This window comes from Gadus morhua, chromosome 14 (assembly GCF_902167405.1).
Source record: "Gadus morhua chromosome 14, gadMor3.0, whole genome shotgun sequence".
Taxonomy (NCBI): Eukaryota; Metazoa; Chordata; class Actinopteri; order Gadiformes; family Gadidae; genus Gadus; species Gadus morhua.
This window is the reverse complement of record NC_044061.1, coordinates 10,226,689-10,298,777: the sequence shown is the minus strand read 5'-3', so window position 1 is coordinate 10,298,777 and position 72,089 is coordinate 10,226,689. Positions and strand designations below refer to the sequence as shown.

Genomic DNA, 72,089 nt, shown 5'->3' with positions numbered 1-72,089 from the left:
ACCGATAGAGAGTCAAGAAGAGCTCATTCACAAGCACGTAACCTTACAGCCAGCCTGGGATACGAGGAGGCATTTTTGTGAGGTGTCAGCAACAAAAATGAATATCGGTCGTGAAATCCTGAGGCGAAGCAACAGTTCCGATACATTGAAATGGATTACTTTCAACAACAAAGTCAAATTTCAAATGAAACTCCTCGGTTCTCCCACAGAGTCACAGATGTGCCACCGGTTGAATCCACGCGTCGCCGCTGAATGCTGCTGCGCCGAGTGCTGTGCAGGTGTTGGAGCGACGCGCTCCTTAACTACCACACACGGACCGGCGCACTAGTGCGCCAATAGCAGCCCCTGTAGTAGCTCAGTCATTTTTGTTTTTTTATCAGACGTGTAACACGAGCCACGCGTTCACGACGTAACCTATCTATAATAAATAGGCCTACAATTCTAATAATAACGCCACTTTATGTGAAATCAGAGTTCATCTTATAGGCCTACTTCAAGATTGAGAGTTTATTGAGTGGCATGCTTTTGTAATAAGAGCGATAAGCATGTCGGACTATGCATGTCGACAAAGGTATCCATCACTGTCAGGAGGGTTGAATATTGGTTGTATGGTGCGGATAATTGCTGATGCTTATCGCTGGTGAGAGCGCTCCTTCAGCGCTCCCGGTGGGTAATCCTGGTCATCCTCATTTAGAGAGGCAGGGGAGAGAGAGAGAGAGAGAGAGAGAGAGAGAGAGAGAGAGAGAGAGAGAGAGAGAGAGAGAGAGAGAGAGAGAGAGAGAGAGAGAGAGAGAGAGAGAGAGAGAGAGAGAGAGAGAGAGAGAGAGAGAGAGAGAGAGAGAGAGAGAGAGAGAGAGAGAGAGAGAGAGAGAGAGAGAGAGAGAGAGAGAGAGAGAGAGAGAGAGAGAGAGAGAGAGAGAGAGAGAGAGAGAGAGAGAGAGAGAGAGAGAGAGAGAGAGAGAGAGAGAGAGAGAGAGAGAGAGAGAGAGAGAGAGATCGTGGGTATATTGGAACTCAAAGATAGTGTTCCTTTATTTCATCATAATGAAAGCCTATTGAATAAAATTAGCTTTGATATGTTTTTCATTGCTATTTGATTAGCATGATTATTAAAAATAAAGTACAATGTTTATTGTTGTATGATCCATCTTATATTTCTCAAGGGACTAAATATCAATATTAGGAAGAACAAGAGGTATTCGGTGACTCAGTGATTGACGTCTGCATTACTTGTTACATTCATTATATGTGGGTGTGCGTGTGCGTGTGCTTGTGCGCGCCCGTGTGTGTGTACGTGCATGTGTGCGCGCGCGCGCGTGTGTGTGTGTGTGTGTGTGTGTGTGTGTGTGTGAACTTTTCCCATGTCAATCAGAAAACCAATTGGGATTTCACTGAGAGGCTAAATAGCAACACAAATCAGTCGAGCATAAACTACACACAATATGCACACTCATACCTCCCCGGGCCTGTTGATTATGCATGTGTCGTCCCTGGACTCATTCTGGGACGAATGTGACGGCAGACACATTTACAGAAGACCAATTTATGTTTTCCTGTTTGTGCTTCGCTATGAAAATATTTGCATAACATCACATTCATTTTGTATCCATGGAAACAATTAAGCAGCAGGGATTCTTCCTTCCTCTCATTTATTTTCCTCCATTTCGCTTAGCTGTTCTGATGATTTTGCAAGCTAACATTCCCCTCATCTTCCTCCCTCTATTCTCTACAACTTGTTCTGCTACTGGCATGTAGCCCATAACATAAAACGTTTTTTTTTTTTTATCCCTGGCTGAACCCCATGTGTACCACAGTGAAGGGACCAGAGAAGTCAAATCAATATGAAAAAAACATTTTTGGTAACTTATTGTTGCAGTGCGCTAACTCACAAATGGTGCACACTTGTTCATTGGCACACTTGTACGCTGGTTTGAGCGTTGATAAGCGGTCCCCGTTAGATCTAGGTCGAGGTCTGATGAGGTCGGACCAAGCGTTTAGTTCAAAACGCTGCCGTTCTGAACAGAGGCACTGCCCTGCCAGTCACCTCTGTCAGTTGTTCCAGACCAACCTCCTTCAGAGTCACGTGTAGATTACAATGCAATGTTCCAAGGGTTTGCTTGTACACCTCGGCATCTGTTTGCCTTTATTCATTTCATGTGTGAATTATGTTTTCAGCCCCCCGTACCTCTATCCAATTTTAATAAATTCACTATTAAGCCTCCGTGCTTGTTTTATCAGCCTTTTTATCATTGTTAAGCACCTCATTACCTGTCCCAAAGGGTGGTTTGTAGATAAAGTGGCTGTTATTACTCCGTTGCTCTGCGATGGATAGTAGGTGCAGCTGCCGGGGCTGGACGGTGGTGGGACGGCCGGGCGTGCCGGGTTAATCAGAGCCCACTCTGCGGTGCCGACGCAGTGGCTGGCCACCAAAGGAAGGTCTGAAACCACACACACTGACTCATACGCTCTCCATGGTGCTGAATGACGCAAGTCACAGCTAGCTCTGGTCTTGCGCTGTGTTTTTCTTTAACACATTTACAAGGTGTGCGTGTTTATTGGAATAGATTAATGTAACAATGAATCTATTCATGATTTATTATTTTGTCTGGGGTTGGATTTTGTGTTGGCAAGTTCCTGGGTGTCCTTTTGAATAACAGATTTTGCCTTAGAGTCAATTTTGGGAATTGTGCTGACTTATGAGGCTTCAGAGGTATTTGTTTTATCGTTCTCCTCTAAGCTATAATACTACTCTCATACTTCTATATATAAGATGAGGACAGAACCACTGGCTGCTGCATAATATACAAGGTTGTCAGTGATAGAACACTCCCCTGTGGGCCTTTTAGCTGTTTTTATTATGACAGTCACCCTACCTTTACATTATGAATGTCCTTTCACACTTGGCAATATTCAATGCACAACAATTGATTGTGCATGTGCATTAGTGCCAATTATGTGTGCAAATTATTTATATATATATATATAAAAGAAATAAATAGCATTATTGGTCACATGAATTACGATTTAAGACTCAGGCTATTATAATAAGTATTCCATTATGCCTTTATTACTTGCTACACTGAGAGTGATTTAGGACTTGCTAGGCAGATGGAATATATTAAAATGATAAAGACTTTAGACATGCCATGATGCCAGCTGTGCAATGAAAGGGGGGATTTCTGCTGTCATCAAACTAAAAGTCCTCCCTAGTTACTTTGTAGAAACACAGTAAAGGACAGAATCACAGAACTTTCTACATTTAAGATCCTACTGTTGCAGCCTCTCGGCTCATTTTCCCTTGCAGCACACATTTAGGACACCAGTGACAGTGAAGAAGCTAGAGGATGGCTTATTTCCACATTTTATATATTTGTCTTCGTGTCTATCTATCATCTCCTTCCACACACCAAAACAGTTCTCCTCCTACCCTGAGCTACGTTCTCGTGTTCTATTGGACATGTGTGGCCCGATTCCAAAGAATGGAATGAATAACGATTCCATTTGCAAGAGAAAGGAAACAGCAATTATCTGAAAAGAAGAAGAAGAAGAATGGCGTTCACAGGGTGAAAAGGAGGAGGGCTGCACACAAAAATCACCAAGTGTACTAATTAAAAAATCGGCCCCTAGAAGCTAAATACTAAACAAATGTGAGGATTCACAGATGGTCTCTCCGCAAACCTGAGAACTGAGCAATGTGTGAATGGGGCTAATATTACCCACAGAGGCACACCCTCCTATTCCCAGTGCTGCACACGGATAGATTTTCACTCAATGTGTGTGTGTGTGTGTGTGTGTTCTTGTGTGTGTGTGTGTGTGTGTGTGTGTGTGTGTGTGTGTGTGTGTGTGTGTGTGTGTGTGTGTGTGTGTGTGTGTGTGAGTGTGTGTGTGTGTGTGTGTGTGTGTGTGTTTGTGTTAGAGTGTGTGTTTATGTGTGTGTGAGAAAGAGGGAAAGAAAGTGAGATCCAAAGAAATGGGTATGGGAAAGATCCAGAGACATTTGTGTGTCTGTTTGCGTGTGTGAGAGAGAAATCAATAAAAATGTGTGTGTGTGAGAGAGCCATAGAGATGTGTGTGTGTTTGCATGTGTGTGTGTGTGTGTGTGTGTTTGATTGCATGTAAGGGTGTGTATGTGTCTACAAGAGAGAAATCGAGAGAGGGAGAGCGTGAGAAAGAGATATGCCTGTGTGTGTTTGTGTGTGTGTGGTTGTGTGTGTGTGTGTGTGCATGATTGTGTGCATGCTTCAGTCCATGTGTGTGTCAGAGGGATGAGAACAGCATGGGAGAGGGAGATGTGCTTCTAGTAATTAACTAAAGGAGAAACGAGCATGCCCGCTTCCATGCGGTATGTGTGCTTCATGCTTCCACATCTGCCTGTTAAACATGGTGTAACCCTGAGAAGAGAACAGGCGGAATGCACAACCATGATCTACAGAAGATTTATATACAGATGAATGCACAGCGGGCCGATACACTGTATTGGTACACCCTTGAAATGCAGCACAAAAAAAAAATGAAATGAAAAAATGTCTCTTGGGAAAAGAAACCCTTTTCTTACTCCTTCACTGCTGAACCATATCCGCATGTGTCCTGTGGCTTGTGCCATCATTACAGTAAGCCTGTAAGGAACCTGAATATATAACAGCGGCTATGTGAAATCTCCTTCAAATGAGCTTGCGCATGAAATCCTGACAGCATTACTGAGATGTATCAGCCATATAAATATCAGCATCATGATAACATCATGGGCCATCACAAATGTGTGATCAACCAATTGCTGCCAACATTAACATTAACATTCATATATTCAACCATTTACCACATTCGAAGCAGATGCAAATATACATATTGCATTAGCCTGTAACACCGTTCAAATGGATGGTCTTGCTGAAAGAGCAGCAGACACAGCTGGAGAATGGAGGTGGGGAGGTAACTTGTAGATTGACAGGATCCCCCCTGTGTGTGGGGAATGAGAGCTGTTTCCCTCCAAGTCTGTGTTGTCCCCCAGTGGAGAGCCTCCCAGAGTGGGGTCAACACCTGCTCACACCTTGCTGAGCCCAGTGGGGAGCTGCCAGTGTGGTGAAACAGCGATGAGTAGAGGGAAGAAGGAAGGACGCAACTGGAAGGAGACAATGTGTGTGTGTGTGTGTGTGTGTGTGTGTGTGTGTGTGTGTGTGTGTGTGTGTGTGTGTGTGTGTGTGTGTGTGTGTGTGTGTGTGTGTGTGTGTGTGTGTGCCTGTAGATTTGTGTAAGTGTCAGTGAGTATACATATGGTTGTATTTGTAGATACGTGTGTGTCAGAGTTTGTGCATGTGGTTTGTGTACGTGTTTGTACGAATATGAACAGTGTAAGTGTCAGTGTAGGTGTTTGTGGGCACGTCTCCGTGCATGTGTATGTGTCTATGTGCTATGTGCATGTCTAGGAATAGGGCTTTGATCGTTTTTAAGGGTCTAAACTCACCAGCTCATTCTTTCTTCATACAAAACAGCGGTTCAGCACATGCAGAGGTTACAAGTGTGGTAAAGCACACAGTGTACACAGGTAGCCGGCTCTCTAATGAGCTGCATGTGTGTGTGTATTTTTGTCTTCCTGTAGAGCTGTCTCACAGGCTTTATTACAGCTTGACCCTGTGTTCCGGTGAAGACCTTCAGAGTATTCTCACCCAGCAGGGAGCACCGGGCATGAACATCTGCCGCAGGTCATCTTTGTGCTTCTTCTCATCTCCTTTACTATTTGAAGTGCCCTCCCCTCTCCCCGGCCAACAATGTGTGTCCCACTTTAGAGGGATGTGGAGGAATTGTGTCATGCATGCGGTTTTAAATTTCAACTGAGGTCATTATCACAAGAGGGCACAGCAAGTGTCGTCATCTCGACCTGACTCATAGGTTACATTTCAACTTGATCCGGTGATCTGTTGAAGGGTAGCGCTGCAGAGTTTTCTTGCTCAGCAGGGAACATCTGGTTCCGTCATCCTGGTTTCATAACTTTTAACGCATGTCGTTCCTTGTCATTGCGTATTGTTCAGCAGTGGCTCCACCCCAAACTAATTACACTGCAAATAAAAGAAAAGCAACGGGGAGAATTTAGCCAGATTTGACTTGGCTCTGCTTAATGGCAACAGAGGACTAAACAACTATGAGTGATTTCTAGAGCTCTCTCACTCTCGCTCAATCTCTCTTTCTCTACAACTACAAAACTACAAGTAATACTTTACAATGTGTATTACCTGGGCTGGTCCAACCCCTGATAATGATGAAAACCAGAATGTGCTACTCAATCAATTCAATCATCACATACACAAACACACAGAAACACGGACACACACACGGTAATAGGCATGATGATAGTAACAATAATAGACTGTGTCAAGTTGTGGTGGAGACTATGATATGCGATGGTATTTACCTGTGCAGGGTTGTTTTAACAGCATGGGGATATTGAGAGGCTAAGTGTGGTTACCAGGGTGAGTGGTACATTAACTAGCCTTTCGTCTCCCTTGACCAATTCCCAAACCAGTTGTGGGTTTATTGCTCCAGACTGAGATAGCTTTGTAAGTGGGCCCATGAGAATATATCGGGTGTGTCTTTGTGTGTGCTCACCAATGTTTGTTTCTGAATGCTCTCTGTGTGTGTGTATGTGTGTGCGCGTGTATGTGTGTGCGTGTGTGAGCATGCATGCATGCGCGTGTGTGTGTGTGTGTGTGTGTGTGTGTGTGTGTGTGTGTGTGTGTGTGTGTGTGTGTGTGTGTGTGTGTGTGTGTGTGTGTGTGTGTGTGTGTGTGTGTGTGTGTGTGTGCGTGCGTGCATGCGTGTGTGTGTGTGTGTGTGTGTGTGTGTGTGTGTGTGTGTATGCATGCATTGGTGCTTGCGCAAGTGTGTGTGTGGTGTAATAAAAACTACTGACACACAATTAAATAAATAAACCATTTGATGTGGCTCATGTTTGCAACGCTTCTTTCATGTTAGTTATACAGCATTAAGATTGTGTATGGGAATGTACACGAGAAACGCGTCCCTAGGGTGCAAAATGTTAAACACATCCCACTTCAAGCCCAGGATTAATGATGCAATTAGAGAAGATATTATACATTTGAAGAATATATTCATACATGTACATGTAAACAGCAAAGGTTTATCCTAGCATGGGTTTTTATTGTGTATGTCCTGCTAATGTCTTGCAGGAGACACCAATGATAAATGAATGTTATTACTATTTCCTTTCTATGCGATTTAATAGGAGATTATTATAATGTTCATTGCAGGGATGGTTACAGTGAGGATTTGCTGACACAAAAAAACGAAACACAATGTGTCTTCAATGGCACATTTAACAGAGAATCCAATTCCCATGGATTTTTTTTGGGCTTATCTTTTTTAATTCAACCGTCCATCTAAGGAATTGAGTCCACAGTCTTAATAGTCATCCTTAAAACCCCGGAAGTCATTTAAAGGATATATATTTTAGGAGGACAGCCAACGAAGCTAGGAGGGAGCACCACATTACTAAGTCAAAAAAATAAAAACACAGCAAGATTCACACTACAGCCTCACGTGATGCCTTCCCCTCCCCCCACCCGCGCCACACGCACACGCACACACACACACACACACACACTCACACACTCACATACTCACACACACTCACTCCATGATGATTCCACGGCCTGTTGCCTTGGTAACAGTGGGGCCAGCACCTCCGATCACCAGTTATGGCTGTCTGTTCTCATTCTGAGGCAAAGGGCTGGAACCCGTCGACAGGGCTTTCTGTTCTCCACACAACTTCAAAAAGAGCCGTTTCGTAACAACACACAGGCCCTCCAGCAGGACAGCACAACATCGCAAACACAGCAAGGGCTTTGGTTGGGGAGGTAGATGCGAGGACGAAGAGCGGTTAGAGTTGGTTCACCCGCGGGGCATTTTGCTATCACAGAACACGCCTGGGCTTTTTTCATTTTCGAACATAATTGCCAGAATGGATTAATCTCTTGTTAGATTCGCTGGTATCTGTGTCATGCCTCTGCAGGTGACACTTCATATAGAACGTCTTCCTCTACACGTTTCATGTTGAAGAAGTCCATTTTCGCAAGCAATTTGTTCCTATTACTGTTGAAAATGCAGTTAAACTCCCTAAGCGTTTGTGCGTTCCGGGGCATTGTTCCCAGGTTCCTCTAGAATAACACATGTTACGTTTCAAGGCAACCAACATACATTTACATACACACAGAGAACCCAAAATGAAGAATGACATACTATTAGGTAGTTACAGGAATCCCGAGCTGTTGGTGTTGTTAAAATACACAATTTCAACGTGATCAAGAGAATTAAACCCATTGTATGAATCAGTTTAGCTTTAAGGACACTATATGAAATAATAAGCACGGCTGATTTGATTTAGTACACCCTTGTGAAGCCATAATAACAGAATATGCCGGCACCGGACAGTTCCGATACGAAATCAAGCACACCCTTAATTCTGACCTTGGGCAAGATAATTATTTTGACTTTCTACAAAATGATTTCACGATCCGCCAAACAGAAATCTTGCATGACAAGCTAAGCTCAACATTATATTGTGAGTCTGTGAGAATGATGAACCCACTCTTTTGGCATCTGTCTTGAAATTCTTCTTCCGTCTTTCAAATGAAACTCCGAGATTTAACCTGACCCTGTTTTAGTATGGCTCTGGTCGGGTAAATCAGTTATAATCTCAGTTGATCCGGTTTGTTTGCTTGATTCCATGGTTGCAGATTGCTGTGTTTGTCTTTCAATTTGTTGTATATCTGGCAACCCGGGCTAGCACTCAGGGTGAAACTAAAACAAACGTTCAAAGTTGAAATAAGAATGAATCTGGCAGTATTGTTGTCGGAGAGGCCTGTATTCCTTAATCTCTGATGAAAAGAATCATGGTCCTTTTACACAGACTTGCAACCCTATCAAAAAAAGAATGTATATAAGGGCTTCCTAACCCTTAGTACTGAGAACAACTACAATTTAGAAAGAATTGATGCCATCTTGTTGTCCCCAATGCTGCAAAGGGTGCGTCATGGCTCGTGGATCATGTAGTCAAATTTTGTTGTCAAAGTCTAAATTAAATGCATGAAATAGAAAAATGTAAAACATGAAAGAATGTCTGTTCTAGTGTTATTTGCCTGAGATTGCCTGCTCCGGCGTTGCCATCACATCTCAAAGTATCCCCAGCTGTCCAAAACGGTTCACCTTTTCTTTTGGTTGCTCATTTTATTGCCGAGTTATGATGCTTCAAACATGGCATTCTCTCAGGATGCCTAGATCACTATCTTAGTTCAGGGCACCCTGACATTTTTCAATCTTATATGTACTTCTCCAAGACAAGAACTTTCCAACAATGCAATTGGGTTTTTCAAAGTCAAATATATCCAACTATCCATGCAATGCTGTGTAAAGTGTAGTTTTGAAGGCCACTGTCAATGTAAATTGCATGAAATCTGCAAAACAATTATAATTTTACAAATGCATTGTCTCAAGATAAGTGTTGGATTAGTACTGAGTACCTTATCCACATTTAATGAAATGAAACAGTTTTTATCCAATGAATTTTGATGTGACTAGGTCACATACAAGGTTTAGACACGCAAAAAAGATTTATCTACAATACAATTGCATTTGCCTACTTTGTTTTAGAACAAAGCCAGAAGGTTTAAAATACATTTTATAGAATCACAAAGCTTTTTGAACCCGAGAGCTACTTCAAGGTCACTGAGTCGCTCAGAGGGCTACTTTACTTACAGCCCTCGTCTGTCAGTATAGGGTTGTGACAGGTCATGAAGTGTCGCTCTACATTGTGCCGCTTGGCCGTCACAACAGTCGCCTCCCCAAATAAGACATACAAACTTACAAAAAATAACTTCCTCCGAATCATTGTAAAATTATAAGTTTTCTTTCTCTTTTCCGCCATGTTTTTCTTTATTCTGTTGGTAAACAATGCAGCTGGCTCCAGATTTAAATTGTGCTCGCTAGCTTGTCTCAGCAAAGAGGGCGCACCATAATGAACTTTTACAGACAAGGTGCCCGGGTGCCCGCAGGCACCGTGGTGTTGGCTACCAATGTTTTATAGTCTTGCAGTATGTGTTTAAAAGATGCAAGCAAATGTGGCTCAAGTTCATTTTTTCAATTAATTTTTCTTTAAAATATTCCAGGGACAAGTCCTTACAGTCTGTTTTGGATGCAATGTAACTTACGCAACAATGGTGTCCCATACTTGATCTCTATAGGGAAAAATCCCGAGAGAGAATTTTTTATTTAGACTTTGTGTAACTTTCTTTACCTTTTTTGGGACATCATGTTGGACAATCATGTACTGTAACTGGTTTGCACTTTCTTAGATTTTGTTTGATGATGGATTAACTGAAGCAAACATTGATATCCCAATACCACTGTATATACTAAAACAAATACATGGTAGACATAGTAGACACAAGTGACTATTTCAACATTTACATATTTACTGCATTTATTTACTGTAATTAGAACATTTTTCAGTGCACTGTATTTTTCACTACAATCAATCGTGGCTGGTACCACTACCACTTGATCGTTATACATTTCTGTTACTTATTTGTACTTATTTTTTATTATTTTATATATTTTTGTAATATCTATTTACTTTATATGTATTGCTGCTGCTATGTGTGTGTGTGGGTGTGGAGGTACCAAGCATAATAATTTACTCTTGTGTACTTGTACAATAAGAATGTTATAAAAGTAATTCTGATTCTACTATGTGGGTCTCTTGGTGGCAGATATGCACTCAAGCAAGAGATACATAATTCCTTATGTTGTTTAATCACATTGTTCCAAATATTATGCTAACTGACGGAGGGGTAAGAGACCGGGAAGAGACAAAAGACAGCTTGTATGTTCTAAGATCACAATAGTAGGCGACCGTATGACTCATAAAGTGCTTGTTTTTGCGTTCTTTATTAATCCCAGACAAGGAATATGTGGGTGTCACAGCAGAAGTACAGGACAGTAACAGTAATATGAATTTAAAGAGATAAAAAGTTTAAAATATAAATATATTTAGACAAAAATATCACACATTCGTAAAAAGAACTGACAGTCTCTTATTTTTTAATCATTCATTCAACCAGTGATGAAGCCACACAGCAGTGTATTAAGAACAAGAGGCGGTTAAGTATCAAGCAGCCACAAATGAGCTACATTGTGATCTGTTAACCCTGTCTGAATGGAATTCAATCAGCTTTCATCACACAATGCACGGTAGCTTACATTGTTAATGATGAGTGTGGCCGCTGAGCCACCTACACGGAACTCCATCATAGGCCTGATGACCCTGCGCTGTGTTACGGTAATAGCGTCATTACATGATGAGGGTCCCATGCTTTTTAACGTCTGGTCGAGCAAGATAATGGAGAAAAAGGACGATAACGTGTACCTCTCAGTTGATGGTTAAACATTACAGGTCGAATGTCAAACTGAACACAATGTACTGGCTGTGGTTGACTTGTTTTTGGTTCTACATTTGTTGAATTCTCCGTGGGACGGACAATCTGACAGATGCTAAACATAGCAAATTAGTTCTCATGTGTTTCTGGTTATCCCAAAATCTTTCACAAAATACTGTTCTCTTCAGATCATTTTCACAGAACCATTACACTGCACCACAAGTTGTGTTGCATTATCTGGAAGACGGGTACATTGGGAGAGGCCAGATGGATGCGTGGTGTTGGCATCTGATTCAGCACGACGCCATATCTACAGTACCATTGTGTACGCGTGTGTCTCTGTATGTGTGTATGTGTGTGCGTGTGTGTGTGCGTGCGTGTGTGTGCGTGCGTGTGTGCGTGTTTATGTGTGTGTGTGTGTGTGTGTGTGTGTGTGTGTGTGTGTGTGTGTGTGTGCGTATATGCTTGTGTGTGTGTGTGTGTTTGTGTGTGTGGTTATGTACAAGTGTTTGTGTGTGTACAGACATTGAATATGGTTGAATGTGTAAACATGGACAGACTACAATCTACAACCCTGTTCTAAAGACAAACGTATTTTTTGCCGTAAATGGAAAATCCCACACAAATGGGAAATGATCTCCTTCTGTGATGTAAATGTATCTGTTCACCAAGTCTTTGGTGAAAATCAATGGATTATGATTTGACTGAACGCAAGCAGTCACGGAGACGATGGCATTTTGCTCCAGTGAGGAGTTTCCTCGGTCTGGTAACAAAGCAATGGCAACGGTTGACTCCATCTCCAGGACTAAACTAGCCAACTAAGCTAAACCGTTCAACCACCTTTTGAAATGGGCAAGGTATGGGCTAGCAGCCGTTGTTATTGGGAAAGCCACGTTGTCATGGTAACAATGGGGATCTAAAACTGAATCCCAACACCTCAAGCTCTCTCTTTCAGTTAAGCGCTCTCTCGCCCTCTCTCTCTCTGGCTCTCCTATTCTCTCTCCCCCTCTCTTTGTCTCTCCCTCCCCCAACCCTCTCACTCTCTCTCACGCTCTCTCTCTCACACCCTCTCTCGCGTGCTCCCTCTCTAGTGCTCTCTCTCTGTCTCCATTGACAGCTAGTAGAACAAATAGGAATGAATAAAAATCATAATGTTCCTAGCCTAAAAAGTGAACCCTGTCTGCTTGTCAGAAGCAGACTGGGGTAACTATAGCCATATAACAGAAAGTAATATGGCTATTTTTACAAACATGCAATAAAGAGAAGATGGAACGTTGTTCAACACTCATAGTGTGAGAGACAATTCAATTGCACGGAAAAACAGCATAATCTACAATAAACACACGTTCCTTTAATCATGTCCACTTCCCCTTACTCTCAATTCAATGAAACAAAACTAATAAGGAAGCAGCAACCGAATCAGCACAGCAAGCATCTGGTTCAACGCTGGAATGCCAGTCAATTTCACATTACTGCCTAGTGAATTCCTGGGAAATGGGTTTCCCCAACAACGATGGAATAACCTCAGATCCCATTGTGCCTTCATTGGAATAGGGGGCTATTCCTAATCTCTTATAGCACCTATAGGTATCATCAATAGAGGAACCAAACAAATAAATGGATGATTAGAGGAAAAAGATCAGGTCAACTAGAAGAGGTAATTTAATATGAAAGCATACCTGACTATCATACACTTTGAAGAGGCCTCGTGGGGAGAAGGCTTTGTAGCTGATGATGTTGCTCTTAGCATCGTGTTGAATGGGGCTTTCGCTGTTGGTGTTACCAGATGATTGGGTCTAAAAGCCTTTTGCTCATACACGGTGAGGTTCCTCTGTGAGTAAAACGGAGGGGATGTCAAACGTCTCACGGTGAATACTGACGATTAGCTTTGGGAACCCCATTGAGTCACATGGAGCACGTTCCGAAAGTAAGTAGCACCTTTCAAAAAAAGGTTGCAAGAAAGAAGAAAACAAGAAAGAAACCATGGTATATTTCAAGAGAAAGATAATGAAATCATTTACAGAAAAATAAATATATTGTGATTAAGAATAAAATGACATTCTGTCTGAGTATTCTATATAGTGCACCTAGAGCAGCTCTCAAGTTATAATAAAGTAATTTGTGTTGAAGAGTCTTTGCAGGCACAGCCATCGTATTGATCTGTCTGCTTGTGGGTTATTTGTGGGGTCTCTCATGCATTACAAGCATCAATATCAGGGCTTTAACCTGCTTTATTATGATATCGGCTAAGCGTTGCATAGCCATGCAGTTGCATTTAGTTTGTTGTGCACAAATGCACAATTGTTGTACTGTCATTGCTAAACAATTAGTTAGGAACAGATGTAAAATAGCAGATGGTCCAAGGTAAAGCGATTTTTTATTAAGATTAGTCAAATTTATGAGCATTCATTCATTGACTTCATGATGATTAAATGCAGATCACAGGTGTCCTGTCTGCTTAAACATTTACTATTGAGATATATTATCAAACGTCATTGTTTAGTCATTTCTCCTACATGCTTGTCATTGCTTGTTTCTTTGTATTTTTTTCTATAAAGTTTTTAAATGTTGTTTCCATGTTCTATCTATCCTCTATGTTCTATTCACATACATGATGCGTCTATGTAAGGCCTACAAATGACTTCTGGCTTCCTCTGTGCCCATGTAGGCCTACTCCTTGTTCTCTTTAATTGTAACATATTGAAATGGTGATCCACCTCCTGAGTCCTTTACTGAGTCTCTGTGTTTGTGTCCTTTTAACATATGCCTTCAGCATTAAGCTTTCAAAAAGCACACAACATCAAAGGAAACATCAACAAACCACAGGAGGCAGAATGGGTTCATCATTTCTGGTAGAACTCTAGCTATTAATTATCTAGAGATCTACCGGCTGTTGAATCTGTCACAGCCTGGTTCGTTTTTCATTGTTTTACATATTGCTCTGTCTCTCTCTTGAGTTTGGACTTTACCCCATACGCCAATAGTCTGAATGCCTTCCATGTGGCATGAATTAGGAGGACAAGTTTCACCCTCTGGTTAATAAGCCATGTTGTATTTCTGTGATCTCTTCTTCATCTCCGCATGGCTTATCTTTATGTGTTGCCCAGTCTGCAGGGATCCATGAAGAGCTGCTGAGCTCAGAGGAGGAGCCTACATTGTTATATGTATATCATTTCATACGTCCATGCGAGTAAAAGTGTGACATAAAAGGAAGACATTTTATTTTATTTTTTAATACTCATTGCATACCTGTCGGGATAAGCCATTTCATCCCCCTAAATCCCTTTTCTTGAGACTATGATCTCAGCATCACGTCTCGCCCTGCTCCTTATGATAAGTAGTCTTTGGTTCCTTCACTCTGTCATTATGTTCTGTTACTCTGCATCACTCGCTCTCGCTCTCATTCCATATACATCACTCCATGCCCCTGGGTTTCCCGCCAGTAATCGTTCTGTTGTGTTGATTGTTTTCACCTGTCCCTCATTACCTCTTCCCTGCTAGTGTATTTAGTCAGTGTGCTTCCCTCCTCCTGTGCCAGTATGTCTTAGTTCCTCCATGTCCAGCGCCCCACCATTATATCCTAGTGATCTATCGAATATCCTCTCGACCTAAACTCGACCCCCCCACTCTTCTTCCGCCTTACCTTTGCGTACCTTTACCCTGACTATTACTGCCTACCCGTGTTCCGAACCATTGCCTCCAGTAAAGACAACTCTTTCTGATTCTACCGGCCTGTCATCCTGAGTCGTGCTTTTGAGTCCAACACCTGTCTGCAACAGCGTTACACTCACAGTCTGAAGTTCAATGATAAGAAAGACTCGGTAGCAGGTGGACTGTGGCCTGAAGCTTGACAATACTTGAATTCCCTCTCTGGCTTTGAGAACCAAGGCCATTGGGGAGAACATCAAGGCTGGCCTGGCCTACCTGGCTGGATCATCTGTTGTATTGATCTGTAGGGAAATACAGTGCGACTCTGACAATGCATTGACTCTAGATCACCTGAGTGGAGAACTAACACTTCCCTAATGACTTCTGCCTTTGGGCCCATCTCCAAGGCTCAATTGATCGACATAGTCGGATATTTGCATATCCCACGTGCCGGCTGGAACAAATGGACGTCAGTGAATGGTGTTCCTGATTGTGTCATCACTCTGAGCTGTCCAACCCCACAGGAAACCCCCCAACATGCAGTATGCTGAACCGAGTGTACCAAAATGGGTTCCTTATACCCATCACCCCCTCGATCAGTGCTTCCCGAGGGTACAACCTTTGCATTAGTGCCAAACCTGTGCCTGCTGGGCAATGGATCGCCAAGTACAGGCCCTCTTGAATTGTAATGCTGGTCATCATCTTCGTCTTCAACCAGCTGCCAATCACTCCTCTCATAGCACCAAGAAAAACAACAGTAACAATGTACAAGCTCCATCTACAGGGGCTCTTCATCATTATTGTCGAGCTAGGCAGACACCACATGTGGTTCCATTATGTCCGTCTCTCTCTCTCACCCTCCCTCGCTCTCTCTCACCCTCTCTCTCTCACTCACTCCCCCCTCCAGGATATATGGCCAGCAGAATGCAATTCCTTCCCAGCTCATCCACGTCTGCCAATTCACAGGGCTTTCCATGCCGATATTCACTCAATTCCTGCAAGCTGACTGCCAACCGTTCAACAAGTTTCTGCAAATGTACACTCGGTGTTCCATTGGTCCAACCATCTTCAAGAAAATGAATTCAGCCCGGTTCCAATGCCTTTCCGAGATGTGTGCAGGGCCTTCATATCAGCCTTTACTGCCCCCACTCTTGAGTCAGACCATCCAGGGGTTGTTTTCTCAATTCATCACGTTCCAGCCTGTGGAGAACATTCAATCCCCACAGTCCCAGCAGCTATACCCGGTGGGGAAAAGGGACAGCAGAACCTGGTGAACTAATCCTGTGGAGAGCACAAACTCATTCAGGACTTCTGACACAGTAATCCCAACAGCTACCCCTCTCTTGTGCTTTGCAGCATAAGCCCGGTTTAATTTCCCCATTAGTTGCGCCTGATATGAGTCACCCAATTAATTGTGTTTGTTTGTTAAAGCTTCATTTGTAGTTAGCCATTGTTCAGTCATTGCTTTAGATTAAAAAACAAACAAACCCATCACCGTAGATAACAAAGTGACCTTTCAATCGATATTGTCGAGATAAAAATGCAATTACAGATGTATGACGAATTTTCGGCTTCGTGATTAATTTGTTTCTCCTTTTTTTAAGACAGTACTCTTCCATGTATATCTTGCTAATTCATTAGACCACAGTAATGCAATGACATTCTGACAGCTAACCCGGGAGAAACATCATAGTTGGCTCACTCCTCCTGCTACGGGTTATTTCACGTACCATTATGAGAGTTTGATTGCTACATTGATAAAAAGCAGTTGCCAGTGTCTGTGAAGTGTGTAGGCTTCCCTCGGGTGGTTGGCATGGAAACAATGGCGTGGTAATGGGGGGTGTGCTTCACCCCTATGCCCCAAACTACCTGCCTGGTAAAACAGCAGGATACATTCCGATGTATCCTGCTGTGATTTAGACAATCCAATCCCCATTGTTTTATCCCTATCCAAATAAGCTTTGAGTTACCGCTGTACATTCATCTAAATTAACGCACAAATGTAAATTAAATCCCAAATAATGATTGTGCAAAGTTGTTTAAAAATGATCTGTTGCACATTTTCTATAGGGCAATAAATGTAATTCGGTAGTGCTTGAAAAAGAAAACCTAGTTGAGTAGCCTACATAATATGAACATGCCTTTAGTGCCCCCCTGTGGTTATTCTGCAGAGATTATTGTGAATACCTCAGTAATAACATATTGCAAGTTATATAGTATTTCTGCAATACTTGACTTGACTAAGTTCATATTTTTTTTTACAGGTGCCCAAGAAAATGGGCCTGGTCAGAACTGAATCTGACGCAAAGCAACAGAGAGGCCTACATACTGTATACATGCATCTAAAGAACCTTTGTGATATATTACGTTTCTCTTTTATATCCACTAACTCCATCTAGTGGCAGAAAATATGCAACACATGCACGTCTCACAAAACAGGACACATCCAATTGACAAGATGTCACATTTACTTTTATTGTAAAGGTGATAATATTCAAAAATATTAATATGTTAAGAGGGAAAGAGTAAAGATAAGGAAAGGGGAAACATCTAGAAAACATCTACACATGACTTTGGTAAGAATCCGTCATTCTTATCAAAAAATTCACACTAAAAATAAGAAACTCCTTTTAGAATGCTGTGAAACCATAATATTTCCAAGGTGGGGCGTCTACATGTACAGTCAAATAACTAGGTAAAAAGTCATGAGGGCCCTTTAGTCTCCTGGAAAGGAAGTAACTTTGAAGGCTTATAAAATACTGGAATGGCTGTGCTTTCTGTTTTGGAACATACACGACGGACAGAGATTACCACAGGGTATAACAGTACTATCTTATTTAATTAACTTATATTTCATAATCAGCATTATTCAATGTTTATTTTACCACAACAAGTTTACAGTAATTTTGAAAAGGAATCGTGTGTGCGTGTGCGTGTGTGTGTGTGTGTGTGTGTGTGTGTGAGAAAGAGCATGTTTAAATGTACAACAATAGAATCAGTATGGTTTGAATCCGGGACTTACTGGATCATTTACTTTGCCTCTTCCTGTTGTTATGGTTTTCAATTCAACTTTCTTGGCAATTCAAACCAACTGCAAAAAAACAATGAACCACTGTTTTCAAACATTTTTAGAAAATGCAACAGTTTCAAGATCCACACTGGATTCAAACTCAATACAACTCAACAGTGTGCCATTTCAGCCCTAAATTGAGTGCATTGGATCACCGGGTGACACTGTGCCACACTCTTTTCCTTCCCCGGGCCATTTTTGTGTACCTCCATAGTTCCACCCCTCGTCCCCTCTTTCTGCGCTCCTAACAGGGATGCACGTTGCACGCCCTCATCTCCTTCCTGTCCTTGCAGCTGGGAAGCTGGGCGCTCCTGAACCTCCGCTTTGCCGTCATCAAGCGCTCCTCGATCCCATTGCCGCACAGCTTGGTACAGTCCGTCCAACTGGACCACGGCCTCATTTTACATCCTGGGAACATACATTAAGGGGGGCAAAGAGGGGGAGTTAAACTGTTAGAAACGGTTTTGTTTCCAAGTTCAAGTTTTCTATACTTCAGACAGTGGAGGGGAGTCCTTGAAAGGGCCAGACCTGGGTGCTCTGTGGTGACCTCCTCGCGGCCTCCTCCCTGCTTGCTCCTTCTCTTCTCCCGCTGCTCCTTGCGTCTCTTCTTCTCCTCCGGGCTGCCCTGGCCACGGCTGCACTTCCTCACCTTGCACTTCTTCCTCTGGACGGTCTCGGGGCAGGGGTCCCCGCCGAACTGGGGCTCCAGCTTTACAACGCGGTTGCGGATCATGTGGCCCTTGCCGCAGGACTTGTTGCAGTCGGACCACTCGGTCCAGTCGGTCAACAGGCAGTCTGTGGCTGTGTGGTGGGGGAAGAAGGGGGAGGTGGATGGAGCGGACTTATGATTCTCCACCGGTGGGTCATTTTTAAGTGGGTCTCAGAGCCAATGGCAAACAATCTTTAGAAAGAAGTCTTTGATGCAACTCATTTTTTAATGTTAATATTACATATTTCGATGGCTTACTTTTTAATGGGAGTTTAGCCCAAATTGCTTTTCCTTTGCTCCATTTTTTTAACAGTACATGTTTAAAAATTGCAATATTGGTATACATTTCTTTGTGATGATTTAATTACTATTGACACGCGGGTCCGAAGTCTAGACCAGTTGAGAACCACTGGATTAGAGGCTGGGTCCCCTTGCTTTCATTACTTTGTTGGTTTGAGATTGTGAGGCAAACGTCTATTCCACCCTAACAGGGGGAGAACAGTTGTAAGAGAGAAATAGACAGCGAGCGATCTCTCCCAAACTGCCCCTATTTATAAACAGGCTGAGACGGTTGTGAGCTCAGAGGCTAACCCTAACCCTCACTGTGATCATCATGAATCCATCGCTCATTGTGATCATCAATGCACCACAGCTCACTGTGATCATCGTGATGATCATAACAGCGCAGCCCATTGTGATCATCATGCACACACATCACGTGCACGTGTTCATGAGCGTGACTTACGGCATTCGGGGAGCATGCACTTCTCCACCTGCTCCAGGTCCTCTGTGCACTCGCCCAGCTCCACGGGGGACTTGAGCGTGCGCTGCCGTGTCCGCAGGCCCTTCCCACATGTCACGCTGCAGTCGCTCCAGTCCGACCACGGAGTCAGCATGCACGGGATGGTGTCTGCGCAGACAGCGTCAGCCTCATTCAGTGTGTGTGTGGCATGATGTGCTTGTGTGTGTGCGTGTGTGTGTGTGTGTGTGTGTGTGTGTGTGTGTGTGTGTGTGTGTGTGTGTAAAAGTGTTGTGTGTCTGTATGTATGCGTGTGTGTGTACGCGTACATGTGCCTGTGAGTGTGGGGTGTGGCGTGTGTGCATGTGTGTGTGTGCATGAAATGAAAGACGAGCCTCATAGACATTACCCTGATCAATCTTACGATAAGATCAGACGGGAAAGATCAGGGGAGAGCGAGAACGCGGTCCTCCGCTGCCTGAAATTATGCAGTCCAGATTCTGATAGTATGAGAATTTGCAGGGGTCATCACAAAGCAAAGGCTGAGCCTGGCCCATGTGGTGAACCACCTTCTAGAACCTGGTACCACGAGACTAATGTGAGCCTGGCCCATGTGGTGAACTACCTTCTAGATCCTGGTACCATGAGACTAATGTGAGCCTGGTCCATGTGGTGAACCACCTTCTAGATCCTGGTACCACGAGACTAATGTGAGCCTGGCCCATGTGGTGAACTACCTTCTAGATCCTGGTACCACGAGACTAATGTGAGCGTGGACCATATGGTGAACCACCTTCTAGATCCTGGTACCACGAGACTGATGTGAGCCTGGTCCATGTGGTGAACCACCTTCTAGATCCTGGTACCATGAGACTAATGTGAGCCTGGCCCATGTGGTGAACCACCTTCTAGATCCTGGTACCATGAGACTAATGTGAGCCTGGTCCATGTGGTGAACCACCTTCTAGATCCTGGTACAACGAGACTAATGTGAGCCTGGCCCATGTGGTGAACCACCTTCTAGATCCTGGTACCATGAGACTAATGTGAGCCTGGCCCATGTGGTGAACCACCTTCTAGATCCTGGTACCATGAGACTAATGTGAGCCTGGTCCATGTGGTGAACCACCTTCTAGATCCTGGTACCACGAGACTAATGTGAGCGTGGACCATGTGGTGAACCACCTTCTAGATGGTGGTTCACCATCTAGAAGCATTAGCCGAACCTCAAGGTTAGGCTAATGCTATATAATAATGCTTATTACTGCATTAACTAATGTTAAAGATGAGATATTATACCACCAGGTGTGCTGTTAACATAAACGGCTTCTAACGGCTAATCACACTCACACCTGGTGGTATAATATGTCACCTTATAGAATGGTTAATTAATGTACCCTTATTGTAAAGTGCTACCATGAAATGAAAGAGCAGGTAGGGGTCGAGGCATCTTACTCTACACTAGGTAGACCTCGAACCAGAAGGTCATTTTATCCGGTAGGGGGACCAACTAGCCTCCCCACTCGAGCCTCCTATTCGGCTAACCAGCTAGAGTCAGGTGAGCGAAGGTTTCATCAGAGTGATGGAGGGGCTGTGGGGGTGGCCGGTGACGGTGTCATCACTCACGGCATTCTGGCATCATGCACTTCTCCACCTCCAGCACCTCCGCGCTGCAGATAGATCCATCAGCAGGGGGCATTTTCACCATGCGCTCCCTCCTCTTCATCCCCAGGCCACATGTAGCGCTGCAGGCATCCCATTCGCCCCACTCGGTAACCAGGCAACTGCTGGGGTCTGGGAGGGAGGGAGGGGGGGGGGGGGGGGGAGGGGGGGGGGGGGGGGTGAGGCGCGGGGCGTAAGAAGAACTGTCAGCTGGAAGTCATGCTCGGTTTGAGGTATTTATGTACGGCTCATTTAGAGTAGGAGGTTACTATATAAGGATTCCAAACCAGGTAATCAAGTAGTGGCTGTTTGCATGTCTTTAACTTAACTGATATTTCAGCATTCAACTGTTTCCGTTTATTTTAGTAATTCATTTTACCCCCTTGTTGTTCTTATCTAGGTGTGTTCTGTACTGTAAACGACAATTTAGCGTTTATTCATTACGAATTTTAGATACGTCATGAATGAGTATGTGTGTTGTATCTTGTTTTAGGATGCCTACAGGTATGACTGCAGACATTGGGGTTTGAACCCAGATCGTTTTGCCTCAGAGCCAAACAACCTGAGCACTCGATATACCTTGGTTCCTACTAAAAACACTGTAATAAGCTGTTAAAATCAAACACCCTCACCCCTCTATATACCTGGCCCTTACTAAAGCCACTGTAATCAGCTGTTAAAATCAAACACCATCACCACTCTATATTCACAGGCCCATACTAAAAACTGTAGACCCAATTATCATTGAATAAAATAAAGAGTTTTGGCAGATAATCAATGGACCAGAGGGTCAGTACCAGTGGGGGGGGGGGGGTAAAGATGGAGGAACTCACTGCATTCAGGGTTGACAACACAGCTGTCGGTCTCCTCCGTGGGCATGGAGCAGGCGGAGCCGTTGTCGGGGAACTGCTTGACGTAGCGCTCCCGGGAACGCACGCCCTGACCACAGGAGACGCTGCACGGGGACCAGGTGATCCACTCAGACATCATGCAGGTGGACGCGTCGGCTGGAGAAGGACACACCCAGGGGGGAATGAGTATGTGTATTGCATCTTGTTTTAGGATGCCTACAGGTATGACTGCAGACATTGGGGTTTGAACCCAAATCCTTTTGCCTCGGAGCCAAACAACCTAACCACTCTATATACCATGGTCCCTACTAAAGCCACTGTAATCAGCTGTTAAAAACACACACACTCACCACTCTATATACCTTGGTTCCTACCAAAACCAATGTAATTAAAATCAAACACCGTCACCACTTTTTATACCTGCCCCTTACTAATGGTGTGTTCCTGAATCTGACAGATATACATTAAAACAAGGGCTAGAATAAATTGGCAACCCAAAATTATGATAGTTGTGTGATGTTTGACAAACTGGGACCCAGATACCTCATGCATACATCATTCTCATTGCTCGCTGCTGACATAAGTAGTTAACCTGTTAACCATTTTTTAGTTTGCGTTGTTTTGAGTGTTAACAGCATCCTTGTTTACAGTTGTCAATGATAGTATTCCATCTTACCTTAAATAGAAGGACATACAATTTATTTATAGAGTTTTGTAAAGGGCAACGAATGATGTAAAGTTACTGTGGGACCTTTCCCTGTCTCATGCATTTATAAGGATTATTGATCATTGCCACTGCTGAACATTGTATATGCTTCATGCAACAACATCCAAAACATTATTGCCAGTCACATGACATTTCTACACAGAGATATAGTAAGTAAGGAATATTGTTTGGTACCGAATTCATGAGGGATTCTGTGCATGGACCATAATAAAATGTAAAGCTTGATTGTTTCAAACGGCCATGCCAGTAGCTTTAGACGTGCTTGATATACAAATGAGCAATGGGTGCTTTCTGTTTTCCTGACTCCAACATTCATTTTGAAAAGAGTTCTGACCTTTAAGAGTGTCAGCTAATTAATCAAAACATTAACTCTGAAATGCTAACAAATGCAACAACCACTCAAACAGAGAATAGAGAATCTGCTGTTAAAATCGGAAAATAGCAGCGCATGCTTGTGCAAACCAGAAAATAGAGACTTTGGCCCTGCTTACACAATAAACGTAGTTATAGATCCTACAACCCTTTTGGTTTCTAGCATGTATAACTAGATCAAATAAAAAATCTGTTCACACCAAGGGCAATTCATCCATCAACTGGGACAGTAATAATTATCATTGACATTGTGACAGAAAAAAATTGCATTGACGATGTTATGTCATTACAAGACATGAACATGATTGACATCTCCCAGGTCAGCCCCGGGCCCTCACCCTCATCGCTGCAGCCCGGCCCCATGCAGGGCTCAAAGTCCTGGGTGTGTGGGCAGGGCACGCTGAGGTCCAGCTGGGCCTTCAGCATCCTCTGCCTCATCCGCTTGCCCTTCTCACAGGTGGCCGAGCTGCATGCCGACCACGGAGACCAGTTGGAGTAGATGCACGTCTCCGGTGTGTCATCTGCCCGGGCGGACGAGGTTCAGAGACATGAGCGAGAGGGAGAGAGAGAGAGGGGGGAGAGAGCGAGAGAGGGATTCATTTTTGTCGTCAAACACGATTTTCGTAAAGTTTAAGAAAAAAAGATAAGAGAGCGAGAGATTGATGTTTGAACATTGCTATCTTCAAATATGAAGGTTGGAGGGTTTCAGAAAACAGAGCGTGAGAGAAAGAGAGATAGAGAGTGAAAGAGATGAAGTATTGTACGTGGCTGTTGGAAACTACGGCTATTGTAAGGTTTAAGAAAAAAAAAAAATGAGCGAGAATAAATCAGCCGGAGATGAAAGGATAAGGGTCTGGAGTGACTGGGGGGGCGTATGGATGGAGTGAGAGTGGAAGAGGGCTGGGGAAGGACCAGTGATTCAGACCTTCTTCTTTCTCCTCCTGGGCAATATCTGCCACAATGTCGTCCACATTATCTGGTACAATGTTGCACTGCTCGCCCTGGAGAAACACACACACACACACACACAGCCTGATGTTGCAAATGTACACCACTCACGTAGCTCTTAAGAGAGAGAGAGAGCGAGAGAGAGACAGAGTCAGAGAGAGACAGACAGACAGACAGACAGACAGACAGACAGACAGACAGACAGACAATCAGGTAAAATCTTTAATTTATATCTATAGTATCAACTCAGCAATACGTATTCTATTTCATCCCTGACGAGCTGTAGCTGCATGTACAAAACAACAACCTCCTTCAAATAACCGATATTACTACAGTAGACCATATAAAAGCACAGCCAGTGCAGCATAATAGTCATTCTTTGTTCCCTACAAAGAGTAAGCAGCACTTTCCTTCCTGTTATGTTTCCCCGAAACTCTGAAATAGCCATTCATAACGGTTCCTACGTGTGGGTACTATATTTATACTCAGTGGGGGAATGGAAATGTGTTTGCGTTCTGCTCCTCTGGGCAATCCCTGGAGGAAGGAAGACTGAAGCTGAGAGAGAGGCTGAGGAGCAGGAGGAACAGCTGCTATGCATCCACTCGCTATCTTAGAGCAGCAGCGTGTCTGTAATTACTGTCTTGGGTGGGCTTTTATTCAATCCATTGATTTGGTGTAAGTGCAGCCATTACCGCAGTATGGGACGGTCGGACTACTTTACCGTTGAGGCCCAGCTCCTCCGCTACAGCCCCTGTAACCATCCACCATACCTCCTCTAGAGGGGGCACAACTATCAGCAATCTATGTGTCCATCGATCCGACAGGAAGGGAGAGATTACAACGGGCATCGGAGATGAGATCCGGTGAGTGCCGTCTGTTAACGCTCGCTTTGAAGCGTTCAACGGCCGACCAGTGGACCAGCGGAAACCATAGAGCAATTCCAGTTCGGCAGGGCTGTTAATCCACTTTAGACAACACAGCGCTGCAATAAGGAGGGATGAGGGCGCAGGCCGGGGTGGAGGGCCAAGGGAGGGCCAACAGAGCACAGCTTAAGAGTTCACCGGTTGAAGATAGACGTGCCCAAGTGCTTCAGGGCTTGTAGAGGGAGGCAAAAAAAAAACAACCACTATATTCAAAAACACACACACACTCCAACAAAGGAGACGAGGGTGATAAGAGCCGTGTGGGAGGGAGAGCAGATAGTGGGAGGGAGAATTCACCGCTGCCGGGGCCCGGCAGCGGAGGGAAAAGAGAGAGAGAGAGCAACATCTAAGAGACACGCTGTGTAATGGCGCCCCTCTTCCATTTTAAGGAGGCAGGTGGAGGAGAAGGAAGGCAGATAGAGTGGCTGGGGGCAAAGTTTTACCGTATTTTTTGAATCACAAAATGGGAAGGTATTTGGAAGCCCTGCTGCTTTGTCCTGCACTTAACGTGGGGTTGAGCGGATTGCCCCTTCTGGGCTGACCTGCGCAGGCATTAGGTCTGCAGGACCCGACATACCACGGCCTCGGACCAGATACTGTCTCCCTGCGCTCCCCTCATCCATCCTCTTACCTTTCCCTCTTTGTGTGTTTCTCGGGTACAATGACTTTCTGAAGGCATCTTATTAGCAGACAGAAGACCCCCCCCCCCCCCTTGTCCTCACCCCTTTTTAATGACGTGGATACTCGTCTCCGCACTATAACATCCCTGACAAATTATCCAAAATTCCCAAAACATCTAGGCCTAGTATTTAGGATTGTCACGATAGGCTATTCATTTAACAACCACCTTTTTCAGTGTATAGAATGTAATAAATTACCGCGAATGCCATTGCATTGTTACCACAGTGCAAAATGATGTCTTAAACGTTCTTACTTTATATGAAAAGCACCCAAGAAAAACTAAACTATTCCTTTTATAAGGATCCAACAAATGTTTGTAAGTTCTACTCAATAAATAAATTGATCATATCTAAACCTAATAATTGATTATTTAAATTAGTTTCAGTCGATCTTCAGTCGATCGACTAATCGACGAAACCGACCAATCAAACGCAGCGCAACATACAGTACATCGGTGCACTTTTCTGCTCCTTCAAACAACACATTGTGTGTTTCCCATTCAGAGCGAGCTCCGCAGCCCCCACCCCGCCGCTTGTTTAATGCTCCGGCGTACAGAGCCGTAACTCAGCGCTGGGAACTCCAGAGTGATGGGAACATGAACACCGCCCGGGACGTGGGGGGAATACACAGAGGAGGCGTGGAGGCGGGCAGACCTTCCTGGCGATGCGTTCCACCACCACGCGGGCCACGGGAGTGATGGCTCCGCCCTCGGGGTCGTAGAAGGGGCCCTGCGGATGGTCCAGGCTGGTCAGAGGACGGATCTTCTCCGGGGCCTGGGTGAGCTTGTTAGGGGACTGGAGACGAGAGGGAGAGAAGGGAACAAGAAAAAGAAGAATATAAAGAGCAGAGAAGGCACACACCATCAGCCAACCACCTCCTTACGCGTTTGATGTCAACAACAAACGACTTTTCCCCGGAAAAATGATACGAGTACGGTTTTCGAAAAAGAATAAAAGTTCAAGCCAATGTCGTCCAAAAGAAGCATCACAAAGTGACACAAAGGACGAGGCACAAAGTCAGGGAACTGGGGCTGCTTTGATGTGGGGACTGCTGGGCGAGCAGGGACGGTTTGTGGTGGGTGGGCAGGTCGCCTCTATTAGTCAACAGCAAAGGTCTTCCAGTGGGGGGGGGGGGGGCTGATAGAGGCTCCACAGCCAGGGGCTGTCTGGAGGACACCGGCACAAGCCATCCATTCAACCTCCTGCTGAGACCTACGCAGCCAGCCTCTGTGTTTATTTTTGTGGTTAAGTGTGTGTGTTTGTGTGCGCGCGCGTGTGTGTGTCTGTGTGTGTGTGTGTGTGCTCAGGGACCTGTGTGTGTGTGTTTCTGTGTGTGTGTGTGTTTCGATGTGTGTGTGTGTGTGTGTGTGTGTGTGTGTGTGTGTGTGTGTGTGTGTGTGTGTGTGTGTGTGTGTGTGTGTGTGGGTGTGTGCGCATGTGTTTGCGTGTGCATATGTGTGTACAGATGTTCATTTGTGTATAGTTGCGTGTGTTTGTGTTCCTGTGTGGGTTTTGTGTGTGAAGATGGGTTTGTGTGTGTATGTGTGTGTGTGCACATGTGTATGTGTGTGCATCTGTGTGTAAAGATGGTAATTTGTGTATAGTTGCGTGCGTTTGTGTCCCTGTGTGGGTTTGTGTGTTGGTTTGTGTGCGTGCGTGTTTGACATAAATTAGGGCCAGCCAAAACAAGCAAGGACGCATAATAGGGTTTATCTGTCATTCCCTGGGGATCAGCCAACGGTTCCTCCGGCTGCAGTGATATGATTTAAAATCACACACACACACACACACACACACAAACACACACCCCCTCATTCATTACTGCCGGCCGGAGGCTTTTTTCGAAGACAGAAGTCCTCAGCTGGAGGTAAGGGGAGGCTGAGGGGTGAGGCGAGAGAGGGGAGAGGTGAGGGAAGGGGCGAGGTACCGTGTGAGCGCCTGTGCTTGTCCACAGAGCCAGGGACACGGTGACCACGGAGAGGGAGGGGGGGGGGGGGGGGGGGGGGTGGCTACAGTGGGGTGTGTGCGCCGTGCTAAAGAGGGAGTGCGGCGACAGGGACGGGGACAGGGGTGAAGGTTAAGGGGGGAGGCGGTGTTGGTTGGAGGGGGGGGGGGGCTCGCGGGTGTAATGAGAAGGTCAACGCGGCCGGAGCAGAGAGCGATGGGCGGGTGCAGAGGACGGGGGGGTGATAGATAACTGGTGCCGGTGCTGGGTGTGAACGCGCCGTCTGTACCGCACGTAGAATACTGCTATCGGCAAATGTCATCCGTCCCTCTGAGGCATTAGTGGCAGGGGCACGCGCAACCACACGCACACACACACACACACATACACAGAGACAGAACACAGGTAGACACACACACAAATAGAAACACACACACAGACAGAACACAGACACACACACACACACACAGAAACAGGCACACACACAGACCCACGCACATAGATAAACACATAGACGCACACACACACAGCCAAACAGACACACACACACAGACAGAACACATAGAGACACACACAGAAACAGGCGCACACACACACACACACAAACACACACACGCGTTCTCACATGAGGTGAGTTTTGATCTAATCCGACACCATCTATTACAATTAACATGACATCTTTTTTCGCTACGGTCCAGCAAACAGTCAATGACAACCCTTTGCTTATGCAAAGCAGAAACGAACATGCCACGCACGGGTGACACTGCCACCGCCTGGGCAGGACTCCAACGCTCCCTGAAAGGGGACGCCCACCTCGTAGCTGACCCCACTGTCGGTGCCCGCGTCCCAGGGGATGAGGTCCTGAACGACCCTCTGGACCCAGCCACACTCCTTGGTGCAGAGGTCCTCGGCAGACAGGCCCACGTTCCAGTCCGGGCTGGGCCCCATCATGGTGAGGAAGGACATCAGGTGGCGCGTCCGGTCCACCGAGAACTCTGCCGACGGCGCCGCCCTCCTGCGGGACAGGAAGGGGAGGAGCTGTGGCTGACCGATAGAACGACCGGGAGAGCTGCTGCAGCATCGCTGTTGTTGGAGGTGTCTAGCGCTGTCTACAAGTTTGTTACGTGGCTTTGAGGAATACTCGATTCTGATTGGTCCGTGGCGGCGTTGAGGCGCCGTGTGTTATTTCGGGACTGCTGCTTTGTGTGAGGGATCGCTGCTATGGATGCTATGGTCCAAACCGTAGGACCGTCCAAAACATTTGATTGGAAGCAATGAGACATTTTAAAATCAATAACAATCATTTTTTTGTTTATCTGTAAGTATCCGTGTAAAGTGCAGGATAATTACCAGCAAGCCGGTCATTATTGCTAAATAAATCCAGACAGGGTGATGCAGGACCCCGACACAAACTTATTGTATTCTGTAGTGGAATAATACTGGCTAACTCTGAATGTTTTAATGTTATTCCACTGAGAAATACACTTGTTTACTGAGTTAGTGACCAATGAAGTACTATGAAGATTATCATGCAAACAATAATCATTCTGAGCCGAAGGCTTGCTATTTTAACTAATTCAATCAAGACAATAATCTTAAATGGCTCTTTATCACTTCAGACCAACACAAATCTATCATATATACATATTTGTATAATTGTAAAATAACAGACATTATATAACAGCAATTTTGGCATCGAAAAGTCTGAAGTTATATTCAGTTTCTTTTCATATTTTATATTATATGCTCCATTATAAATGGTCATTAAAAGTGTTTTTATAGAGCGTTTTACTGTGCGTACGGGTGTAGACTCAATGACATCCGCTCTGACATTGAACCATAGCCCCTCTGTGTTTTGGCTCATCGTTTTATGGCGCAGCTCCCCAAAAATATCCCACGCCTAGAGCCCCACAACACACACACGCACACACATACACACATTAACAGCCCTACACACACACATGCACGCACAAACACCCCTACACACAGACGCACACAGATCCCCACGCACACGCTCCGACATAATGAAACAAAAGTACTCCGAAAGCAGCCAATCGGCAGACAGCAGGCCCGTAAAGCAGGCAGCTTATTAATAGCAGCGCACTTGTCATCAAAAAGCCCTTATGTCATGCTGCTGACAAGCACCTCATCGTCTAGCTAAGTTGTTGGGCGGGATTGATGTTGCTAATCAAACAGGGATACCAAAGGAAAGCACAACACACTCGTCTTGCTATACCCAGCCCAACATTGGGAAGCCGGTAGACGTGGGGGCGAACGAGGTTATGTGTGCATGTGACTGTGTGTGTGTTTGTGTGTGTGTGTGTGTTTGTGTGTGTGTGTGTGTGTGTGTGTCTGTGTGTGTGTGCGTGTGTGTGTGTGTGTCTGTGTGTGTGTGCGTGTGTGTTTCTCTGTGTGAGTGTGCGTGTGTGTCTGTGTGTGTGGAGCTGCATGTGAAAGGTTTGGATCTACGTATATGGTGTGTGAGAGTGTGTGTGTGTGTGTCTGTAGCATTGTGGATGTGGAGCGTGATTGTGTGTATGTATGTGCGTTTGGCTGCGTTTATGTGTGCGTTTGTGGGTGTGTGTGCATGGATTGGACCGTGTGTGAGGGGGGGATGTGATGCCTCAGTCATTATAGGTGACATAAGGAGCCAGCACCCAGGATGACACAGGGCCACACAACAGAAAGAATATGAGCAGAGGAAGACAAACCAGAGGGCAGATAGGCAGGCTGACACACGGTTCGAGGAGAGATTGGGAGTCAGGTCTTCATTAGGGCCATGTGTGGAACGATCCCACAATTCCGTGTGTTGTCGTGATTCCAAGAGCGAATTGAAAAAAACAAGAACGTTTATCGTTGACGCATGTCTCCCTCATCTGGCAAATAGCCTATATGTAAATGAGTTGCAGGGAGATATTTCCTCCATTCTGCCGCGTGTTAAACCAGCATCTATGGAAGATAACACCAACAAGTTCCTCAACCGTCTGTCTCTCTGTCTGTCTGTCTCTCTCTCTCTGTTGCTATCTGTCGATTTCTCTGTCTCTCTCCGTTGCTCTATGTCTCTCCGTATTTCGCTGTCTGTCGGTCTCGCTGTCTCTGTCTCTCTACCTTCCTCTCCCCGTCTCTCTGCATTTCTCTCTCTGTGTGACTCTTTCGCTGTATATCTCTGTCTATTTTTCTCTGTCTGTCTGTCGGTTGGTCTTTCTATCACTCTGTCGCTCTTTCACACACACTGTCACACACTTTCACTCTCTCTGACAAGCTGGCCTGCTGAGTCTTACAGGCACAGAGGAAGTGTTTTCCTGCTATGCTCAAAGTATTTTTCCACTTTTTTCCCTTCCTTCTGTAGTTAAGTCTTCGGTGTAACAGCTCTCTGGAGGGTCATTGCTGGGGAAGACCTCTTGTAATGTGTGTGACTGAGGTTGTCACATCTCTGACTCTGCCCTGAAGGTATCAGCCTCTGCCTGGTCAGACTGCCCATCTTCTGGCTTTTGTTTTCACCCTATTCTCTTAAGAGGACCACAATGTTAATACGCTCTTTTCCTTTATAGTGTTTGATCCCTTTGATAATTGCCAATAAAGAATCACAATCAATTCAATCAATCAACAATCCAGAAATGTGTTTTTAATGAGGGTTCAAAAGGGCTGCTAGACTTCCTTAAATAGATGTCATTTTCTTTTTACACCATCTCAGACTTGAATGCGTAAATCACTCTGTTGTCATGTTGTTAAATGAAAAGGTTTTAAATAGCTCCTACTGTCAACCATTTGCTATCTATTCTGAGCCCAGTCCATCTGGATTCATGTTTTAGTTTCTTCATGTAAAAAATAATAGTTGCACACATAAGTCTTTTGAGTGTAAGTCCTTCAGAGTACCAACTATAGCATGGGTATGGTATATTTATATTTCCCATTCCAGCTGGGTCCAGATAAACAGGTCGAAGGATGTTGTTGTAGAGTTATATATTTTTATTTTTATATGAGCATTTGGAGCCGTACCTTGTAAAGCCCACACTCAAGTGGTTTGTGTGTGTGCGTGTGTGTGTGTGTGTGTGTGTGTGTGTGTGTGTAACTTCTTATACTTACACACTTAATGGTTGCCAAGCTGGCCACTGAGCCTTCATCTTGATGACAGTAAGGACCTCATCACCCTGGTAGAGAGACATAGAAAGATAGATAGGGAGAGAGGAAATAACAATGTCATCCTACATCTCTGACATCCAACTCAAGCTTTTAAAAGCAACAAACGAATGAAGACATTCTACTCCTTTCAAAGTCTGCTATTCACTCTCACACACTCTCTCACACACACACACACACACACTCACACACACACACACACACACACACACACACACACACACACACACACACAAAGTCACAAGGTTCTCCTTTATGTTCTCTAAATACAACATGTTGTTAAGCTAAACAAAGGAGAAAGCCGCTGCTTTTCAGCCATTAGTAGTAAGAGACAAATAAAACGTATTAATTAACCGTACAGGATGGTTTACAGCCGTGTTCATTGCGTATCATACATAACATTTGGCAATATGTTGGTCATAGAAGCTGAAAAGGGCACGATACATGTAATTATGCTTGTAGCTATTTTCTTAATTTCTTTATATTACAGAAAATTAAAGAATAGTACAATTAGCAGGCTACCCCTGCTCTCTCTACTATTATTAACATTGACGAGAGGGGAAATGACAACACTTGGTGCTAATAAACAGGAATTGCCGTGTTTCATGCCTACAACTCAGCGCTGGCTTTGCACATTTATTTAAGTACCAGTATATAGCTAATCTTTTACAAGGCTTCTGGTGGCAATTCTGTTGAGACCTAAAATAGCATTAGCTCAGGAACGGTACAATGTAATAACATAAAATATGTTTTGGCTTTGGCTTATGAGAACATCTTTGGAAATAAAGGCTAGCCTAGCACCTTGGAGCAGAGGAAGACAATATCACTCATTACGAATTATATAAGAGGCGAAACAAGATAAGCCATATTGAATGTGACAGTCTTTTTCAGGAGCTGGCTCCCTGGGGGACTAAACCCTTACCCTAATTCTACCAGAACCAGAACCAGGATCCAAACCCATAACCAGGACTAGAACCATATCAGAACCAGACTAAGAGGACCAAGACCATATCAGAACCAGAATGGGAACCATATTAGAACCAGAATTAGAACCATTTCAGAAACTGGACCAGAGCCATTTCAAAACATGGACTATAACCATATCAGGACCCGGACCAGAACCATATTAGAACCAGGACTAGAACCATATCAGGACCTGGACCAGAATCATATTAGAACCAGGACTAGAACCATATCAGAACCCGGACCAGAAGCATATTAGTACCAGGACTAGAACCATATCAGAACCCGGACCAGAAGCATATTGGAACCAGTACCAGAACCATATCAGAACCCGGATCAGAAGCATATTGGAAGCAGGACCAGAACCATATCAGAACCCGGACCAGAAGCATATTAGAAGCAGGACCAAACACAAACAAAAATGTTTCCCTATACATAACAATCACCCTTGAAATTAACCCTAACTCTCGCACCAAATTTTAACCATAAAACATAACCCAAACCCTAGAACCAAACCCAAAAACCCAACCCAGACGCTGAAACCAAACCTTAAAATAATGGCAGAATCTGTAGCTCCCTCATACGACTATGACTACAAGATGCAGATTTAAAGACCTGGCCCTGACTTTGACAGTGAAGCTGTCAAAGTTGTCATGACACAGCAAATTGCAGGTACGTGCACATTCAAATATAACAATTTCATATCCACTCACTCAGAGCGAGAAAGAGAGAGAGAATGAGAGAGATGAATGATAGAAGAGGTATAGAGGAGAGACAACAAATTGGGCAAAGTGCTATTATTTTGTTTGTGTACATCAGCTTTTGCCCATGACCAGGGAAAGCTTTTCCATCCCCATCATTCAGAGAGGAACCAAACAGTGGTGTAAAGATTAACCGGCAGATTGGAAGGATGGCATTTTGAATAAAAATCGCTTCTTATTCAAATATGAGGACGAACATGGTATTATTTATTGGTTTTCAGACTGACTTATTTCCACTAAGCACATCTTCCAAGCCCATTAGGTGGTCATCAAGAGAAAACAGTTTAGATAGTGTGCGCGTCTTCCCTGCCCACGGTCATCTTGGGATGAATCTTCGAGTGGCATTGAGGCTTCCTAAGAGCCAGGGAACACTAATGGCGTTTCACACCAAGGCTGTCTCTGGATCATTGGTTGGAGCTATTCATTCAGATATTGTAGACAAACTTCTTGATCAAGCACACAAACACAAACGCACACACACACCCCACACACACACACACACACACAGATATGCACACAAAATAATGGAGGCTCTTCGATCGCATCAATTCCAATGGCAAGCAATAGACAGAAAGGCGAGCATGTGTGGGTGTGTGTGTGTGTGTGTGTGTGTACAGATGTATGTAAATGCTTGCGTGTAGAAACCGCAAGGACACATAGCAATGTGCTTGTATACGGCACCCAATAAAATAACGGCCGACCTAATCCACTGTAATAAAATCCTCACACTCTCATTTTCTTTGGATTTGTTGTCATCACATTCAGTAGGTGTAGCTGTGTGTGTGTGTGTGTGTGTGTGTGTATGTGTGTGTGTGTGTGTGTGTGTGTGTGTGTGTGTGTGTGTGTGTGTGTGTGTGTGTGTGTGTGTGTGTGTGTGTGTGTGTGTGTCATCTCCCTCCAAGTGTGTTTTCATCTCCCTAGAATAATCAGATTCCAAGCCTCTGTATATTTACCTGTGACGGAACTAGGTGCATATACAATCCTTGAATTTTCCCGAATACAATGAAGTCATCTGTTGCAGACACAAAGAAAAACCTTGTCATAAAAATCATAGAAAGTCACACTGTTCTGCACACATTTCAAAATCAGCTGAAGTATAGAAGGAAAATCGACCTTTGCGTTTTTCCACTGAAGAGATAGATCAAATGTACCACCATGAATAAACTACAAGTTTTTTTGTTTTTCACAAGGCTGTCATTAGGGTTAATGACCAGTGACTTAGTGATGAATTGGCTTAATGACAAAATGTACCACACATCATTAGCTTAGCATGCAATTTATACACTCACTACTTTTCGCTATAAACACAAATACATAACCCCCCTTAAATCTGTGGTTTGAACTAATGTTTCGAACCAGCATCTTAGTATCAAATAGTGAATTACGAAAGAAAAGAAAGTAATAAATAGAAGAACTTAAAGGAAAAAAGGTTCACTGTGTGTGTGCGTGTGTGTGTGTGTGTGTGTGTGTGTGTGTGTCAGAAACCATTCCAACCTGTAGCACTTCATGCCCTTTAATAATTATAGATATATGAAATTATAATGATGTCTCAAAGTGTTTAGGGGCTATTTATACATATTATTGAACAACGAAGAAAACGACAAGAAATGCGCGAATAAGTTATATTCTGAACCGTGGGAGCTAAAGATATGTTACGACGTCGAGCGTGAAGTACACACCTATGAAGAAGCAACGAGCAAGATAACATGACCGGATCCCTCGGGTGTTCTGTGAACCTCGACAATTAATTCTTGTCATTTATCCATTGGTTTATCCCATGAGGAACAGTCACAGGAAATCTGAGATGCAATTCTATTCGCTAATTACAATTACAATAAGGGCTTTCAGCAGACGCTTTTATCCAAAGCGACTTACATCGGCTAATACACACACTGACACACTGACGGCAGTCAACCATGCAAGGCGACAGCCAGCTCATCAGGAGCAGTTAGGGTTAAGTGTCTTGCTCAGGGACGCATCAAAACTCAGCTAGGAGGAGCTGGGGAACTAACAACCTTTCGGTTACAAGACAAATGCTCTACCTCCTGAACTAAGCCGACACTAACAAGGGATTCTCTCCCACAAAGTTGGCAAAATACACTCAGGTGTCTATAGAGTGTGTGTTGATATGATTAGTTACTTGCACACAAAGACATACACTGATAACTCCAAGTCAAGGGCTTGCCTTAGTTTAGCTTGGATTGTCGGTTAACAAGACCGTCACAAATAGGAAACATTATCACTATCTGAAAATTAAAAAGAAATCACGCATCACGGAGCAATCAAGCTTTATGAATAAATGAATTACAACAGTAGTAATTAAACAATTTCCTTGGAATACTGTCAGGGCCGTCTAAAAATGTAAAAACATTTGTCCTTGTCATCATTGTCTGAGTTTTTTGGATAATTCCTAATTTTTTCTGATACAATCCTTTCATTCATTGCATGTCTATTGCAATTTGCATTCATTTGCTCAAACTTAATTTGACAGTTTGACGGATTCGAATGAACTTCTTCTGGAATTACCAAATATTATAGAATGATAGAAGACAGATGTGCAAAGAAATCCTGCTAGTATGTTTTAATAGCAGGTTATTTTACATTTTATTTGATATTGGGTTTGAGCCATGTTTTCCACAGCCTGCAGGCATTCATGCCTAAATGCTCCTTAATGACATGTATTTGACTTCGCTAAGGATAAAAATCATCCGCTATTCGATTCAAATTAGTGACGGTAATATAAAATGATTGCCTTGTTTTAACAACAGATCCTTGATCTTACCAATTTGGCGGGTAAAATAAACATTTAACGGACAGGAAAGTTATTTTCTCAAAAAAGTTCTGGAGGCTTGTGTGTACCGTTCTGTTTTAAGCAGCACACATACACAAACACCCAAACACGCACACACACACAAACACCCACACTAGCACAAGGACACCTATGAATATATTATGCATACACGCCTTACAAGTGCATCGATGCATGATTCACTCCTCCGTAATGTGTATTTGATTCTGCACTTGACCCGTAACACTCTGACACTGAGGCTCTGGGACCCGTTGTCACTGAGACCCCCCTCCCAGGGGGTCGATTACGTCCTGCCAAGGAGGAATTGGCCTGTCGCAGCCGCTCACACACTGAACACGTCAGCCGTGAAATTGGTTCAAGAGAGGCTTAAGAGTGTAGTCCGGTATAATGGCCGTCGCTGGGGTGGACATGGTTAGCAGGAGAACAATGAGCCCACACTGTGCTCCGGTTAATGGAGGAAACACAGTCAGGATGGAGGGGAGGGGGGTGAAGGTGTCTACGGGGGACGGCGTCTGACACCCAGACCCGTTCAGTAAAAGTGCGATGTTATGATGCCGCGTAACCCTCAAGACGTGTCGGGAAATAAATCATCAGTTTACACATTCGTGTTCGAATAAAGTGGGAAAAAAATGTGGGAAAACAAACGTGCAAACATCTGATTTATTTCTCTGCACGTCTTGGGTTTATGCTGCAGCTTTTCCCTTTTTAGTCAAACATCGCCGGCTCTGTCTTGGGTTTTTATTGGCAGTCGGCACTCTGGCTCGTTTGGGTCGAGGCTGACTTGGATCTTGTTGAGATGCTAATGGTGGAAGTCTAAATGAGTTCTCTATGTTTGTTTGCCTAATCTCTCATTAGCATAGTCGACGGACAGGAAAGGCTTTCACTCCGGTTGAGATGTTATTCGACGACACTGCAGGTGGTGAACAAAATATAGATTCTTGTTTTGTCCATGTATGAACACAGTGTACTACATAGCATATTTATGCAAATATTGCATTTATTTATTCATAGTTGCATTAACATATGGATAGACTTTTTTCAGGAGGGGAGTCCGTTCAATGTGTATTTTTTTTATCAATTTATTAATTATTCCATGATATTTTAATGCCATAATACCATTTCCCCACTCTGCCAGCATCGTCATACCACCATTAATGTGTTTGTGACGTGATGGGATAAAAGCTTCTTCTTGTAGGGTGTAGCCAATGCAATGGTTTTCTATGAGTCACACTCTGTTCTGCTAGGCCATTAAGACTGCAGGTTTCTGACTGAAACTTATTTAGAATTAACTATTACATTCAGAATTAGAAAATTATCAAACAAGGTGTTGACGGTTCAGTACGTTTTGTTCCTGGTTCTCGTTAGTGTGGACCCAGTTCCGGTCCAATGGCGCTCATTATCCGACCTCCGACAATGAATGTCTTTCTTTTTGTCGCGTCAGATATGTGTCAAATTAGAAGCAACCCCAGGAAATATCCAGGAATTGTGGAAATGTGTGTGTGTGTGTGTGTGTGTGTGTGTGTGTGTGTGTGTGTGTGTGTGTGTGTGTGTGTGTGTGTGTGTGTGTGTGTGTGTGTGGGGGAGGGGGGTTGTTTCTTGCACCTGGAACCGCAACACATGGCAATGTGGTTGCAACTGTATCAGTGTGTGTATGTACATGTGTGTGCGTGCTAGGTTGTACTTGTGTGTGTGTGTGTGTGTGTGTGTGTGTGTGTGTGTGTGTGTGTGTTTGTGTGTGTGTGTGTCTTGCACCTGTACCAGCAGCACACGGCAATGTGGTTCCAACTGTGTGACTTTGACTAGTCCCTGCATTAATTGGCTTTCAAATGCCATCAATGTTACAGTTTGTGTGTCAGCGTGTGTGTGTGTGTGTGTGTGTGTGTGTGTGTGTGTGTGTGTGTGTGTGTGTGTGTGTGTGTGTGTGTGTGTGTGTGTGTGTGTGTGTGTGTGTGTGTGTGTGTGTGAAAAAGTTGGAGACTTTCATTTGTTCCCATCAGGCATTGCAATTAGTGATCAGAGGAGAGACTGGTGGAGGAGGTAGGAGGAGGAGGAGGAAGAGGAGGAGGAGCGAGAAAAATTCACAGGGACACATTGTGCAGTATTTATATTTGCACTGTACGGATGAAGCTGATGACTGACTTCAGCCTTATTACTGTATGAGTAAACTGACACATATTAGTTTAGCTTATGCAGGTGTTTGTGTGTGTGTCAATTGTGCAAGTTTGGGTTTGTGTGTGTGTTTGAGAGGGTGTCTGTGTGTGTGTGTTTAAGAGTGTGCATTTGAAAGTGTGTGTGTGTGTGTGTGTGTGTGTGTGTGTGTGTGTGTGTGTGTGTGTGTGTGTGTGTGTGTGTCAGTGTGTGTGTGTGTGTGTGTGTGTGTGTGTGTGTGTCTGAGTGTGCATGTGAATTAGCATATGCTTGTGTGATTTCATGACAAATTTGCAGGTATGTGTTTGAGACAGGATGCAAGACTTCTTATGAACTGCATTTATATTGCTTCTTAGTGGAAATAGGAAAAGTTGCCAGATGGAAAATGAAAATTTGTAATGAAATGACTAACTAATTAACAGACATTTAAAATGGACTAGCCGTATGATGCGGTCCAATGGCATATTCTAATATAACGTAAACTAACATAATTCTGAAAGGAAAAGTCATTATCACTATCTTGGTATGTAGCTAGTATATTGAGTCATTTCTCTACATTTGCCAAGTAACACATGCCAGTGTCAGATAAATATGATCATCTGGCAGACGTTTTGCAATTACATCAGCAACATAAATCCGAGATTATCAAACTGTGCCAACCGGGTGTGTCAAGAAGTGATTCTCCATGATCTAAGTGATCCCTACTGAGTACTTTGAAAACAGTTATCAATCCTCCCAAAAATAATTCCCACTAAATACCCTGTTGGGGCTGTAGTAGGATCCAATGTTGTTAATCCTGTAACTCCTGTTCTCTCGTGAATGCACCCCAAATCCAATCTAATCTCCCTTTCCGTATTGCCTGTCTTTTTATGCTTATAATGTCAGTCTTGAAAGGCCTTTATCAGATCCACAGGATATTCTGCTTCCATTTGTGGTGGTCTGAGTGAGGAGGGCAGAAAGAGAAAGTTTAAGAAATCAAAAATGTAATTTAGTTCCAGTTTCTCTTCTTTCTATGAGGGGAATATTACTGCAGAGGGGGAAATAGGGGGATGATTTGAATTTCATTTTCATCCTTTTGAGGAACACTGAATGGTCACTCTAAGAAGACAAAGAGCCATTAGTCAAATGTCACATGAAAATGCGGCGGTGCTGTAAAATGTATGGCTATAAAGAGGAAAATGAATGACTTCCTATCAAGAACTTTAGGATGCATTTCGACCTTTGTTTTATTGATGAATATAGAAAAGCAATAGATAATCAAGGAATAGCAACGCCGCAAAACATGATTAACAATTTGGCACTTGTAGTTTTATTCCTTCGTTATTTTCTTCTTTTAATTAACTATGGAGAAGATGTCTACCGTTGCCGAGATGTAGGATATAGGCTTTGGGTCTATGAGCATCAGGAGCTCTAAACGTATGGGTTGTATTACAGTGATGCACCGTAAATCCACAGGAGACATTGTACTATACCAGTGTCTGGTAAGTAGAATGTTTAATAACGCCAGCTGTTCTTTCTATGGACTTGGTAAATAGTCAATGGTAAATGGCCTACATTTTTTAGAGCATGCTTGGATCTAACCACTCGAAGCGCTTTACAATTATTGCCTAACATTCACCCATTCATACACACAAACACATACCGACGGCAATGTCAAGCATGCACGGCAACAGCCAGCTCACCGGGGCCAGTCTAGCCTTTAGCCTCTGTCTAGCCACCGTGCAGTGTATTTCATTTGCCGCCTTTCATTGGCCTTTTGGCAAAGCATGCGAACATTCACAAATGACAAATCAAGATTTCTGATGCTGTCAGAATAACATAGTGATTTTATAATTGGTGTAATCACTTATTAGCATTGCATGGCTTGGCCCTAGAATTCATCAGAAAGCTTTCCCACCCATACGCCCCCGGAAGGGGCTCTGTGATCTTCTAATCAAAGCCACGTACTAAACTAGCTTCCAGCGACACATGTGCTTTCTCTGTCACGGTGTCCGTACTTTGGAACCTCTTCCTCAACGACCCTTTGCTCTGTATGTATCAATATATATAGATGATACCAACTTATTTACCTTATAAATAATACATGAAGTTTTCAATACTAAATAATATCCCAACACCAAGCATGAATTTGTTAAACTGGAACAGCCAATATTGAAGTGCAAATGACACATTTGTTTTCACCTAAAAAAACAAACCAGACTGTGTGAATCATTTCTATCTAGCCCAAGTGCATTGAAGTTTACTTTATTACGCTTGATTTAGCATTTCTAATTCCCTGTTAGGAAGAAATGACATTTAAACTGCCATCATTACGTATAGGCAATAGTTAGCCAAATACTCAGTGTTAATATGGTTTCTAGTGTCTGCTTGCTCCAATGACTTCTGAAATGATTTAGCATGGATATGAGTAGGAGGCTGCTGGAGTCAGTGTGCTGCCGACAATGTGCTGATGAATGAACAATTAACTCGGTTTGGAAAAATAATCAGTGTTGAATCCGCAGCTGTTGTTGGATTCCAGAACAGCATGCTCTCATGAGGATGACAGTGAACTTTGTTTGGTTTGCTAGAAGCTATCCACCTCGTCTGGTGGAGTAGGTCGACGCACAGCACATCTCAGACACTTCTGACTAAACATGTGTTTTTTGTTTCTACAAACACATGTTAAGCTATAGGTTTAGTTTTGAACGTGGGCTATGTTGAGAGTGACTCGTTATCATTCCTGTTTGATTCGCAGGCTGTCAGTACACCTGTTTGCTGGTTGCTGTTGAAGCAGAACTGCCAGAACCTGCTACCATAGCAGCGCCCTTGTTCTGGATATCTGCGCTCTACCAACCACACATCACTTTCTGGGTGATAATTATATTTCCCACCAAAAGGAATTGCCAGTTTAGATATTCTGTTGTTGACTTCGTTAAGTATTCTGTCTGGGATGATTCATTTGCAGTTCAGATTGCAAAAAGAAAAAAAAGATAATTGTCCGGTTGTCATGATTTAGTTTGAAGCAAAAGTTATAATTGCGGAAATGACGAGTGCAATTTACCAGATGAATAGTAGAAGTACTAATCAAATAATTCAAACTTAAATAATTAATACAAATGAAATAAAAAGAATCAAACATCATTTGGCCATTAAATGGGATATAAATAAAAACGTAAAAAACTGAAAACAATTCCGTCTACTTGTTGAGTTGAATGAATAGGACTGCATGGGTTTCGCCTTTGTGCAGCTTTAACAAGAAACCGAGCAACAAGAATTATACATCTTGGAATCGCCATATTTTGCATTTATGAATATGGTTGCTGTTTTACAACTTTTTAATTTTCAGTACTGAGTACTGTAACAGTTAGTTCAATGTCCTATCAATTTTTGACATACCGTTTATTTCCCTAAAAATGAAGTTGCTGTATGCATAATAAAGAATCCATCATGTAGAAGAAAACTGTGCTGCAACAATGTAATCACGTGACGTCATTATTGGGGCAAACATGGAACGTCTAAAATAAGAGCCTCACAATACTCTTATGAAAAAAATGGCATGTGTTGCTGCTAAGATATCCCCACAACTACATGTGCTAAGATAATTACTGCAAAGCGATAAGTGTAAATGCCTTACCAGACGTCAGCTGAAATGGGGCAGTGTGCTGGTTGTGTATGATAAATGATTTAATATTGTTATAATATACACACTATACACAGTTTTTAAATTATTAAATGAACAACATTGTGTCTTACTACATTATCCGTGATTCAACAGGCCCAGATGGAAAACCCTGTAGCAGCTTGGTATGTTGAATCACATTGGACAGCTCATGGATATGGCATTTAGTAGTGTGTCTTATACAGTTCTGGTTAAATAATAATCATTATGTCTCTGTTTAGCCTGAGGCCAGTTCGCAACCTCCCTTCACTTCCATGTATGAGCAGCCAGCAACAGCTAGACACATAGGCCTAGTATGCTAATTGGTCATGCTAATCATATCATTACCATCCAGTAGCATTCTTCACTACAATCATTTGTTTTTGACTATTATAAGTTGAGGAAAAAATTGATGTGGGTTGGATGATACCCTTGATTTTGCATTATTTTTTGGTTTATTAAGCATGTGGGAAAAAGGGTAAACTTTTAGGCAGCAATGGGCAGTGCTTACAGTAACCTTCGATTACTCTCATAGTACCGGTAGCAGTCCAAGTTGTAAACTAAAGTGCTCAATGTTGGCATCCTGTACACGATTCCAAATGCGATAGGCAACTCCCTGAAAAGCCTCTGTCATGAGAAATTTAGAGTTGTTTTAGGTCTTTAGGGCAAAAGCCCACGTTGTACGGCTTGTCCACGGATATGTTTACCTGGAAGCTCTAAACATAGCAGCACACAGCAATCTCTGGTCTGCCTTTCTCAGCATATACGTCCAAACCGTTAACATACACCCTTATTTATTTCATAACTTTATTCCAGAGTTATATATAATGCCAGCGGGACATGATCAAACTCTGATTGGTGCATAGAGTGAATCGCTAACACACAACTTTCAGGTATTTATCCTGAGCAGGGCTGCACAGCTCAGAGACCTGCTGGCATAACATGATGCACTTCTTATGTCCCGCAAATCTCTTAGCAACCAGGACATGCACATCTCACAGGCGAGAGGACAGGCCGGGGATGACAAAAGAATCATCCACGCTTACAGCAGATGAGTCTGTAAGGGCACTCTATCTCTGTAGGAGAGAGAGAGAGAGAGAGAGAGAGAGAGAGAGAGAGAGAGAGAGAGGAAGATAATGAGAGATAGTGCGAGATGAGGGGGGGGGGGGGGTGGTTGTGAATTGATTTGCTGACTCCCGAATGTCCTCAGTGGCAATCTCTAAAACCTTGTAGCACACACACACAGCCTAGCAGCCCCCTGCAATGCCCAGGCACCCTCATTCATCAAGAAGGCCCCAGTCATCGTCTATGGGCGTATCTCTGGCAGACCCGGGCCCAGGGTAGCGGGTATTATTAGAGATGAATTGAGGTAACTGCCTTTGATGACCCAGTTGAAGCTATCTAACCCTCTCTTTCCCTCTCTCTCTCCAGGCGGCTCGGCTTCATCTCCCCCTCCCCTGTTACTTCCCTGTTCTTTGTTCTTTAAGGAGGTCAGTGTTCGTTAAGGCTGTGAGCACAAGCCACTGAAGGCCAGTGTGAGGAGGAGCTGGGAAACCATACAACTGCAGGTAAAGCGATCCCTCTTCCACCAACTTAGGCTGGGGCCCTCACGAATGTAGGCATGGGAGCGCACTGCTTTCCGTAACAATCGTCCATTCAAATTGATCCCTTCTTTTTTGTAAAGTTCAGAAGCAAAATCAAATGAAACATATCTATGCTGAATGGATTGACACATCAAGTCAATCTGAAAATCTGAAGTGACATGATTGAACCCCCAACAAAAATAAAAGGAAAGATTTACAAAAAATAATCTATGCCAAAGAAAACGGAATGGAGAAGGATAATGTCATTTTTTACATTTTAAAACATAAGTGTGGCTGTTGTTCAGTCTGCTTCTGCCGACTGAAGAACCAGCGGGGAACTCAATTAGCAATGTACCATCTGCTCTGACAGGAAATGTAAAGATATATCAAATTATATTCATGAATAAACAATTAGCATTAGAGTGCACTCGATGTTAAACAGCATTTCTGAAAACCATAATTGTAACGATTCCCCATCTGAAAAAGCTATTGCAGTAAGAAAACCACACAAAACCTCTGAAATACTACTTGGATATCACAGGTTTCAACTACCTCACAAAGAAACAGGAATCAACCAACTATAGTACAATGTGCAACGTCAATAGCTGTACATTATGAATTTATTCATTGAGCAGATACCTTAATGCAAAGTCTCTTTGAATTCAGGTTCACATCATCCAGGAGCAGGGATTGACCTCTTGCTCAAGGGTGCCTAGAGGTGGCATATGGACGTTGGGGTTCAAACCCAATACCTTTTGTGAATTGAACACCCAAATACCCCTACACTATCCTATCCCTTATTCGTTATAGTCAGGCAGATCTCATCAGCCTATGAAAAGAATATTAAACTTAAAGGTGAATAGTTTATAGGTATGCATATGAAGGGGTGAGCCCATGGCCTGTCAGTCTGCAAAAGGCAGATTGGTCCACTACCAGTCAAATGAAATGGAGATTACAGTGAATGGGAGGAGGACTCAGAGCCAAGGTCTCATTTACATAAGGAAAATATAGCAGGTAGAGCCGTTACTGAGGACAGATTCAGCGAGCCCACCTCATGCATAAAACATTACAACGCTTTATGGTGCAGGTTATTATATTTAGTGGACCTTGATCTCATGAAGACTGTAAAAAAACAGAAGAGAAACGAGGGGAAGTGCGTCTCGTCTCTGCATTCTAATTCTGGAAAGTGCTATAATAGTCGTTCAGTGCTTCCTAGTTCCATTTGAATCCAATCCTGAGAAGAAAAGGAAAGCCCCTTCCTAAAGGTGTACGTTTGAACCGTCTATTCATGAGCTACAGCTGACATCACATCATCAACAAATGTCGTGGTGCTGCTACCATGTCTATCTACAAGGACGGTGTGTCATAATCCTCTTTGTTGATTCATCCTTACTAAATTGATGTGTAAGCAGATTAGGCCACTTTGATATTTGATCAAATTTAGTATGCTGAAGAAATATTTAAGGAGTTTGATGTTGAGTGGATATGGCTTTTGTGATGACAACTTATTTGAAGTATAAATTAATATTGTAAAAAAAAGTTACCACATGCATTTTTGGGAAATTTAATAAAGTGTAAATGTGTATTACTTATTTATGGACAATTTCAGCAAGCGATTAAAAACAACAACCAAGAAGTAAGGCAAATATAGATACTTTATTTTGATTACAGCACACCACAGATGGAAAGGAATGGATGTTTTCAGATCAGTACTTATTATAAACAACATCCACAGAAATGTGTTATGCTATCACAATTCCGTAATGAATATAGGTATGTATTCTGTGTGTAAGAATGTAGGCATTTAAAATCAGTGGTCGCTCAGTGAATATCCCGAACTACAGTGTTTATAAAGAGTTGACCTGGCACTCCTTTGCCTGCCAACTTTAAGGAGTTCTATTTATACAACTATGCATAACTATTTCTAACTTTATGTCTGTAGGTCTGAAGTTGTCTGAGATTCTAGAAAAGTTTATATGCGATACCGGGGATCACCGAAGCACCAACACCACCGCCAAGCACACAAGTCATTAGAAGCATACTGTGATATTTAAAGAACGTCAGACTAAACAGGCGCACACACACACACACACACACACAATACAGCAGCAGAACTCTAAATCTGTGGCCTCTGGCAGTACTGTCAATATATTCCCTTCATAATAACAGACAATCTCGGAGCACAGGACTGGGCTGGGAATAAATCCGCTCTCTCCCTCTGGCACACAAAACAGAATCGTCAGGAGGTCCCCACAAAACAAACTAAACAATTATCTTCTTTTCTCCAAGCAATTATCCTTTCAGTTTTACAACAGCACTGGTGGAAGACTATCTATTCTGCACGAGGATGTTTTACCGGGGCCTCAGCAAATTATGGCAAGGGGAAGGTGACACGTGTCTGGCATCGCTCCTGTGGTAAAGACTCGCCTGACTGTTTGCTGAACACACCCGCTAATCTATGGTTTGGCGGGGAACTGCCATCGTTTGGCGAGGTCGACTGCAGCACTGGGGTCAGAGCCACGCCCTTTGGGTGGCCCCTCTGTACTTAATTGCTAGCCCAGTGTGGTCAAACCAACCGCAGCATCCAGTAAGCACCAGCCGTCCTGAATGACAGAGGGGTCTAAGGCAGCTGCAGAGAAAGTAGGACAGGGGAAATGGACATTTGCATTCAAATTCAATGCAAGAAAATGATGCTCAAACAAACAATTGAAGCCCACTAGAAAGGAGGACCTCTTATGGTATACATCTGGCTTCTCTGCTCCTGACGTATCTTGAAACTGTGTGCATCAGACACATGCCAAGCATGTTAGAGGATCACCACTCCATGGATGTCAGCTCTGACTAGGTTTTGGATATTCTTTCAATTGTGTCTTGGTCTCCTGAAATTAAAATTAATCCTTCCTAGGCAAAGACTGCCAGACAAATGTATGTTCTTTGATTATGAGTGTTGTGTCTCTTTCCGTATACAGCCCACTTCAATCAACAACACCCTCTCCACATCCATTAATATTGAAACATAGTCTTCTGCGAACAAATATTCACCATGGCCTCGTTTAGTGTTTAATGGCGAGGGACCCGGGAGTGCGCAGCCGTGTCACTCTCTTTGCGAACACAGCTATGAGAGGGTTGAACTGCCAAGCACTCAAAAACCCACTATGAGTCCGCCGCCTCATTTGAACTACAACCCCACGTAATGAGCCCCTCATCAACCGCTCTCGGTAACTCAACCATCTGCACTGCGTTCGCAACAGACCTGCTTTGCAGTGCTGTGTGTGGTTCTAAAAAATGTTTTCTCCATTACCTCTTCAATGGCGGCAATAGACTCATTGAACGAAGGGGTGTTATTATGGGTGCCCTTGACATTTCTTTGAGGTAGGATGAACACTTGATGTTCATTGTTACAAACATATTGGCACGTTACCAAACTAAAGGGCCACTGTGTTCCAAAAACCCCACCACCATACCCTGCGATCATCTATCAATGCATGTATAGTAAATTATCTAAAGTTCATCGAGGCCAAGAAAGCAAGATAATTGGTGTTCTTTCTCTTTTTGTTATTCTGCAAGGTTCTTTGTGGTCATCAGCAGTGGCATGTAGTCAGTGATCTGCAGCCCAGCTGTGGGGCTCAACGTAATGGTGTGTTTCTGTATGCACCCGACCAGTAATGGAAACACCCCACACTGGTCTGAGGAAATGGGATATTTCATAATCCATCTGAGGCATTGGACTCAGGTCTGTGGTCTACGGAGAGCCTCATTAAACTTCTCATTAGGGACACACTGAGTGTCGGTAAGGGTCGACCGAGTATACAAATCACCTCTGACAAAAATAACCGCTATGAACCTAAAGCCTGCATCCCTGTGTCCGCCGACAAATCCTCCCCTTAGAAATTGAGATGGCAATTGAACGGTTAAAAATCAACAGAAAAACATTCAAGTGGTGCATTATAAAAAATGCTGCAAAAAGGTTTGAGGGGCAGAATCGGTGAGACCATAGCTCTAATGGATATTTATAGCAAACCAGTGACCCATTTAATACCAGGTTAGCCTGGCAGGGTACCTATCATTTTAGCTTGGGCCGGACCAACCAGCTCTGGAACCCACAGAGACCAACCCGGCACCAGCTGGGGAGGTGGAAAGGTCAGATGAAACCCGCACCAAGAGGTTCCTGAATCTATTCATCCTTTGCAGACGCGTCTGTAGCTGAGAGCGAGAGGAAAATATATCACAGCGAGGACGGGTGCTTCTCAAGAGTTGATAACATTGATTGGTAATCTCTGATCAAGCAGTCCAGTGCTATAGCATATGTCTGGGCGGAGATAGCACAGAGCCTTGGCCAGAAACCAGGCCTGCTAGGTGCGAAGTTAGGCCGTGTTTCTGCCTAATTTTGGAGATATTCTACATCGAAAAATCCTTAATTCAGCGAGTGGATGAGGCTTTCAGTCTGATGGCTAATCAGCAATCAGACTTTAAATATTAATCTAAAGTCTGATTTGTGACACTAGTAATGAGGTAAGTGAACACCCCGATCCTGACCCCCAATACTCGGAAGGGACACAGGTGAGAACTCTCTTGTCACCATCTGGAGACCAAGGATTGGCTGGATAGGGCCACAAAGAGACCTCTGGTTTGATAGGAGGCAACCTATCTGAGCACCCTGACTGAGGACCGTTCTATGTTGGGGTTAGGGAGTGCAAGCCAAGGGTGACCCAGGACCAGCAGAACCTCACAAAGCAAAGAGGTGCAGCTAGATGGATATGGATGGATAAAGTTCGAGATTCACAAGCACTCAGATGTGAGGGACTGTTGAACTATTGAACCCTGTTGGAAATTGATGGGCGGACCATCGCTGGCGGTGAGGTGAAGAGTTTGAGGCAATATTCTCCCGAAGTCCCTCTCTCCCTTGAGGACAAGTGTGCAATCTGAAATCCGAGTACGGTCGAGGAAAGGATTACATGATACGCGCTAACGTGACAGTTTCTCCCCGACTACTGCTAAAAGTATTCCCCAGAAGTTTGGGACAGGAAGCAGAAAAGTGTCCGGGTTGACAGCACTAAACTCAACATTTTTCTCTGGCTCCATGCTGTCTTCTTGTGGAGCGAGGCAGGTTCCGACCCAGCTGCATGGGCTTTTTTCTGAGACAGAGTGGGAGAACTGGAGAGTACTGGTGGAGTGATTCCAAAGTAATGAGAATAATAGCAGTGGGAGATCTCAGGGGCACTAAGAGGTATTCTGGTGTCAGGGTGTTGCAGGTAGAAAGGCTAAAGGCACAGACTGGTTCACAGAGGGGATGGTTCACAGAGAGGATCGAACCAGAACATTGATTTAAATCATTCACCTAGGAAACTCATTACAAACTTTGGTTTTGTGTTTTTCCGGAACCAACACACTCTCTGAGCTGTGGGTTTACTAGTGTCTCTGCTCAAATCAGAACTCTCAAAGCCTGCGGATGAATAAACATTGTTTGATGTGTTGATGTTTTTATGAATGATAAGTATAGCATGCGGGGAATGTAAGGTACAAGGGGCCTGAGAACACTGGAGAGAATTGACCGTTTTGTATACAATTTATGATCCGCAGAGTAGATTTGAATCAGAAGGCTTTTCCCCAAAACTATCAGTCTGTAAACATAGGACCTTGTGTGTAACACATGGCAGAGTATTCTTTCTGGATGGGATGACTGTGATCACTGGTGTGGATGAGAGTCTCCAACTCAATGGATCATAATTTGGAAATATATATTATTTTTCTCGTTTAGAAAGAAAGTATAATAATGGATCTACCTGCCCTTGGCGAACTTTACGAAATCAATACATGAGGAACATTGTACAGCAGTAATATGCCCTGTATGGAATTACAATAACTTTGAATTTAGGAAACGTTGTTACAGAAAAATAAATGGATAATTCTGGGACATGCCCCAGAGACAGCAGATCTGCGGAACTTGATCACAAAGGGCAAAAACATGTCAGCGAAAACTGAAAACTATTCCTGTGAATTCTGAAGTTATTATCTGAATCTTTCAATGCCAATACCAAGGTGTTGTTGTTAGGAGCAGAGAGGCCATTGTGTCATGTTTCCCACACAAGACATCTGACGAGTGTCGAAACAAGACAGATGGCAAGTCACATCTTTGTCCCTGCCCTGTAAGGGTGACAGTCTCTGGAAATGAAGCCATCATGTTCTGTGTGTGTGTGTGTGTGTGTGTGTGTGTGTGTGTGTGTGTGTGTGTGTGTGTGTGTGTGTGTGTGTGTGTGTGTGTGTGTGTGTGTGTGTGTGTGTGTGTGTGTGTGTGTGTGCATTCAACTGTGTTTGTACATTCGGTTGTGTACATGTATAATTGTGCAGAAATGTGTGTGCATGTGGGTGTTGGTGCTTTCAAGTGTGTGTGTACAGGCAGAGTTGTGTATGTGTGTGGTTGTGCTCGAGTCTGTGTGTGTGTGTGTATTTGTGTGTGCATGTTCACGCGTGTGTATTTGCATGTGTGTATGTGACTGTGATTGTGTGTGTGCGTGCATGTGTGCGAGTGCGTTTGTGTGTCAGAGCTTGCTTGTGGTCGGCATGCTTGCTTGGTTCGGCAAATTAAACTTTGTATAACCAGTGCGATCAGTGCACCTCTTGGCTGGAATGGAGGCTGGTCATGAATATCAATTCAGCATTCATCGCTCGTTCTTCCCCCTGACGGCCCACCTGACACAAAAGCGAATCAATTTTCTGTTTGTGTCAGCATTTACCAAAGGAGTGCTCCACTGCTCAAAGGAGATAGGCAGCTGCAACCACTGGCTCACTTACCTCCAAGGGCACAAAAGACAACAAAAGACATGTGCGTGTGTGTTGTACAGTGCAACTTCCATGCGGGGATGTCATTTATGAAGATTAATTTGGTCTACAACTTAAACAATGATGACAAACAGATCGATCAAGAGAATGAATGCACTTTTGAGGCTAATGGAAATTGAATTGGATCTCATGTAAGTGGACGTACAGCTCGGCTATTTAGGGATCCTTAGGTCAGGTAGTGAGATTAGTCTGCTCAAGTTTGTATGGAAACGCACGGACAGACACATAAGCTGCTCACAGGATATCCAGTGGATGTGCGTCGATGCAGCGACAACACAATGGGCCATTTGAGCCCATATTGATCGGGTCTAGTCTAGGATTATTATCATGGGCTCAGGTGTGATTCTTTGTCATTACACAACGAGTGCTCCCAAAATAGCCATAAATACAACGTCTTGGATACCACCCCACCATCACCACCCTACTGCACCACCTGCTCTGAGAGTTCGGGAAAATGGGGAGAATTTAAGAAAGTCTTCAAAAAGGAAAAAGAAAGCAGAGGACCCTTATTGCACAACAGGTAAGCGGGCTAAAGTGATGTGACCAAAACCACTTTGCATTCCCCCCCTACGTTTAACCACTGGAGACCTGCTGGAAAAATGACAAGCTCTTTCAAATTCAGAGCACAGAGATTTCAAATGCCTCGCCCATGTGGGGAGCCAGACATAACACAGATAAAAAGAGCAAGCTGTCCCAAGAGCCAACACTATTTTTGTACAGCTTATTTTCCATTTACTCAATCTGTGTGTTTATTCTCCGCACACCGCATGTGCATCGAACAGCCTTCTAAAGTGCCTTTGGTCGTAGGTTTGTCCTTACCTTCTGTCGTATCTCCTCCTCCATCTTCACTGGGGAGCCCAGCTCTGCCACCTGCTTCACCCCGTCACTGGAGTAGCCGCCGTACTCCCACAGCACGTAGTTCTTGGAATGGGACGCACCGATGATGGCAGACCAGTGGTTCGCTCGACCTGGGTGGATGAACACATTAGGAACGCTTCAATGATCGGTTTGACTTTCAGATACACCCAAAGAATCACGGTAACAGGAAGTAGATTAAGTCGATGGGAGATGTTCTGGTCTCCAAATGGATGACAGCGAAGGTCCGATGGAACTACCTAATAATAATAACTAATAAGACATTTAACCTTATATAGTCAGGAAAATCCCACAGGCCACAGGCTCTTAAAGTGTTAGCAACGACTCAACTCAGGCTTACACCGGCTGTGTGGTGCACCTATTGATTGTATTCCACATGGTGCACTTCTCTCTCAGCAGGTACAAAAGCCTGGAAGTATCAGCTTGTGTTTCCACCTCCAGCAGGACAATTAACTTTAGAGCAACTCACTTTCCGACGCTCCCCAAAGCCCAAGAGGTAGCAAGGTTTCTTCTTTATTAGATTGTTCATATTATTCTCTCTCGCATCCTCTTTGAGGTTTTGTTATTGTCCCAAGTATCCTCAGCCTGTTATGATTCATAAAGCCCATTCCTGACCAGACCTAAAATCACAAATGCATTATACCTTTCAAACCATGCTGCTGCTTTATTTATTGTGTGCATAAGTACATATTTATTGAAAATACCCCGGTGTACATAACGCATTAAAAGGGAAAAAAGCCTGCAAAAATGTAAGTACAAATTGTATGGCCATGCTCTTCAAGGTATTTCACTCTGTTTACTGTTAGTGCACACATATTTCCCATTTTTCCTATTTGCACCACACCCTATCTGCTTATCTTGATCTCTCTCTGTCATCCTGTCACCCTTTCATCCCAAACTCTGTATGGTGTTGCGAGCCATGCCATTTTATCCCTCTAAACGATTTGCCTTTCTCCAAAAGAAACAACACCCTCCCTCGGTCTCTTTAGACAAAACTAGAGGGGGCAGCCCCCCTTCTCAATCAGCTTTAACAAAAGAAGCTTATTGAAGGCAGTACCGTGAAATAAGGAAATAAACCCAAGGTTATGATTATGGTTTTCTAGAATGGAGAAGTCCTAATGGCCTGCTTTGTGGTGACCTCCTGGCCCTACGATGTGTGTCAGCGCAGCTGCGGCCCGCCCTGTCCCTCTCACTGGAAGGACATGCTATAAAAATAGAGGGGGGACATGTGACTCGCTTGGATATTTCCAGCTCCATAGGAAACGATTATCACTCTTTTTTATAAAACACCTGCTACCTGCCCACCCCCATGCCTTTGAGTCTCTCGATTGATGTTGCCGAGCAGAATTCGTATTGGTATTTGTTTCCACCGCCAATCTTTATTGCTAACGGGAAATAACAACAGATTAGCATCGTCCAATACCGCACAGTGATACATAAAGAACATGTGCAACCCTAGCCTTCCTTTTCCTTATCGTGTCCCTTCCTGTACCGTTATACATTCCCATTATATTTCATCGAATCCAATCCTAGGATTGGATGCTGGATCCTACTCTAAGTGGAGATAGGGGATCAGTGTGTGTGTGTGAATGTGTCTTTGTCTGTGTATGTGTATGTTTATGTGTATGTGTGTCTGTGTGTGCATACGTCTATGTAGTCTACAGAGATGTAGTGTGTGTGTGTGTGTGTGTGTGTGTGTGTGTGTGTGTGTGTGTGTGTGTGTGTGTGTGTGTGCATGAGTTTGGGTGTGTGTCTAAGATTGTGAGTGAAATACAAACCAAATGCTTGCTCTCGCTCTCTCTCTCCATCTATTCTCTCTCTTTCTCTCCCCATCTCTCTCTTTCTTTCCCCCTATCTCGCTCTCTCTCTCTCACTCTCTCCCTCTGTCTCTCCCTCGATAAGCTATTAAATCAGGACACTTCTCTATCCATGGGTTTATCTTACTCTGCTTAATCACTAGATCGATCTCAACCCTCCAGAGCTCGATTTAGCAAAGAGAGGCAAAGTAATACCCAACTCTATTCGCACCCTGAGAGAAAACCCCAAGGTCATGTATACATCAGACACACACATACACACACACACACACACACACACACACACACAGGACTGTACGCAAACGCAAGCACACCCACACACAGACAGACACACAAAAATACAGACGCACACACAGGATTGACACAAGTACACACATGCACACACCATTCTCCATGACCCATAACATATCCCAGGATCCCATCTTTTGTCTTCAATATAAAGTGATATACTGGCACCCGGGATTGAAGAAACGGGGTTATAAATGTATTTGGAGGGAGAGCATGTCCTTATGTGAACACTTCTTTGGCCTGTGGTGCTATAATCAAGTGGAGAAGCCTGCTGCGGTCTGGGTGAAGTTAAAAACAGGGCTCGGACGTCGAGGCTTACGAGGGTAGTCTTTGGGGTGAATCTTCTCGGACCAGTTTCCATAGTAAGTGACTCTATACTTGGCCGTTCCACAGGCGCAGCAGTCCAGCAGAGGCCTTTCAGTGGAGTCCCCATACTGCGACTCTGTAGACAAAAAACAAGGTAACAATAGATGATGATCACATGTTTGTTACGGTGATGATTATATTAGTGTGAATCTTAAGTGGGAAAATGTTCAAGCCTAGAGCGTATATATGCGCTATATGAAGGATTGAAGGGGGGTCAACTTAAACGAGAGGACGAGGATGGGGGTTTGTGAGTAGGGGGGAGAGGGTGTACAGCGCAGAATGGTCGTAACCGTTTGATTGGACGCTCGGGGAGACATGGCACACTGGCCATCCACAACGAGTGTGTTGCGCTCGTTTACGAGCCACTCAAGACGCAAGAGCCCTGAAGAGTCATGCTCAGACCCCACGCAGAAATCAAGAAAGAAAAGACCCTGGATTTAACAAGGCAAGAACAAGTATAAGATGACCAGCGGGGAGGGGGGGGGGGTTAACAGACTCAAGCAGGGTATGCTGTCGTTTGCCTATGGAGCTACAGGAGCAGTAGCTTAAGTAGTAGCATTAGCAGGAGTGGCGGGTCTAAGTCCATTTACGCCCCGGGCAATACTTCCTCCAAGCGGGGGGGGGGGGGGGGGGGCGGCTGCCTGGTTTGCCCGTGCCTAAAATCGCCAATGATTAGCAGTAGAAGTAGATAGAGCAGTAGCCGGGGCTATAGCAGTAGCAGCAGTAGCCTTAGCAGTAAGAGCAGCAGCATCAAAAGTAGCCGCAGCAGCAGCAGCAGTATTACTAGCCTTCGCGTTAATAGTAGGAGTAGTAGTAGCAATAGCCGCAGCATCAATAATCCGAATAGCATTAGCATTAGCAGTAGCAGTAGCAGCATACCTCTCTCACACATGTGCTTGGTGAGGGAGCCTTCATCCTGGAAGTAGATGATCCTCTTCTGCACAATGCTTGCCCTGCACACACATGCACACGCACACACACACACACACACACACACCAAAAGACCAATGATAACAGGTTGAAAGAAGAAGAGATCATTTGTCATGTAGGGAAACAGCAATTAAAACTATTGAAAACAGAGACAAAAGGATTAGGCAGAGAAGGAGAATTGTCTTAATTGGTATAGCAGTAGCTAGGAGGAAGAGGTGGGAGGGAAGAACAAAAGAGTACAGAGCCGTGGGACCTCTGATATTTATAAGGATGTAAACCGTGGATAATATTAAATCATAAGCATCTGTTCTCAGCTTCCAGATAACACTCTTTCTAAGGGTGATATCACTGGTAAAAGAACAATGCACATTTAACCAGGCATCCTCGGCTGCATAGGCCTCCTCCTCCCATCACACAATTGAATTAAAAGATAAATAAAAAGAATACAAAACTAGTTTCCCCATCAACAAATGTACTAGTTTATGATTAGTTTGGAAGCACATGAATGCACCAGCACACGATAAGGTGAGGACAGGTAAGCAGCGCTGCACTGTGTGACCGATAAGACTGCATGGCAGGTCAGCGGCTTGCACGCTAGATGGGAGGAGGCCTATGCAGCCGAGGATGCCGAGGATCCCAGATCAGGAGGTCTGAGAGGGACTCACCAAAAAAATGAGGGACTCACCAAAAATGAAATAAACAGCTTTGTATTTGACGAATGCAATGCGTCTATGTAAGTAGATAACACTTTATTAATAAATCCCTGAAAGGAAACTCGGGTATTACAGCAGCCAAATAAGCAGCCAGATAAAGACGAACATAAAATAAAAATAAATAGTACAGATAAGTAAGAAAAGTTGCTGCGAGGATTCAATATCAAAAGTTGAAAATGTGAGCGGGTATTGAAGAGGCGTGCTGCTGGGGTCGAGGACTAATGCAGGCTCAGTCCAGCTGGAGTGTGAGGATTCCATTAAGGGTTGAACGGTAGCACTGAGACATGCTGGGTAGAGCCTAGATGTAGCCATTACCAGTCATTTAGAGTAACGGAAAGGAGAGCGGCAGTAGAAAACCTTGAAAGCAGAGAGAGGGTTTTTTTCAGTTTGACCGGAGAAGACATAATGGCAAAACTCATTTTACCTCCACTTTATCTGATGCGGTTTCCCGTCAGGTGGGGTAGAACTCAAATAATAGGATGTGAAAACCTCATATGAAATGGGAATATGTCTGCAAGCAATTTTTCCCTCTGTGTCCCTGCACTCCATGCTTGCTGCAAAATACTTTTTTTGTCAGATAATCGTACAAATACTAGATGGCTGTATTTTCCAGGGATAATGGTGCTCATAGCTTGTGTCCATAGTGACGGTTTGTGACAACTCGCTTCTACTAGCATAACATAGCCCTTTATCTTAGCGTATTCATGTGCTAATATTATTTGAATTGGCATGGGAGGGACGGAGAGACACAAAGCTGTCGGTGATTTAACTACGACATGAAAGGAGGTTAAGGCGCTGTCTTCGGTTGTTAAAGAATGGAAGGAAATAAAAGATGGAAGATGAGATGATTGTTCAATTAAACGAAGGGGATGAATATAAGGATACAGAGAAGGAGAGAGGGTCAGGCAGGCACTGACTCATTGCCGGTAAAGGTTCAGGGGTAGCAATGCCACCGCTTTAATTGTCCATGCTTTTAATTCAATCGCACATATATCCCAGAATGAGAAGAACACACACACATGCAGACACGCACAAACACACGCACACACACACACTAAGGCACACACACACATGCAGAGACACACACATGCAGACACACGCACGCACACACACACACACACAGAGAGACACACACATACATACATTTTCACACACACACACACACACACACACACGCATGCAGACTCAGAGACAAACACACACACACACACACACACACACACACACACACACACACACACACACACACACACACACACACACACACACACACACACGCACAAAGAGTCTTACCAGCAGCCTGATCTCCTGGACTACGCAGACAATCAGGCAGAGTAATGCTTATTTAACATCCAATTTAAATTCTATCAATGAGACGCTATTAAGGGCTGACTCGCTTTGCTGGCTGCCCACCACCGGTCTCAATCATGCCAAAAGCTCTGGTGTGCACGAGTGTGTGTGTGTGTGTGTGTGTGTGTGTGTGTGTGTGTGTGTGTGTGTGTGTGTGTGTGTGTGTGTGTGTGTGTGTGTGTGTGTGTCTAGGTGGATGCGTGGATGCATTTGTGTGTGTACATGCATGCGTGTGGGTTGGTGTATGCGTGGATGCATACACCGGTTGTGTGCATGTGGGTTTGTGCATGTAGACATTCGAAGGAAAGACATTTAGGGATTTGACATCTCTGTAATCTCTGGATAGCTGCCCGCATTCTTAGGGTCAACGGTTTCAAAGAGAAGAATGTATTTTTGATATGTCCCTATAATCAAACAACATATCCACCACCGCAAACAATTTGTTGTTTTTTTTGCGTGGGGCTAGCAGTCCAACAGCAGTCAGGTAGGTGTGCCACACAAAAGCGGCTGCGCAGTTTTGACATTCATCTCATCTCGCACATCGCTGTCTCACTCACTCATCACTTCCGAAACACATCCGGATTACCCGCTATGATGAATCACATTACAAACCAATTGCTTCCCTGCTACAAATGGAATGCTAAAGATCGCATCACAATGAACCAGAGCCTGCCGTCTATCTGTAAACAACGGATGATGTGTATGGAGTCCTAACCTTGAGGCTTGTTTTTATCCTAGTATCCTTTTACATACAGCCAAAGCAGTAGCATAGTAATCAGTGACTAGCGATATAAACAGTTAATATACCATGGTACCAATTGGTCATTCGGATGGATTGTGAGTTTGTTCCCTAGTTATCTAGTTACCTACTTAGTTGGTTTGTCGGTTGGGTGGACGGTTCGCTAGTTTGATAGTCTGTCGGTCGGTTAATTAGTTAATTAGTTAGTTGGTTGCCTAGTATTTTCCAATCCCTTTGCTCACCCTAGGCGGTGTGAATCGGGCTACATTAAATAGGTCAATATGCAAGGCAAGCATCAATGGATCCACTGCTGAGGAAGTTTAAATTACAACCCCACAATTCTAATTAGTACAAAATTAAAGCATCAGTGCACAGATTTAAAGGAGATTAATGTACAGTTGTGAGCCGCTCCAAGTACCCCTCGGAGTTCAAAACCCAAACTTTCCATCCTGGCCTGATCCCATGATAAGTTACCAAGCCAAACCAGAACCAAAACCACCAGACTCAGTCCTCCTCTTCAAAGAGTATGGCTACTCCTCAATTATATAGGCCTAAACTAGGGCACTGGATAGCCATCAGAGTCAGATTAACAGACAGGACTAGACAGTCTGTCTTCTTTAATCAGACGGACAGTGTAAAGCCTATGATGGTATATCCTTATTCTGTTATTTTCATTGTTTTGGTGCTTGTATGACCTCCTCTGCAAACAATAATGAGGTTGCAATGGGGAGACATTTGGAGACTTTTTACGTTTCCACTGTCTGGCTGTACCTTTATATTTTGCTAAGCAATATGACTCAAAATAAAGTTATTGACAGTCATGAATTCCCTCCTAACTAGATGGGGTCATTGACTGTTTTGGTTCCATCCAACTGCCTACATATCAATTTTACCTCAGCATACCTAACACATTTGCAGACAATCCACAATACATATCAGCTCCGAGACCTATTTTGCAGCCCAGTTTGACAGGAGAATTTCTAAGGTTTTCTGAAGTATCCAGCTAATGTTTATCTTTATTGCTCTACTGGCTTACATTTGAAAACTGGAAAAAGGTCAAGCATAGCCCATAGCACACACCGTGCACAATTTTGCCCATATTAAAAAAGATAAAAAAAAGATTAATATAATCCTACGTTTTTTAATAGATCAAATCCAACGTAAGCGGAGCAAGAGGCAAACGTAGCACACATACTTGAGCGTAACACATCCGGAGCCACTAGGGGGCGCTGTCCAGAACACGTGGATGCTAGTCCGCCGACGGGGGGTGCTCTCCGTCACCGCAGGGGGGCAGTTGGTCATGAACTGGGTGTCATCCTCGTCAATGATCTGTGCCAAACGACACAAACACACACATGGGTACGCTGCGCAGACACTAGCCCACTAACAAACACCACATTTGTATTACAACAGGATTGGTATGAACTCAACGTACGGCGAAGCATCATCTAGAAATCGACTTTCTTGAGACGTTGTTATTGAAAGCTTCTGCAATTACGATGAAGAATGAACAAGTCAACAATTGGTGTGACATCACAAAAAAAACCTTGTAAGAAGATGAACTTCATTGTTTAACTTAAACTGATTAGTACAATTACTGGTATAATTATCTGTTAAACAAATCGAAAAATGCCACAGAGACATATTATAACAACATTATGGGTTTATTTGAAGGCTGCTGCAATAGATTACCTTTGCAGGCCAGCAATTCAATTTGTGTGTGTGTGTGTGTGTGTGTGTGTGTGTGTGTGTGTGTGTGTGTGTGTGTGTGTGTGTGTGTGTGTGTGTGTGTGTGTGTGTGTGTGTGTGTGTGTGTGTGTGTGTGTGTGCGCGCGCGCGCGCGCGCGCGGGTCTGCGTGCTTGTGTGTTTGGTGTGCATCTCCTTTTGTGATTCCTGGAGAAAATCTGTCCGCCCCATTGTATTCAAAACCCAAACCACAAGCTTCCCAGACAATACAACAAAGCCAGTTTAAAGGTCTGACCCCTACATAAAGTAATCAATCCACACCATTGTTGAAACATGTGTGGTTCGTTCTCCTTGCATTCCAGGGTGTTCTAGATGTCCTGCTTTATTCAGGCGCAGTCCTATATACATTTCACTCGCACTGTGGTGAAATCGCATCATTCCTGGGGAAGGGTTTTGTGATCATTTATTGATGATTATATATACCTCATCAACAAATCGAATAGCCCTCAAACGTGTTCATATTTCCTGGCTGCCAAAGCCCCACCACTAAGCCGCAACAAAGGCTGGGCCGATCCAGGCTGGTAATCACTCATAGGGGAACTCAGAGCATAAACTACAATCCTCTGTCCAGAGACCATGGCTCTGTTTGACAGGAAGTGACATCAGGGCAATAAAAAGTTGGAACATTCTCACTCTATAAAGCTGTCAACTGAGATTTTCCATTGTCATTCAGAGATATATATTGCTTGAATCCGGATGGTCTGTGTGTGAGTGTGTGTGTGTGTGTGTGTGTGTCTGTGTGTCTGTGTGTGTGTGTGTGTGTGTGTATGTGTGTGTTAGCATGCCATTCATGCGTGCATGCGTGTGTGTGTGTCCGTCTGTGTGCGTACATGCGTGTGCTTGACTGTGTGCGTGGCGTGCATGCGTGTGGGTGCAAAGTGAAAAGTGATAAAAAGTAGAAGCGATGGGTATTAGCTGGAGGCAAGCCAAGCAAGAGCGGAAAGGAGAAATAAGGAAGGAGAGTGCGGGTTGTGGGTGTGAGTGTGCGACTCTCATCCTCAGCCCTAGGGATTAGAACTCGGACCCTCCACCCACCCCTCAGCCAGTGTTCCCATGGTTTCTGCAAGGCATTCACGGTCTGCCCCTGACTGGCCCAGAACACATGTTGGAGCCAGTGACACCCCTTTGGAATGGAAACTCGCCCATTCTCCCTTCGTCTGGGACTCAGGTCTGTTTATCTTTAAGACTATCAACTTAGTCACCTAATGTGCGGAAGGTTAGGGAGGGTGCACAAGTGAGAGAGGGATCGAGGGAGACTTTGCATAAGAGAGAGAGAGAGAGAGAGAGAGAGAGAGAGAGAGAGAGAGAGAGAGAGAGAGAGAGAGAGAGAGAGAGAGAGAGAGAGATGCAAAGAGGAAAAGAGAATGAGGGACTGAGTGAGTGATAGTGTGCACCAGAGAGAGGGAGAGAGAGAGAGTGGGAGAGAGAGGATGTGTGAGAGAGTGGACAACTGAGTGAAAAAGAGTGAGAGAGTGATTGGGTGAGTGAGAGTGTGCATGAGAGAGGGAGGAAGAGAGAGAGAGAGAGAGAGAGAGAGGGACTGATTGAGTGAATTAGTGTGCACGAGTGAGTGACTGAGATAGAGGAAGAGAGAAAGTGAGTGAGTGTAACTACATAGAACAAATAAAACAACAGCACTTAATGTCAGTCTAGCCTCGGGGAATGGAGAATGAATCAGGCATACAGCCGATACAAAACAGGGGTTGGACACCGACAGGTTTTAGATTCAGTTCATCCTGCCAAATAATCAAACATTCTGCACAGCAAATCCAGCAGACATTGTTATGAATAGAACACAAGATGACCAAATGGTTCAAAAATCAAGCCTCTTGCCTTTTCACCACTTTGCCCGTCAACATTTCTAGACTGGATTGGTCAAGGCTGCGCTCATTTCCCACAGAGCACACGCACACACTTAAAATACACACACACACATACGGAATGATAGAAAGACACACAAACAAACACACTTGAATAAACTCTGGCTTGCCGTCTCTTGTCCTGACATCTTTCCCTGCTGGGCGGTGGTGCCCAGTCAAACACTGCTGGTAATTCCAGTCTGCAACCACACTCACTCACACAAAAACACACACACACACACACACACACACACACACACACACACACAGGCATAAACAACCACATAAACACACATGCATGCGTGCACAAAACAAGCACACACACACACACACACACAGTGGCCACTGACCTGCCCCTGGAGAGCTCAATAGGAGAGCTGGGCATGTGTCCAGAGGCCACTGAGATGGGACACACCAACAGATTCCAAATGAGCTGTATGTTAACTACAGCCTGACGGCTCTGCTGCCCCTTCCTTTCTCTTTCAGCCCACCCAGAACTCTTTCAAATAACAGGACGAGAGTGTGTGTGTGTGTGTGTGTGTGTGTGTGTGTGTGTGTGTGTGTGTGTGTGTGTGTGTGTGTGTGTGTGTGTGTGTGTGTGTGTGTGTGTGTGTGTGTGTGTGTGTGTGTGTGTGTGCGGGCTTGAGTTTGTCCTTAAAATAGTTATTCATCCTCTATCAACTGAATTGCCAAGACATTTTGCTGATTTGACGGCGATTGTAAATGGGGACGGGGGAGGGGACGGGGGCTCTCTTTGAATACATCTTCAGTGTATTTTTATCCTGGAAAAGGTGTCTCGGCAAGGAAACGAAAACAAGGTTTTCAACATACTTTCCTTTCCACACAACATGGTATGGTGGTATGATACTTCTTCAATGCCGATATCACAAAACCGTTTGAGGTCAGTGTCCTTGTCTGCAGAGCGTGTATGAGGTCTCTCTGTAAAGTACCATCAACGCGGGGGCCTCACTGCTGGTCTGTGTCGTGTCTCATGCTTCCTACCTCAGGTATTGAGCACGCTCAGTCAGAGAGACACACTCAAGGCTGCCACTCAATAACAACGGCATGAAATCAATTGCGAGGATAAATGATACAGGAACAACACAATAAACGGATTGCAGATGCACCTTCTGGCTGATAACTGTGTGTAATGAGGAGTGAGGAATATGTTTGTTTTTTAATGGGAACTCTCATATTAAATGTGTCGCTTTCTGAACACATACAGCGGTATATGATCAATGCAGCCAGAGGGCAGGTCGGACTCTCCTTGAACAGCACTGAGATGCAGTTCTGGAAGCATTAAAACTTTGTTAGGAAATTATTGAGACAAACAAGGTCACAGAAGCCTGAAAACTAGGAAAGTATAGCTTCTGCTGCCACAGTTGAGTCGACTTTTAACATAATACACTGTATTGAACCATGAATTGCTTCAAATGAAGTGTGTCAGGAATCAGTAAGCGTCCACAATCATAGATTAAAACTGATCCTCATTGTACTAATTAATAAAACATTGTTGTGACCACAAATTCTGCCTTACTGGTGCCAACTAGTGGTTTACAAAAAAGCTTTAGACTAACTAGGTTCACTTGAACTTCTACACAAGAATTGCTTAGGTCAGTTCACCACCGCTCACTAATGACCGATGACCGATGGACAACGCCCCAAGTGCCACCCCCACCACCCCAGCTCCCCCACCACCCCCACCTCGCATGCAATCATGCTCCAACTGCAGGCTTCTAACATTCAGAATTGTGGAGGCAACGTTGAAAGGCATTTGCAGCTTGTTACAAGAAAAATGTACTTTTCTGCTGAGTGATATGACAGGAAATAAGGGCTGTAAGGGCCAGTCTTCCAGAATGGATCGATGAAATCAGGCTCTATCTCTGTTCTTTCTGGTTGAAGTCTTATCTCCCTCTAATCTTCCGTCAGCTCTTGTTCCTCCCTGCTGTAGCCCTTGGAAGTTAGAAGCATCTAGCAAACATTTCCACTAAAAATAGCCTGGCTTTATACTCTGGACGCTATGATCCAGCCTTTTTTCATTTTCAATTCATCAGCAGATCTCACACAGAAGAAAGTTTCAGGGAAGTTGTCTTGTATTCAACACACCTGGACTTTTGTAATGGAGCACAGCAGAGCTGCAGTGACCTTAAAGCCTTGCCCGTCTCATAGCCCTGCAATTTCTCTCACTCACACAAGACAACATATTATAGCTACCCAGGGGTCTCCTAAACAAGGCTTTTCTGGGAGCTGAGGTGAAAATTACAGCACTTCCTGAAGAAATAAATGCTGAAAACCTGCTAAATTACTAGTATGGGAGCATTGTGCAAAGAAAGTCAGCTACATGGTCTCTCTCTCTCTCTCTCTCTCTCTCTCTCTCTCTCTCTCTCTCTCTCTCTCTCTCTCTCTCTCTCTCTCTCTCTCTCTCTCTCTCTCTCTCTCTCTCTCTCTCTCTCTCTCTCTCTCTCTCTCTCTCTCTCTCTCTCTCTCTCTCTCTCTCTCTCTCTCTCTCTCTCGCGCCCTGCTGTAGTCTACGCAGGGGAGTGAGAACGGGGCGGGGAGAGCGAGAGAATGAGTGAGACAACATAATGGGCTGGCATGTGCGTATTTGAGTCCAGAAAGAACATATGGCCTTCGTATCAATAGCCAGGTGTTTAAAGTGTGTTGGCTTGGCTTGATGAGAGAGAAGGAGGACGAATGGGAGGATGTGCACACACCTGCCAAAAACAGGACTGGTTGACATCCGCAAGATTTATTTGTGACGACGAGAGAAGCAATTTGAAAATGGCATTTATTTTAATATCCAAATGTAGGCTATTACACAATGCCAGAATGAATATATTTTTTACGTTCTTTGATCAAAAACCTGCATTTTTTTACGTTTTAATTTTCCTACTTTATGAATTATTATTTTGTAATTATGTCTTCAGTGTGATTTTTTTTTAATTACCTGAAAACGTCCGGCATAGTCGTCATCTTGTCCCCCCTCCCTGCCCTCCCTCAAGGCGATGAGGATGAAGCCTCTGAAATAGGCTGAGCTGGACGCGACCAGAGTTACTGGGGACAGAGGCAACACAGCAAGAGCATCACCTAACACAGAAATGCATGACTAAAAAAACTCATTAAAAAATAATAGATATAACGGATCTTGTGTTCTATTCATCGTGTACACGACGACTCGATGCTAGAATTAGCAATACAGTCAACATCTGTTAAAAGAGACGGGTCAATTAAAAGTTGAAGTTCAATGGATACATTTAATTGTTTATCCTATAATTGCCCCCGGGGACTGACTGACTGTCTGTCTGGCTGGCTGTCTGGCTGGCCGTCCTTCTGTCTGTCTTTATCTCAGTAAGGGCTATCTATCTCTCTATGTAAAGGTATGTATGTGTGTGTTTGTGTATATATATATAAATATATATATTTCTACAAATTAATTAATTAGAAGGTGTAACCTAGTCATGTCGCACATAGATGTAGGACTTTTCCTGAAATGTTAGGAATCACTGAAGACAACATTGCATTTCCATAGAAAAAAAAACACCCTCACGATCCAACTAGGGAATTTATAAGCATTTTAACCTTTACAAAAGAAAGTAATAATTTTGCCTATAATTTCAGGAAATATATCACCATGCGTCATTTGGAGGGAAAAAAAACGAAAGGAAAAGAAAACACTTGGTTGGAACTTTTTTGGAAGTTTTCAAATACGCCGAGATATAGAGTATGTAGAATCATTGAACAACGCTAAGTTATGACTTGCTCATCGAACGTGTGCGTCTGTAGTTGGTGCCTCAAGCAGACCTCTGTAAGTGCTCCCCGGGTGGTAGCTCTCCGGATCCCCCTCGACTCGGAGGCGAAACTCGTTGAAGCCCTCTTTCCGTGGTCCCTGAGCCCGTAATATCCGACTGCAATACCCGTCTCCCTTGCCGGCTCGTTCAGACGGTTCCTCCGTGAACGCGAACGTATTGCACGTCCCCGCAGAGACCGAGCACAGCAAGATCAAGGTGCGTAAAACAAACCCGGTCCCCGTCATCATGGGAACGGGCTATTTACGCAAATACGATGAATACTGAATGTAATATCAAGTGAGAGGAAACTAAACGGTTGTCTCAACCTGAGCCCGAACTCCACATAGAGCCAAAACTTGCCAAAACTCGCTAGATTATCTGAAAGATCACTTGTGCTACACGGGTAGATCCAGTGAAGAAGAAAGTGGTGTTCGCTCGCTCACTCCGGTAGAGCTGCACGCTGCTGTGAGACGCAAGCTCGGATTGAGTGAGCAGCAGCAGCAGCGGCAGAACGCGCGGTCCAAGAAAATCGCCGAGCGAGGAAGGCGCGTCGCGCGGCTGTCTCCATGGCGCACACACTCACATGCACACACAGACGCGCGCACACACACGCAGACGCACACACACGTCCGTAGTGCGCACACACTCACATGCACGCACATACACACGCACACATGCACCCACACACGTCCGCACAAACCACACATATACACGGACATGCATGCATGCACACACACACACACACACACACACACACACACACACACACACACACACACACACACACACACACACACACACACACACACACACACAAGCGCACAAACACGCGCACAAACACTACACACGCAAACACACAAACAAACTTGCAACCTATTAGTTGAATGTGAATGTGAAACAAAAATAAGCCGTTCCTAATAAGATATTACTGGACCTGAGCTCCGCAGCGTCCTGTCAGGAACCGCATGGTGAGCCTCCATCCCTAGTAACCCCCCCAACCCCGATGACCCTTCACTGACGCACATGTAGACAAAGTCATTAGTAGTAATGGATGCTAAGCGGCACTCACAACGCCAACTCTTTACGTTATTCTTGCTTTCACTAACTAACTAACTAAGTTTGTTGCGTTTTAGCGCAACGTTGGGAAGACGGTCAGACTGGCGATGTAAGGCCAGGACCAGGACCTACGTAGTATCCAGTGCGATGCTTTTGTTTTTGAAAATGCTGAATGTTGCTGTGACAACTCTAATGCTTAGTGAAAAGGCTGCTTTGAAGTCTAGCAATGACAAACACAAGCATTTTCACTTCAATACATAACTGAAGGCTAATTTTGGTCCGTGTGAAATTGTGAAACCTTGCGAAACCCCCGATCCATTCATGTTTGTCCTGTAATGTTTTTTCTTTCAAAGGAATTTTCTTATTATAACCTATTTTGTAATCTGCATTCAGCCTTGTACGTAGGCTATAGGCCTATTGTTATGACAAGCATGTCTATCTTTCACCAAATTAAAACCTTGTAATGGAAAAAAAATTACGTGTCACCTTTGATACTGCTTTTTGTAATTTGTAGATGTTGTTTTCTTTCTATATTGCATCAATTGACAATTGAGAGCTGGAGGAGTTGGGAGTTGGAGGAGTTAGAGAAAAGACATTGGCTCATTCTCACTTGGATCACTATAGATTACGTGCACAGCGTGCAAATGTTTAGTCTGTTCTGCATCCTGCAATCTGCATTTGTTATATTAATAGCTCCATCAGATTCTGCTAAATATACTCAGATAATAGACCCCAATTCACAAAGAATATATTGTTATATAGGCCCTATACACCTATATATATCACCGCGCTATGGCGCTTCTCGCTTTGTGATGCAAAATAACTTCATTTTGGTCGTAGATAATAACATGGCAGCAGGATGAAAACGAATCTAGCGTAACAGAGAAAGGGCTTGGAACACCCTTTGCATACCCTTTCACTGCCCTGCTGTCAAAACCACCAGACGATCCCGCACAACCTGAAGTCAAAGAAATGAGGTCTGGGCTGCTGGCAGGGAGGTATTAAATTCTAATTGAATAAAAAAATATATAAAAAGTGGCTGCAATTCTAACTTGGTTTTGCTTCTCTTCCCCAGCCTGAAGGCATATGCTACATTCTACACCACGTGGGGCAACTGCTCTTCTCTCCCACACCCTTCTCCTACAGTCTTCCTCGGAGTGAGCCGCCATGTAGCGAATGGCTTGCTCACCAGCTAAGGGGGGGGGGGGGGGATGGGGAGTGAGCACAACCTGGGAAAGCCTAATATGCTGCAGCAGTAGGTGTCAAGGCAGCATTCATTGTCATGCTTCCTCTGCCCGGTGGTGCACTATGCTAGTGCCAGGGCTGCGATGAGCGGTCCAGCCTTCGTGCTTGGACCATCAGAAACAAAGTGTGGTTTGCTTTTAATCAAATGCTGATCAAATACTTAAACTGCGACTGCTGGAGACTCGCCAGCGCTGGAGTATTGGACACGGTGCTTTTGATTGAATCAAATTAGGAAGTAATGTTCCCTGCCAATGTAAAGTCCCTCGGCCAATCAGAGCTAATGGGAGAAGGTGCTGACCCTGCATTACGATTTAGTGGTTGTTTACTCCTTAGACAGCATGAGCTAAGGAAACTGCAGATGTAGGACTCAAATAGCTGACAGATATCTATAAAGTCGTCTTCATGTCTTTATTCTTCTATGAATTACTCATTCTTAGATTTGACTCCCTATACTTAAAGTGCTCATATATCCTCATGTGTTTAAGGGTGAGGGCTTTTTATTTGCATTTACGGGGAAATCTTCCAAAAAAGCTCACCAGCTTCGATCGGACCAGTGGAGGGTGGTAATGGCGGAGAACGGTGGCATCCCTGGGCATAGTTAAGAGTTTATTGAGGTTATAACACCACCCGCGGCTCTCCCAGACGGTATTAAAGCGTCGGCACACCGAGACTCGCTGTAGTTAGACACTCTGTGACTCGAAAGAAAGCCTGCAAGAACGATGATTCATATAAGCTACGGGGGACATTATATCGGATGCATTTTAAACAAGCGACAGGGATGTGCTGTCACAAGAACGCTGCTTGAAATAATCGCAGAGGATGAGAGCTTAACATCAGCCCAGGGCGTCGTTGTTTCAGTGTCACAGTCGTGTTTCATAAGAAAGCAGAGGAACATCAGATAACACAGAGCTGGGAATCTTAAACGGAACAGCGGTGTGGAGTGCAGAGGCAGGACCCACGTTGTGCTTGTCCCATCACTTGAAACAGAACACACGGTCCCCGGACGTGACATGACGTGTGTGTTGTAGCGGTTGCTGTCGCTAGACCAGACACCCACTTTACAGTGATGTCACTGTCTCTTGCTTCAATAAATAATAGTGTGTGTGTGTGCGTGTGTGTGTGTGTGTGTGTGTGTGTGTGTGTGTGTGTGTGTGTGTGCGTGCGTGCGTCAGCCTAATATGAAAGGTTTTGGTGTATTTTGTGTGCACGGCGTGGCGAGCACTTTGAGTGTGTCAAAGACGTCCACCGCTGTCTGCGCACGCCTTTAGCCTTACTTGTTTATTGTAGTTTCAGCTTTTACAAACACTAATGTACCCCTATGTATCACCGAGAGCATCTCAGGTGTCCACTGCCAGTGATGGGGCTTGTTCAGCATAGTGAGGCACTGCGCTTTGCACCAACTTTTTGCTTCTCAGCTAAGCAATAGACGGAGTGTGTGTGTGTGTGTGTGTGTGTGTGTGTGTGTGTGTGTGTGTGTGTGTCTTTAATGTCTTTATTTCTCCCCTGCCGTCACATATTCGCCTCGGCTCGAGAGGTGAAAACGCCGGGGCGTCAGTCTGAAGGATGTGAGTGAAATGTGCTGCTGGCTGACTGGCTGGCTGGCTGGCTGGGTGGGTGGGCGTACCGGGGCCATCAGAAATGATTACAGTCAGCTGGGGTGTGTGTGTGGGGGGGGGGGGGGTTGGCCAGGTGCTCCGGCCCCCCTGAGCACACCGCACTCGCTGGATCTTCGCTGTCTTCCAACCGAGAGAGAAAGAGAGAGTGAGAGCAATAGAGAGCGGCGAGAGAGAGAGAGAGAGAGAGAGAGAGAGAGAGGGCGAGAGAGGGCGAGAGAGAGGGCGAGAGAGAGAGAGAGAGAGAGGGCGAGAGAGAGAGAGAGAGAGACAGAGAGGGCGAGAGAGAGCGAGAGAGAGAGAGAGGGCGAGAGAGAGAGAGAGAGACAAAGAGGGCGAGAGAGAGCGAGAGCGAGAGCGAGGGAGAGAGAGAGAGAAGCAAGAGAAGATCAGCGGAGAGAGAGAGAGAGCAAGAGATAGTCCCACCACCTTGTCCACATGGATGGGGGGGAGGGGAACTGCACACCCTGTCAGAGACTATTAGGATTCTCCCAGACAGCAGACAGGACCACACTGTCATGCTCTTAAAGAACCACCCCACTCAGACCCCTTGAAGAGGGTTGCTGATGGAAAGTGCTATGGAGATTGAGGCTTACGATGAAACGTATTTTCTGGTTGTGTTACTTAATATGAGTGCTGGGACTATTTTTTGGAACGAATGACTTGCTATAGGTGGTCAGCTACGAAGCAATGTGCCCCTATGTACCTCATATTAATATTACAAGTCACATAAGGGGTCATTGTTGGAGACAATTTATGGGGGTTTACAATAATAGGATTGCAAAACAATTAAGCGTGTGTGTGTGTGTGTGTGTGTGCTTGTATGTCTGTATGTGTATGTCTGTGTATGTGCGTGCGTGTGTGTGTTAACTTAGTGTGATGTGTGAGTCTAGTAAAAAGGCCAGAGTCTGGGGTCTTCACCAAGCTTCATACAATTATGAACAATTACTCTCACTATTCACCTTAATGTCAATGTCAGTTTCACAGGATGTGATTCATGTCATTACTCGGTAGGACTCAGAGCAAGTCTGACCTTTGCAGCAGCTCAAAGCATTGGTAGCTGCTGACCTTTTCGCTTAAAAAGTTTACATACAGTTGATGAGGATGCACTTAGATTTTGTTTTATTTTCACATATATCACGGCTGGAGGACCCCAAGGTTCTCTAGATGCCTTTTAAAACACAAACGCACCCACACACACACACAAATACGCACACACACGCACCAATACACACACACACACACACACACACACACACACACACACACACACCTTCATACCCACACACACACGAGAAAGCGCTTGCCCAGACTAAATTCTGAAGGTGAGGGACACCACAAGCACTCTAACTAAAGCATTTAAGCCCAACTTCATCCTAACACTTACCTAAGACCCCCCCCCCATCTGCAGAGCAAGCGGCTGAAAGTCAGGGAGACATTTAACTGTTTAAAGATGGAAATGCATTGGCTGACACACCTTTGTCTTTTCTGAGTGTGTCATTCAGAAAAAGACAGGCAGAGAATGGTTGAAAGCTAAATAATTGCACTCATCCAAGTCAAGTGTCTTTCAGACAGGTCGGCTGCAGACGAGACTGGGATCCTAGTGGGACTACAGCATTCCATTAATCACACCCATAGCTGTAATGCACTCATCACATCAGCCTCAGCAGTATGGAGAGAGATGGAGTAGAGAGAGAGGGAGGACAAGAGACAGACAGACACACACACACGCACACACACACAGTGAGTGGTAAAGTGAGGGAGATAGGAATTGACACGACACAAGATAACCGAACGATGTGAACACTTAATATCAGACGGCAGTGCAGATCACAACAAAAATAACACTGGACCAACACAATCTTCTGTCACAGCGGTACAAATACTCATTTAGATTCACACAGCATACACTCTCTTTGGTCCTACTTTGTCAGTTTTCTGTTGTGCGTTTTCTATTTCCTTTAGCAGTCAACTCCATGTCTTTTCCTACTTGAATGCAAACATGAATTACTTGCCATGTCTCATTACCACACTGTCTCACCTTCAGACATCCTCTCCTCCCCTTTCCTGCCCTCTCCTTCCCTCCTCTCTCCCCTCCTCCGTTCTCCTTTCTCCTTCCCTCCTCTCTCCCCTCCTCCGTTCTCCCTTCTCCTCCCCTCTCCTTCCCTCCTCCCTCCAGCCCTCTCCTCCCCTCTCCTTCCCTCCTCCCTCCAGCCCTCTCCTCTACTCTGCTCTTTCCTCCACTCACCTCCTTGGTGCTCCCCTTCTCTCCTCCCCTTTTCTCTTGTTCTCTCTCCTCCTTCCCTCCTCCCTCCAGCCCTCTCCTCCCCTCTCCTTCCCTCCTCCCTCCAGCCCTCTCCTCTGCTCTCCTCCCCTCCCAGCTTCTCTCCTCTTAAAACCCATATGATGGCCATGATGAATGGCTGCTTGCTGCGCTGGGCTGTCTCAGGAGGAGCTGGTGGTGGTAAATATTTCCTGGCCACGGCCACTCAAAAAAGGCCTGGCTGTCTCTATACTATCTTGACTCCCAGGGAACCTACTATGATTAAAATGCGTGTTGTTTGTGTTGCTCTTATATTGGCCAATCGTGACAGATTCGTCACAGTGCAGCGCTGTTGTGATACATGGCTTCCCGACAAGGCTTCTTTCTTATATGAAACTCCCATGAAAATGCCTTGCCTTGTATATTGCATGACAAACTAGCACCCCTGGGTTGTGTTGCCGAACACAATGTGCATTCAATTGATAAACGGCGTGGCATCCATTTGATCACCACAGACCTACAGGCCTTTTCCCGACGTTTCCATCTATCCAGTTCTCTCTCGGGCTCGCGCTTCAGACCGGAGGGGTACATTCTATGAGGCCCTGTGGGCATCGCCGCCTGGCGCCAAACTAGGGACCCGCTGCATGGCTACAGCCCCGTGCAGCCAGCCCTGTTCATCAACAGGCTCCACCACGGACCAGGAGGTAAATCCCTTGCCCATCCTTTGGCCCCAGCACAGGCGCGAGCGGAGCCTCTAGCCGCTGCCTAGCCAAGTGGAACTATCCCACAGTGGGCGGAGACGCCAGTGGAGCACGCGTGTTTTGTTCAGACTAAGCAGACCGT

At 44.3% G+C, this 72,089-nt stretch overlaps 2 protein-coding genes across 2 annotated transcripts in view; both read right to left on the bottom strand.

Annotated features, from left to right (window-relative positions):
- LOC115558855 (synaptotagmin-9) overlaps window positions 1-677 on the bottom strand; it is an 11,757-nt gene extending 11,080 nt beyond the window's left edge. The window contains exon 1 of the mRNA XM_030377375.1: window positions 1-677. This exon is cut by the window's left edge and continues 270 nt beyond it. The gene's annotated coding sequence lies outside the window, so the exon portion shown is untranslated.
- A 16,866-nt stretch (window positions 678-17,543) lies between these two features.
- Window positions 17,544-65,601, bottom strand: spon1a (spondin 1a). Its single transcript, XM_030377374.1, has 16 exons — window positions 65,083-65,601; window positions 64,229-64,335; window positions 58,871-59,004; window positions 54,823-54,896; window positions 53,897-54,019; window positions 51,416-51,564; window positions 31,802-31,866; window positions 28,529-28,730; window positions 26,425-26,565; window positions 24,145-24,220; window positions 23,558-23,740; window positions 22,103-22,276; window positions 21,234-21,401; window positions 19,614-19,778; window positions 18,688-18,960; window positions 17,544-18,567 (listed from the first exon to the last, which is right to left on the bottom strand). The coding sequence occupies exons 1-16, from the start codon at window positions 65,315-65,317 to the stop codon at window positions 18,404-18,406; spliced, it is 2,433 nt and encodes an 810-aa protein (XP_030233234.1). The 5' UTR covers window positions 65,318-65,601; the 3' UTR covers window positions 17,544-18,403.
- Between the last annotated feature and the right edge of the window lie 6,488 nt (window positions 65,602-72,089).

Coding starts and splice junctions, on each gene's coding strand:
- spon1a (XM_030377374.1), bottom strand. CDS start 65,317: ATGATGACGGGGACCGGGTTTGTTTTACGCACCTTGATCTTGCTGTGC. Junction 59,005..64,228: donor ACTATGCCGGACGTTTTCAG/GTAATTAAAAAA, acceptor CGTTTGGCACAG/ATCATTGACGAGGATGACAC. Junction 51,565..53,896: donor TCACCCCAAAGACTACCCTC/GTAAGCCTCGAC, acceptor TCATCCACCCAG/GTCGAGCGAACCACTGGTCT.